Raw genomic sequence first — 69,231 nt, 5'->3', positions numbered from 1 at the left:
ATGTAGACAGGTGAAGAGAGGCCGAACATGGTGACTCATACCTGTAATCCCAGTACTTTGGGAGGCTGAGGTGGGAAGATCACTTGAGGCCAGGAGTTCAAGACCAGCCTGGGCAACATAGTTATACCGCATCTCTACAAAAAAAAAACAAAAACTAGCCAGGCGTGGTGACATACACCTGTAGTTCCAGTTACTCAGGAGGCTGAGACAGGAGGATCACTTGCGTCTAGGAGGCAGTGGGTGTAGTGAGCCGAGATCATGCCACTGCACTCCAGCCTGGCAACAGAGGAGACCCTGCCTCAAAAAAAAAAGTGGTGTGTGCGGATGGGGGAGAGGGAGATAAGGTGTGTGAGGAAGATATAAAAGGAGAATGAAGACAAAAAGAGGAGGACAAGGAAGAGGGGAAACAGGAAAGGAAAAGGAGGAGGTCAATGAGGAAAAGAAGAAGGTAGAGAAGAAAAAGGAAGTAGAAGAGGAGAATGAGAAAAGAGTGGAAAGAGAAGGAAGTGGGGAAGAGGGGGACAAAGAAGAGATGGGAAGAAGAGAGATGGGAGAAAGAGGGGGAAAAGGGAAGAGGGGGAGGAAGAGAATGGAAGGAAGAAGGGAGAGGTAGGAGCAGATGAAAGTGGAGGAAGAGCGAGAGGAGGGAGGAGAGGAAAGACAAACGGGGCAAGATAGGGAGAATGAGGAGGAAGATGAAAGGAGGGGCACACAGGAGTGGAAGGGGGAGATGCAGGAGGAAAGAGAGGAGAGGGAGGAAGAGAAGAAGGGGAAGGAGAAGGGAGACTAAGGTGAGGAGGAGGAGGGGAATGGGAGGTGGGAAGGAGGAATATGGAAACTGAGGTGATGGAGTGGGAGGAGGGGGAAGGAGGGAAGAGGAGCAGATGAAAGGAGGTGAAGGACAGAGGATTTCTGTGTCTGAGGACCCCTTCTGTCTTCGCAGGTTAACCCCCAGAGGCTCCATGGAGTTCCCTGGCCTGGGGACCCTGGGGACCTCAGAGCCCCTCCCCCAGTTTGTGGATCCTGCTCTGGTGTCCTCCACGCCAGAATCAGGGGTTTTCTTCCCCTCTGGGCCTGAGGGCTTGGATGCAGCAGCTTCCTCCACCGCCCCAAGCACAGCCACCGCTGCAGCTGCAGCGCTGGCCTACTACAGGGACGCTGAGGCCTACAGACACTCTCCAGGTAACTCCATTGGGTGGCTGTCTTGGCATTGGCTGAGTGCTGTTGGGGTTGCCATGGAGATCCTTGGCTAGGTCAGAGTACCACTGTGAGGATATCTCAGAAAAGGCTGGAAGCTTCTCAAATGGATGTGCCGACCACTTTCCCTAGTTAAGGGCAGACCTGGGAATTCCAATGCTCCTCAACCTGCCACATTGGGGCGACCACACTGAAAGGCAATATTGGAAGTATGTGGTGGTTGCCCTAGTTGTTGAGTGATCTGTGGAGCTCCAAATCCCAACAGTCATCCTCAAAAGCCCACTTGGAAATGGTCATAGGTTATTGCAGAGGCCACACTGACCAGTGGGGGTCAGGATCCAGGAAGCATCCAATGGCCAGCAGCTGTTCTGGCAGCCTGTGGAAAAGCTGGGAACTTGGCCACCATGTTGGGGGTGCCGGGAACCACTGCACCCTGACATGGGCTGACCCTAGACTGATTTTGCCTCTTCTTTCCTCTGTCCCTACCTGCCCCCCAACAGTCTTTCAGGTGTACCCATTGCTCAACTGTATGGAGGGGATCCCAGGGGGCTCACCATATGCCAGCTGGGCCTACGGCAAGACGGGGCTCTACCCTGCCTCAACTGTGTGTCCCACCCGCGAGGACTCCCCTCCCCAGGCCGCGGAAGATCCAGATGGAAAAGGCAGCACCAGCTTCCTGGAGACTTTGAAGACAGAGCGGCTGAGCCCAGACCTCTTGACCCTGGGGCCTGCACTGCCTTCATCACTCCCTATCCCCAATAGTGCTTATGGGGGCCCTGACTTTTCCAGTACCTTCTTTTCTCCCACCGGGAGCCCCCTCAGTTCAGCAGCTTATTCCTCTCCCAAGCTTCGTGGAACTCTGCCCCTGCCTCCCTGTGGTGAGGAACTCAAAAAAGGACAGGGAAGTTGAGGTGGGAAGGGTGGCTCAAAGTAAAGCTGAGCTAAGCCTAGCTCCCTCTTCTCTTCACCCCACCAGAGGCCAGGGAGTGTGTCAACTGCGGAGCAACAGCCACTCCACTGTGGCGGAGGGACAGGACAGGCCACTATCTATGCAATGCCTGCGGCCTCTATCACAAGATGAATGGGCAGAACAGGCCCCTCATCCGGCCCAAGAAGCGCCTGGTAAGACCACAGACCTGCTTCACCATATACACAGGAACCCCTGTCCTCATCCTGTACAAGCAGCCACCTCTTCTCATTGTATAGGAACGCTGTTCTCATGCTTACAGGAAGCTACTGCAGGCCACCCGGTACAGGAACCCCTGTCCCAATATCACATGGAAACCTTTGCCTTCATCCTACACAGGAAAATTTCATTCCGTATGGAAATCCTTGCCCTCACCCTACATAAGAACTCTTGCCCTTTCCCTGTACAGGAACCCAGACCTATAGAAGCTCCTATCCTCAACCTACCCTTATAGGCTTCAAACAGAAACCTTTGTCCTCACCCTGTACACCAGTGTTTTCGTCCTTGGCTTCACACTGGAATCACCCCAGGTCCCTTCTCCCAGATGTGCTGATGGAATTGGACTGGGGTGCTGCCTGGGCATCAGGATATTTTAGCTCCCCAAGTGATTCTGATACACAGCCAAAGCTGAGAACCACCAATGTAGTCTCCCATAGAATACAGAACAAAAGAACCTTATACCAGACAGGAACCCCTGTACTGGCCCCATACAGAATCCTCAGGCATCACCTTGTACACAAAGCCCTGCCTTCAACCTGACCCTCACTTCTTGGGTCCTCCTGACATCCCCTGTGAGCCTTTTACCCCCACTTCCACATCCCCAGGGCACTGATCTCACATCCTGTTGTCCCCTAGATTGTCAGCAAACGGGCAGGTACTCAGTGCACCAACTGCCAGACGACCACCACGACACTGTGGCGGAGAAATGCCAGCGGGGACCCCGTGTGCAATGCCTGCGGCCTCTACTACAAGCTACACCAGGTGACACCCTGCCCCTTGGAGCCACCCCTCTGCTTTCCCTGTCTTCATGCCACACTGCCCCGGACTCTGTTCCTGTTCCACCTTCTCTCTTTCCCCACAACCCTCTTTCTTCTTTCCCCTTCCTCCTTTCCCTCCTTCCTCCCCATTCCCTCATCTCTTCTACTTTCCCCCTGCTCTGTTATTACCCTCCCTCCTTCCTTCTCCATTCCCTCCTCCTCCACCCTCCTCCATCCTCTCCTCTCCCCTACTTCCAGGCATCAGTTAATGTCCACCCCCCTGTCCTAGACCTTGGGCAGCTCCTATCAGCCTTGGAGGCTTTCCCAAGCTCAGGGTCTCACAACCTCAGGATTCCTTAAGACAATCTCTGCACCCCAAAATTATCTTACCCTGAAGGAAGTGGGGTAGAGAGGGTGTCCCTGGTTGAGACACAGAGATGCAAAGGTCTGGAGTTGGGGACACCCGCAGCCTCCCTTTTGGCAGGTGAACCGGCCACTGACCATGCGGAAGGATGGTATTCAGACTCGAAACCGCAAGGCATCTGGAAAAGGGAAAAAGAAACGGGGCTCTAGTCTGGGAGGCACAGGAGCAGCCGAAGGACCAGCTGGTGGCTTTATGGTGGTGGCTGGGGGCAGTGGTAGCGGGAATTGTGGGGAGGTGACTTCAGGCCTGACACTGGGCCCCCCAGGTACTGCCCATCTCTACCAAGGCCTGGGCCCTGTGGTGCTGTCAGGGCCTGTTAGCCACCTCATGCCTTTCCCTGGACCCCTGCTGGGCTCACCCACAGGCTCCTTCCCCACAGGCCCCATGCCCCCCACCACCAGCGCTACTGTGGTGGCTCCGCTCAGCTCGTGAGGGCACAGAGCACGGCCTCCAGAGGAGGGGTGGTGTCCTCCTCCTCTTGTAGCCAGCTGTCTGGACAACCCAAGTCTCTGGGCCCTAGGCACCCCATGGCCTGAACCTTCAAAGCTTTTGTAAAATAAAACCATCAAAGTCCTGAAATTGGGGGTGTGTCTGTGTGTGGCTGGACAGTAGAGCCAGGTGGAGTGTGTAGCAATGCCTGTGGCTTTCTGATGACAGTGCCTGCCTGCAACGTGTGACCATGTGAGGCTGGCTGAGGCGGCACATGTGACACTTTGTGACCAAGGTTTATGTTGTGTGATTGGAACAGTCTATGTTAAGCTTTTTGTGAAATGTCCAGGTGGTTCCATATGTCATGGTAAGAGGCCATGCAGGGCCTGCTGACGTTGGGGGTGGTGCCGTGTGACTGTATGAGCACACTGGAAGTGTGTGTGATGGAGCAGGTGATAAGGAGGTGTGCAGGGCTGTGGTCGTGCGGCTGGGCACAACGCTGGGGGACCTTTGAGACAGCAGGACAGCATACATGGTGGGCACAGAATCTGATAAAGAGTCTTGGAATGTTGAACAAGAAGTGTGTGTCAGGATGTGTTCGTGGGTCTGGCAATGGCAATATTTTGCTGCAAGTCCCTGTGCATGGGCGTGGGTGTGCATGTGTGTGCATTACGTGTGGCATGTGCCATGTCACAGTGTCTCTGAGTGGCCGACAATGTGAGCAGCTCTGTGTACATTTGTTTTTGTTTTTTGTTTTTTTTTTTTTGAGACGGAGTCTCGCTCTGTCGCCCAGGCTGGAGTGCAGTGGCGCGATCTCGGCTCACTGCAAGCTCCGCCTCCTGGGTTTACGCCATTCTCCTGCCTCAGCCTCCTGAGTAGCTGGGACTACAGGCGCCCGCCACCGCGCCCGGCTAATTTTTTGTATTTTTAGTAGAGACGGGGTTTCACCGTGGTCTCGATCTCCTGACCTTATGATCCGCCCGCCTCGGCCTCCCAAAGTGCTGGGATTACAGGCGTGAGCCACCGCGCCCGGCTACATTTGTTTGTTGAGGTCTCAACAGGCAGAGTTTCAGAGGGTGTAAGTTAGGGACTCTCTTCCAAGGGACAAAAGACACGTTTAGGAAAGGAATGCGGAGAAGGGTGGAGCTGGAATGGTAGCTGGCAAGGTCAGAGGCCAGTGCTGGGGCGTGGGGTTGTCTGTGGGTCTTCCTGTCGGATGGGTCTTATCTTGCTCAGCCCAGCTCGGCCTGCAGCCCTATGGGAAATGGCAGAGAATGAGAGGGGGAGACTAGGGGGACAAAGCAGCCCCTGGAGGTAGTTTCAACCTCAGTAGGTGGAGCACTCCACACAGCGCCAACCCCTTCCCCAACACTCCCACTCACCTGGGTGAGCTGCTCTCCCCACAGCGAGTCTGTTCCTCAATTTCACAAACACACAAGAGCATCCTCTGAGTCAGGGGACATCCTAAGGCAGACTGTTTAAGTGGCTCAATGGAGGCCACACAGCCGGTGGCAAGGAGCCCAGTGGGGCAGTCTGGCCTGGGGTCCATGTGCTCAGTCACTCCCCACAGCCAGCAGCAGCACCCTTTCCTGAGGGCTCACTGTGGGTCGGGCAGCAGGCTTGGAGGCTCCAGTTGCTTTAGCTCATTAGTGCCTGAAACAAATATTCTGAGGATAATATACCCATACTCATTTCACTAATGGAAGAGTGAGGCCCAGAACTGATGAGTAACTTACCCTGACCACCAAGTTTAAAGAGTAGATTTTGGATGGGGTGACACACCCAGCCCAGCAAATAAGTGCTGCCCACACTTAACTGCTCTTTATGGCTTCTCCCCTAGAGCCCTGGATACGGGGGTTGCAGGGACCCATAGGTCCTGACCATATTATAGGTAAGCAGTTGTCCTCCACAGAACACCAGCCCATCCATCAGCTAGTGGGCATGCCAGTTCCACTGAGTAGCCTGCTGCAGAATCACAGGAGTCTATGCTCATTGTGGGCATTGTCCACAACAGCCCTGATCCCATAAAAGACATGTGTCTGGCCTCCCCTCAGAAGCCCAGCCCTCACACCCTGCAGGAGGCCCCATCCTCTAAAAACCCCTCTCAGAACCTGTGCTGGACACATGCCTGGCCCCACCTTGTTCAGGAACCCTGGGCCTCACCCCCATAAGTATAGCTCTCCAAGCCTGGTACAGGAGACTAGCTCTGAAGCTCTAGGGGAACCCTTCATCTAATTATCGACAGGAAACCCATCCTGATCCTGTACAGGAATGCCAGCCCTTGGATAGTAAGAACCTCTGCCTAACCCCAGCTGGAGATGTCTGAACTAAGCTGTAAGGAAGCCCCTGCACATCTTGGACAGAACGCTTGTCCTGACCATCCACACAAGCCCCAGTCTCCCTATATGAATCCTGTATCGACCTCAGACAGGACTACCTTTGTCCTCACACTGCTGCAGTCCTGTCCTCCAGGTAGCATTTTAAAAACACCTCACTCACAATAAACTGAGTAGTAAACCATGAACCCAGCTCTGTCTTTACAGAAATCCCTGTCCTCAACCTCTTCAAGAACCCCAACTGTGTGTGGAACCTCTTGCCTTCATTGGTGACAATGATCCCTGATGTTGCCCTGCACAACAATCCGTGATCTCACACCCTATCCCGTAGAGTCCACAGGAACCCATGATCCAACTCTCAACATGAACCTCAGTCTTAAACTTGTATAGAAAACCACTTCCTGACCTTATGGCAGGAATGCCTGTCTTGACCATTTATTTTAAGCCATGACCTCAGCCTATACAGGCACCTATGGCCTCACCTGATACAGGACCCCCCCTTCTCACTATATGGGTGGCATTTACTGATGCTGCATGAGGCTCCTGGTCCTTACCTTGCATTAGCTCCACTACCCTAATCCTCTACAGCAGGGGTTCCCAATCCCCAGGCCATGGACTGGTACCGGTCCATGGCCTATTAGGAACTGGTCCACACAGCAGGAGATGGGCAGCAGGCAAGCAAGCATTACCACCTAAGCTCCGCCTCCTGTCAGATCAGCAGTGGCATTACATTCTCATAGCAGCATGAACCTTATTGTGAACTGTGCATGCGAGGAATCTAGGTTGCACACTCCTTATGAGAATCTAACTAATGCCTGATGATCTGAGGTGGAACAGTTTCATCCCCAAATCATCCCCCGCCATCCGTGGAAAGACTGTCTTCCACAAAACTGGTCCCTGGTGCCAAAAAGGTTGGGGACCACTGCTCTACAGGAAGCCTGACCTTAAAACTGCACCGGAACCTCTGACCGGTCTCTGCAGAAAGCCTTTGTCCTGAACCTCAACAGAAATCCTTTACTTTTACAGTAATTTATTTACAGGAATCTCTGTAATTTACAGGAATCTCTGATCTTTATAGGAACTCCTAGCTTCACTCCCTGGAAATACACTGCTGATCCTGAACAGGAAGTCTAATGTGATTCTCTAAAACAGCCTTTTCCCTGGCCTTGTCCTAGAAGCCCCACCTGCACCTTGTACAGGAACCACTGCCCTGACCCAACAGAAGAAACACCAACCTGAATCTCTGAAGGGGCAGTGTCCTAACTACACACAGGATCTTTGTCCTGACCCCGCACAGGAACCTCTATGACCCTCAGCAGGAACCTGTGTCCTAAGCTGGCACAGAAAACCCTGCCCTTACACTCAACAGGAACCTTTGATTTGCCTCTTTAGAGTAATCCAAAGAATGAACCAGTATAAAAAACCTCTACACTGTAGAGGAACCTCTGTTCTGAACTTGTAAAACCCATAATCAGAATCACCATGAATACCTGCCTGGAGACTGCACAGGAACCCCTGGTCTAACCCCCAATGGACTCACCTGATCTGTCTGTCTCTAGTAACACAGCTCTGATCCTGGACAGAAATACCTGGCCTGAGTATGCTGTGATCCTCTGGCCTGGCCATCTACAGAAAACCACTCTCCTGGCCTCAAAAGGAACACCTAACCTTAATCTGTATGGGAAGAAAAATGCCTTCACAGCTTTCCCTCTCACTTTACAATGTCTCCAATCTTCGTATTTCCCTGCAAACCTGCCTTACCAGGTAACAGAATCATTCTCCTGACCCCAGACAGGAAACACTAACCTGACCCAGAGATGCTCCTACCCCTACACAGTAAGAGTCCCTGTCTCAATACTTTAAAGAGAACTTTCTATAGCAGTGCTGTCCAATAGAAATATGTGAATCACATGAGTAATTTTATATTTTCAATGTAGCCACACAAAAAAGAGAAAAAAACCAGATAAAATTATTGTTAATAACATCAATATATTTTTTACCCAATCTATTCAAATATTATCATTTCAACATGTAATCAATATAAAAATTACTGAGCTATTATAAACTTTTTATACTGAGTTTCGTGATCTGGTGTACATTTCACATTTATAGCATATCATCTCAAGTTGGACTGGCCACATTTCAAGAGCAGTAGCTGCATGTGGCTAGTAGCTACCATATAGGACAGCATAGGTCTGTGGGGTCTATGGAACCCTATAGCAGACACTGCTATAAGCTCATTGAAATCTGTTCCTGTTCTTCCTGAGCTCACTCTACCTTTTCCAACATCCCCTGCTGATAGATATGGGCACAAGATGGGTTCTGACCAATGGAGTATGGGCAGAAGTGACATATACCAATTCCAGGCCTGGCCCATAAAAATCTCTCATGCAATCCTCCATTTTCTCTCTTTCCCTGTCTACCAACTGAAAACCAACTAACTCCAAGGACCTAAAGGAGGACAGAGTCACAAAATAGAGTTTGCCTGGGTCCATGAATGAACAGTAGTAAATATTCAGATTGGCTTTTGAATGAGCAATAAATAAACATTTATTTGTTAAGCCCCTGAAATTCTGGGTTACAGCAGCTAGGATAATTTAGTCTAATTAACAATAATCTCTCTTTTTTTTTTTTTTTTTTTTTTGAGACGGAGTCGCCCAGGCTGGAGTGCAGTGGCACAATCTTGGTTCACTGCAACCTCCGCCTCCCAGATTCTCCTGCCTCAGCCTCCTGAGTAGCTGGGATTACAGGTGTATGCCACCACGCCCGGCTAATCTTTGTATTTTTGGTAAAGACGGGGTTTCACCATGTTGGCCAAGCTGGTCTCAAATTCCTGACCTCAAATTATCTGCCCACCTAGGCCTCTCAAAGTGCTGAGATTACAAGCGTGAGCCACCATGCCTGGCCAGTAATCTCTTTTTTTTTTTTTTTTTTTGAGACAGGATCTCACTCTATTACCCAGGATGGAGTGCAGTGGCACAATCTCGGCTCACTACAACTTCTGCCTCCCCTCCCAGGCTCAAGCGATCCTCCCACCTCAGCCTCCCAAGTAGCTGGGACTACAGATGCACACCACCACACCCAGCTATTTTTGTGTTTTTTATTGAGACGGGGTTTCGTAATGTTGCCCAGCTGGTCTCGAACTCCTGAGCTCAAGCAATCTGCCCTCCTCAGCCTCCTGAAGTGCTGGAATTACAGGTGTGAGCCATTCTGCCTGGCCAGTAATAACCTCTTGACTGAAATCTACACACTTGATCTTACTATCTATATGAACACAAGCTCTGAACCTATACAGAAACACCTGTGACTCAGTACTGGCCCACCTGATTTCTTTGTAGGAAGCTGTCATAACATAGGTCTAAGAAGCCCCATCCTGGCCCCGAACGGTGGCTCACACCTGTAATCCCAGCGCTTTGGGAAGCTGAAGTGGGCAGACTGCTTGAGTCCAGGAGTTTGAGACCAGCTTGGGCAACATGGCAAGACCCCATCTCTATAAAGAAAAAAAAATTAGGCAGGCACGGTGGCATGCACTTGTAGTCCCAGCTACTCGGGAGGCTGAGGTGGGAAGATAGCTTGAGCCCAAGAGGTTCAAGCTGCAGTGAGCCGTGTTCACACCACTGCACTCCAGCCTAGACAACAGGGTGAGACCCTGTCCCGTCTCCAAAAAAAAAAAAAAAAAAAAAGCTTAATCCTGAACTTGTACAGGAACAGGAACCCATAGTCTGGAGCTCTCTAGAAACCCCTGCTTGATTCAGTAAAGGAACAATAATATAGAAACCATAGGAATCCCTGGAATCCCTGTCCTCACTCTGTCTGATCAAGAGGATCAGAGGGCACATTTGAAATGACCCACCAGAGGTACACTAGAAGTGACCTGACCCTGCCCATGAATCCCTGTCCTCACACACCTCACACAAAAGGAAAAAAGGCCCCTTCCCTCAATCCTGTAAAAGAATCCCAGCCAGATAGAGAAGATCTAGGCCTGACACTACAGCACAGACCGGCAAACTACGGCATTCAAGCCAAAGCCAGACTGTGGGCTGTTTTACATTTTTAAGTTGTGTTTTAAAAAGAGAGAGAAAAAAAGAAAAATGCCACTGAGACCGTATGTGGCCTGCAAATCCTAAGATGTTTACTCTCTGTCCCTTTATAAAGTTTGCTGACCCCTGCTCTACAGACACCTCTCTTCTGATCCAACAGAAAAATGGGCCTTGACCCTTTGCAAGACTCCCTACTCTTTTAGGCTGCAGGTATCACAACTGTAAAATTTTTTGTACTGTGTTATCATTGTATGTGTTTTCTTTGGTGAGTGTAGGGGTTTAAAGGTCTTAGGTCTGCAACTCTTTTGCGCTGAGACAAAAGATAGGTTCAGGTAGGAGGGGTGAAAGGGAATCGGCGTCAGGAACTGCCATCAAGAGGATTAGAGGGCACAGCTACGGGGCGGTGAGACCGTCAATCTGTCAGTCTGATGCTGAACCCTCGAACTGCTTATCTCTCTGGTCCCAGCTTATAGCCTGGTAGGAAATGGTGGAGAATGAGAGAGGGAGATTAGAGGACAAACCGGCCTCCTGCAGAGCTGACATTCAGACACGGAGTGGGAGTTGCGGGGGAGACAGGGTGCCCAGGGACAGCTCCCCAGACTCACACACACTTTCTATTACTGCTTGGGAGCAGTGGTTACCCGTTGGAGGGGGCAGATAGGGAGAGCTGCTGCCCATGAGAACTCCCCTCCTCAAGTCCATTCTGGCCCTGGGCACTATTATTATCACAACTTTCCAGATGAGGAAACGGAGCACAGAGCTGTTCAGTAACTTGCCCAAGGTCACATGGTTAAGTCCCGTAACCTCAGTTTCCTTATCTGCAAAGCAGTCTTAATAATGGGAACTACCTCATAGAATTGTGGTTTACAACGATGCCTGTCACATAATACTTGCTATCATTACCATTCCCTGCCCCCACTAAGACTCCTTCCACCCGGAATATTGCGGCAGAATATTAATAGCTAACATTCGGCGAGTGCTTCCTGTGTACCACCGTAGTGAATATTAACTTGGAAAATCCTCACAACATTTAGCATCGTCACCACGCCCATTTTGGCCGCCGCCAGCCAAAATCCAGTGGCAACCTCGCTCTCGACCCAGCCACAACCAGCCCGCCCGCTCTACGTCATCACGGCGTGTCGCGCGGGAAGTCGCGGGGAAAAGAGAAGACGCCCCTTCCTAATTCCCTCGCTTCCTTGCTTCCTTTCGCGACACCGCCGGCCCGAAGGGCTCTTAAGTGACTGGACAGGGACGGAGGGGCGGCGACTATGGCATCCAGGACGACAGCGACGGTAGCCGAAGCACGGGAAAGCTTGCGCCTCAGCCCCGTTGGGAAGTGCCGGCGCCTGCGTTTTACGCAAGCGCAGCACAGCTGGCGTAGCACGCCGACGCACCGCCCCGACGCCTGTGAGCTCGCGAGAGGTGTGGCTCAGCACAGCTGGCGTAGCACGCTGGCGCGCTCCCCCGCCGCCTGTGAGCTCGCGAGAGGTGTGGCTCGCGCGAGGGGCGCGGCCTTGAGGCACGCTCCCCTCTGGAGGCGGGATCTGGGCGGGCAGTCGAGAGACCAGGCCCAATGGAAAAGAAAGGCCAGGGCGCTCGCGTCCCCACGGGTCGCCAGAAACTTGGCGGAGCGAGCCAAGGGCGGAGTTTGAGAAAGGGGCTGCGTCCAGTGAGTGGAGCGGCGAGTACAGCGCGTCGACGGCGGAGGCGGGAAGGGGGCGGAGGCCGACCGAAGGCGGCTAGGGACTGGCTGAAGGGGGTTAGCGAAACGTTAGCGGTCGGGTCTGGGCAGGGGGTGGAGCTGGTTGAAGGAACGGGGCAGTCCCCTGAGGAGCGGGGCTGGTTGAAACGCTAGGGGCGGGATCTGGCGGAGTGGAAGGTACCGGTCCGGCCCGATGAGGGGTGGAGTTAAGTGAATCGTTAAGGGTGGAGCCGGGGCCGGGGCCGGGGCCGGGGCCGGGGCCGGCTGAGTGAGAGGGTGGGTGATTATCCCGGGAGGTAGGCCGAAAGGGCAGATTCGTGAAGGAATGGGGTCTGGGCCGGGCTTAGAGGGTCTGGGAATGGGGTTTAGGAGAGTGGAAGGGGCGGTGATTGGTTGGAAAGGGCAGGCCCTAAAACGGACTGAGTGAGCCAGGGGGCTCATTGCTCAGTGAAAGGGCAAGACTAGGGAAAGAGAATCCTGTAAAAGGGGTGGAGTCTAGCGGACCGGGCGGGGCCAGGTAGAATGGCCACCTGAGTGGAGGGAGAAGGCCTGAGAGAGGCGGAGTTTGGAAGGCTGTGGAGAATCAGATCGTGTAAGGAAAGGAATCTAATAGAGGGGGCGGAGCCTGGAAAAGGGCAGAGAGGTGGGGTCCTCAGGGCACACTAGCCCCCTCACATACCCACGCTCCCACCTCTCCAGAACCGCGGCAGGGGTCAAGCCTCCTCAACTATGACCTCAACCGGCCAGGATTCTACCACAACCAGGCAGCGAAGAAGTAGGCAGAACCCCCAATCTCCCCCTCAGGACTCCAGTGTCACTTCGGTGAGGCCCTAGACCCGCCCTCATGAGGGGGAGAGGGAGCAAGTTGGTCATTCCCTGGACTCTGACCCTTCTCTCTGATTCACAGAAGCGAAACATTAAAAAGGGAGCCGTTCCCCGCTCCATCCCCAATCTAGCGGAGGTAAAGAAGAAAGGCAAAATGAAGAAGCTCGGCCAAGCAATGGAAGAAGACCTAATCGCGGGACTGCAAGGGATGGTGAGCAGGGCCTGGCTGCAGTTTAGACTCCTATGACAATCAAAACCCAAAGGTTCCCAACCCTGGACAGTTCCCTCTGACTCAGGGCCTGAAGTGGATCTGTATGTCCTTTTTTTTTTTTCCTCTGCAGGATCTGAACCTTGAGGCTGAAGCACTGGCTGGCACTGGCTTGGTGTTGGATGAGCAGTTAAATGAATTCCATTGCCTCTGGGATGACAGGTGAGGCTGGGTCCTCCAGGCTGTCTCCAAAACACAAAAATACACACATTTAGAGCCCATTAGCAAGAATAAATCCTTTCTTACCCCAGCCTGGATACTGGAAGCAGATGATTTGGAGAGGTAGGGCTCACACTTGAAAGGGTTCTTCTGTGTAGCTAACAAACATTTATTGCCTGTTGTGTGCCAAGAGTTGGTGATACAAATGTACCAAACAATAGACAGGGTCCTTTCTCTAGGAGCGGATTGATGAGTAGGAGGGCAGATCATTAAACAGCCAAGAGCAGTATGATGTGTTTAATGAAAACAGACTAAAGACCAGGGGATTCAAGGGTGTATAAAAGAGGATCCTAAACTAGTATCCAGGCTTCCCAGAAGGCTTTATAGAGGAAGAGACGTTTGTACTGAAACAGAAGGATGAAACCTCCCATTTGCTTTACTTTTCAAAAAGAATCAGCAAATCTTTTTGACTATATGTTCTGACCTCTCCTCACCACCTCCACTGCCACCATCATCATCACTCACCTAGACTTGCAGAAGCCTCCTCCGTGGTCCCCTGCTTCCAGCCTCACCTCTATTGTCTGTTCATGCAGCAACCTAAAAAAATACGTATGAGATGATGTCTTTGTTAAAATACTTTAAGGAGGCCGGGCACAGTGGCTCACGCCTATAATGCCAGCACTTTGGGGGACCAAGGCAGGTGGATCACTTGAGGTCAGGAGTTCGAGACCGGTCTGACCAACGCAGTGAAACACCATCTCTACTAAAAATACAAAAATTAGCCGGGCGGGCCGGGCGCGGTGGCTCAAGCCTGTAATCCCAGCACTTTGGGAGGCCGAGACGGGCGGATCACGAGGTCAGGAGATCGAGACCATCCTGGCTAACACAGTGAAACCCCGTCTCTACTAAAAATACAAAAAAAACTAGCCGGGCGTGGTGGCGGGTGCCTGTAGTCCCAGCTACTCGGGAGGCTGAGGCCGGAGAATGGCGTAAACCCGGGAGGCGGAGCTTGCAGTGAGCTGAGATCCGGCCACTGCACTCCAGCCTGGGTGGCAGAGCGAGACTCCGTCTCAAAAAAAAAAAAAATTAGCCGGGCGTGGTGGCACGCACCTGTAATCCTAGCTACTTGGGAGGCTGAGGCAGGAGAATCACTTGAACCTGGCAGGCGGAGGTTGCAGTGAGCCGAGATTGTGCCATTGTACCCCAGCCTGGGCAACAAGAGCAAAACTCTGTCTCAAAAAAAAAAAAAAAAAATGCTATAAGGGCAAACTGTTGCCCTCAAGGTAAAGTCCAAATTCTTCATCGTGGCCTCGAAGGTTCCACATGATCTGGCTCCACATCACTTTGTGACCTCATCAGCCAATCCTCCTCACCCACACTAGTCCCCTTGTTCTTCCAACATGCCAGGCACCCTCTTACCTCTGGTCTGTACCCTGACCAACCCCTTTCCCAGAGATTCTTTTCGACCTTCTCTTCCAGCTACCTTTCACATCCCAATGAGACTTTCTCAGAGAAGGTTTTGCCTGACCAAACCCTACCCCAGTACCTGATCTTATTTTCCTAGCCCATGACATTGTTTGCTAATTGTCATACTTGTGTGTTTACCAATTAATATCTATATCCCTTATCCCAACCTAAGAGTAACTTACTATGGGAAAAGACTTCTTTTATGGAATACCTATTTACCATCTATTGAGGAGCTAGGAATGCAGCAGTAAACAAAACAAACAAAAGCCCGTGCCTTCAGGGAAAAGGGGGAAGACAGACAATAAATAAACGAAAAGTAAATGATGCACTGTGGTAGAAAAGGGCAGTGTTATGGAGAAGCAGTAAAGGGAGGATAGTAGGAGAAAGTACAGTGGAGGAGACTTCAATTTTCAATACGCTGGTCAGGGCAGGCCTCACTGACATTCGAGCAGGGATCTGAAGAGGTGAGGGAGTAAGTCATGGAGACAGTTGGAGGAAGAGTATTCTGGGCAGGGCTGGGGGGGCAGCTAGAGTAAAGTTCTAGGGCTGGCTGAAGAGTATTTGGTTCGACTGAGAACCAGGGAAGAGACCAGTGTAGGTGAAGCGAAGCAAAGGAAAGAAAGAGGGGTAGGAGATGGGGTCAGAGAGGTGATGGAGAACAGACAGTTTTGGGCCTTCTGGGCATGGGAAATACTTTGGCTTTTACTCAGAATGGGATGGGAGCCTCAAAAAAAAAATGGGACATGAACTGATTAGGGTTTTAACCAGTGTCTGGCTGTCATGCACAGAAAGGACTGTTGAGGTGGCGAGGGTCGAAGCAGGGAGGCCGAGGAGATGCCACCACAGCCCAGGCAGGAGGGTATAGTAGTAGCAGTGGCAGTGGTGAGGAGAGGGTCACACTCCAGAGCTGATGGAAGGCAGGACTGACACCACAGTTTTGGTTTTTTTTTTTTTTTTTTTTTTTTTTTTTGAGACAGAGTCTCACTCTGTCGCCCAGGCTGGAGTGCAGTGGCCGGATCTCGGCTCACTGCAAGCTCCGCCTCCCGGGTTTACGCCATTCTCCTGCCTCAGCCTCCCGAGTAGCTGGGACTACAGGCGCCCGCCACCTCGCCCGGCTAGTTTTTTGTATTTTTTAGTAGAGATGGGGTTTCACTGTGTTAGCCAGGATGGTCTCGATCTCCTGACCTCGTGATCCGCCCGTCTCGGCCTCCCAAAGTGCTGGGATTACAGGCTTGAGCCACCACGCCCGGCCTCACACCACAGTTTTGGGGTAAGCAGCTGTGGAAGGGTGGATGGGGAGATGTGGAGAGAGCAGATGTGGAGCTCCCCAGTGTCCCCATGCATCTGTGACTGTGTCTCCATCTCCCCAGCTTCCCGGAAGGCCCTGAGCGGCTCCATGCCATCAAAGAGCAACTGATCCAGGAGGGCCTCCTAGATCGCTGTGTGTCCTTTCAGGTAAGGCCCCCAAGCCAACACTCTGGGTAAAGGGCAGGGAGCTGACCTGACCTGGGCTCAGCCCATGCCTTAACCCTTTATCCCGCCTTTATTCCTCATCTCTCCCCAGGCCCGGTTTGCTGAAAAGGAAGAGCTGATGTTGGTTCACAGGTGAAGGCTTGGGAGCCTTGTAGGGATGGGGAGGAGCCTGCCCTGGACAAACCAGGGCAAGCTAAACGCTTTGGGAAGGAATGTCATGGTCTCTGTGGCCAGCCTTGGGCAAGTCGCTGAGCCTCTCTGAATCTATGTCATCACCTGTAACAAGGGAACCAGTAAACTTAAGTTCCTCAGGAGAGTTCGATGTGTGTCAGGTGCTTAGAACAGGGCCTGATGTATCATCAGTCCATCATGAGCTATTACTGTTATCATGATCTGATTGAACAGATGGTGGATGTGTGGACAGAGTGATCGGGTGGATGTGTGGATGTGTGGACAGAGTGATGGTGGATGTGTGGACAGTTTCCCCAGGGGCTGCAGGAACCCAGATTTAGAGGCCTGGTGCTGTGTGGCTCGAGGAAAGCTAGCTTGGCAGAGTGGGTATCTGAGCTGAGCTTTTTTTTTTTTTTTTTTTTTTTTTTTGAGACGGAGTCTCGCTCTGCCGCCCAGGCTGGAGTGCAGTGGCCGGATCTCAGCTCACTGCAAGCTCCGCCTCCCGGGTTCACGCCATTCTCCTGCCTCAGCCTCCCGAGTAGTTGGGACTACAGGCGCCCGCCACCGCGCCCGGCTAGTTTTTTGTATTTTTTAGTAGAGACGGGGTTTCACCGTGTTAGCCAGGATGGTCTCGATCTCCCGACCTCGTGATCCGCCCGTCTCGGCCTCCCAAAGTGCTGGGATTACAGGCTTGAGCCACCGCGCCCGGCCTGAGCTGAGCTTTAAGAGGAGAAAAAGAGTGAGTCAGATGAAGAGGGTGACTGAGGGAAGGGAAGAACAGACAGCTAGACAAGAGTGGCCAAAGGCCTGAAAGTAGGATTTGGTATGGCTAGAGCAGGGGAGCAGAGAATATTACTGGAACTGAGGCGGGCTAGGGAAGAAACAGAATGTATCTTAAATCCCGGCTATTCCTTCAGGTTGACAGTTGGGGGAGCCGAGCCCTAATTTGACCAGGGGTTTGGTGTGTGGACGGCTCAGGTGGGGAAGAGACAGGGCCCTGAATCTCATCTCCCATCTGTGTCTAGCCTAGAATATATTGATCTGATGGAAACAACTCAGTACATGAATGAGGGAGAACTCCGCGTCCTAGCAGACACTTACGACTCAGTTTATCTGCATCCGGTATGGATGAGAACTGTGGGGGCAGGGAATGGTGGCAATCTTGGGGTCCCTATCCCTATGCCCACCCCACCCTGGGGCAAGCAGCTGAGTGGATAGGGCTGTTCTCTCCCTCACTCCCTCTCTGGCTCCCCACTGTCTCTCCAGAACTCATACTCCTGTGCCTGCCTGGCCTCAGGCTCTGTCCTCAGGCTGGTGGATGCGGTCCTGGGGGCTGAGATCCGGAATGGCATGGCCATCATTAGGTAGGACTCTCCAGCATTTGACTTTTTACATTGTTTTAAAGTCCTTCCTTCAAGTGTAAAATGTATTGATATGGGTAATATATTCATGTGATTCAAGAATCCAAAGGTACAAAAGAGAATATAATTAAAAATCTGTCTCCCATCCTTGTCACCCAGACACCTGCCTCCTCTCATGGGAGGTAGTCATTGGAACCACTGACTCATGTGTCCTCCCACAAAGTCTTATTCAAGAAATAAATACCATATTTCATTGATTCTAAGGTGTACATTTTTTCATATCTGTAACATCTTGAAATCCAGATGCATCTTATAAACAGTGACATCTCAGAATTCCATTGGCAGTATTTTCTGCTTTGTTTTTGGCATGTAAAATCATGGTACATCTTATCATCGTTGGCATCCCAGAATTGATGAAATGCAAAAGGTTTCTCCTCCCTCCCCTGTTTTTAACCACAAATGGTAGTAACACGACATACTCCCTTTGTACCATCTTTTCACTTACACATCTTGGAAACCTTTCTCTGACAGCATGTATCTTGGAGCCCGGTAGAACACCATTGTGTAAATGTACTCTTTGTTAATCAGCTCCCGACTAATGGGCATTTTGGTTCTCCTCAGTCATTTGCTGTTTTAAAAAAAATGCTACAGCAGGCCGGGCGCGGTGACTCAAGCCTGTAATCCCAGCACTTTGGTAGGCCGAGATGGCTGGATCACGAGGTCAGGAGATTGAGACCATCCTGGCTAACACACTGAAACCCCGTCTCTACTAAAAAAATACAAAAAACTAGCTGGGCGAGGTGGCGGGCGCCTGTAGTCCCAGCTACTCGGGAGGCTGAGGCAAGAGAATGGCATAAACCTGGGAGGCGGAGCTTGCAGTGAGCTGAGATCCGGCCACTACACTCCAGCCTGGGCGACAGAGCGAGACTCCGTCTCAAAAAAAAAAAAAAGAAAAAATGCTACAGCAAATATACTAGTACCTTTATAAAAATAAAATGTTATTTTATACTAACATAAAATAAAAATGTTACTTCACCCTTTTTAAAATATAGGTCGTGGGCTAAGTTCCTGCAACAGAGTGACTGGGTTTGAGAATGTATGCATTGATCATTTTATTTTTATTTTTATGTATTATTTATTTTTTGGAGACGGAGTCTTGCTCTGTCACCAGGCTGGAGTGCAGTGGCGCAATCTTGGCTCACTGCAACCTCCGCCTCCTGGGTTCAAGTGATTCTCCTGCCTCAACCTCCCGAGTAGCTGGGACTACAGGTGCCCGCCACCACATCTGGCTAGTTGTTTGTATTTTTAGTAGAGACAGGGTTTCACCATGTTGGTCAGGATGGTCTCGATCTCTTGACCTCGTGATCCACCCGCCTCGGCCTACCAAAGTGCTGGGATTACAGGCGTGAGCCATCATGCCCGGCCTTTATCATTTTAATGAACATTTTCAAATCTCCTTTGGAAACAGAGGGGTAGATTGGCAGGGGGTGAGAGTTTGAGGGGCTCCATTACTCAGTTCCCGGCAGATTTTTAGGCATCAGCATTAAAGGAATTGGTGGTCCAGGATTAGAGAGCAGGGGATAGTATGTCTCTGAAGAGGAGGACCCCTCACACACTCCAGGCTGTTACTTTCTTGTCTTGCCCAGGCCTCCTGGACATCACGCCCAGCACAGTCTTATGGATGGCTATTGCATGTTCAACCACGTGGCTGTGGCAGCCCGCTATGCTCAACAGAAACACCGCATCCGGAGGTCAGCAGCAGAGGGCAGATGTGATGGGGGTGGCATGGGGTGGGGTGTCCTGCTCTGGGCTCTTCCCCCAGATTCACCTTGATCCCCTTGCACAGAGTCCCCTCTCTCTCCTGCTCCTAGGGTCCTTATCGTAGATTGGGATGTGCACCACGGTCAAGGAACACAGTTCACCTTCGACCAGGACCCCAGGTATACCCCAACTCCCACCTAGGTGCTAGACTCCCAGCCACCTCCCACCCTTACAGACCCAGCCAGAAGGGGTCCAGAGGGAGGAAAAAGCATTCACATTCATGGGGCCTATCCTGGGATCAGGATCTGTGCTACTTTCTGTGTGTCTGCCGTCTCTCCTAATTTCACTCTGAGGCAGGGACTGTTGGGTTCCCCATTTTACAGATAGGGGGACTGAGGCTTATAGGTTAAGAGGTCACACAGAGAAGAACTGGGAGAGATGGGATTTGACCCACAAATATTTGAAGATCTTATTCACTGATTAACCCTTGAGTTGGAGTGAACCTCAAATTAGTGCTTTATTTTTTCTGATTAGGATAATGCTTCAAATTTGTTTATCCTTTCAGTAGATAGTAAAAAATAAATATAAATAAATAACAAACTATTTGTTTAAAGAAATTAAATAATACAGAAGTGTCTGAAGTAGTGAGTCTCCTCTAATTTCCATTACCTCAAAATAAGTGTTGACAGTTTAGGTTATATCCTTACAGATTTTTTTCTACAGATGTCTGAATTTTTATTATTATTATAATTATTAATAACACTGCCTAATGGAATAATTCTCCCCATGTTCTTCGACAACTTGCTTTATTCATTTAACAGCATATCTGGGACATTTCTCCATGTTAGTACCCCTTAAAGTATCTTGTTCTTTGTAGTATTCAATTTTATGACTGTACTTCTGGTTATTTAACACCAGGACTTTTAAGATGCTTCCCAGTTTTTGCTATTACAGGCACTTCTACTGTGAATAGGCTAGTAAATATGTAATTCTGCACTTCTCTGAGTCTATCTGTAGGATGAATTTCTAACAGTGGATTGCTTGGGCCAAAAAGTCAGCATACTTTAAAGTCTGGTATACACTGTCTGACTTCCCTCCAGGAGGGGACCATTTTACCCTTCCTGCAGAAAGTGATTGAGCAAGTCCTTGTGAGTAGGGGACATTACTAAGTACGGGTTGATTATCCCTTATATGAAGTGCTTGGAACCAGAAGTATTTCAAATTTCAGATTTTTTCAGATTTTGAAATATTTATATTATATTTAGTGGTTGAGCATCCCTAATCTGAAAACCCAAAATCCAAAATATCCCAGTGAGCATTTTCTTTGAGCATCATGTTGGCCTTCAAAAACTTTAGGATTTTAGGGCCAGGCGCGGTAGCTCATGCCTGTAATCCCAGTACTTTGGGAGGCTGAGGCAGGTGGATCACCTGAGGTCAGGAATTCAAGATCAGCTTGGCCAACATGGTGAAGCCCTGTCTCTACAAAAACACAGAAAAATTAGCCAGGCGTGGTGGCACACACCTGTATTTCCAGCTACTCAGGAGGCTGAGGCAGGAGAATCACTTGAACCCAGGAGGCAGAGGTTGCAGTGAGCTGAGATCACACCACTGCACTCCAGCCTGGGTGATAGACCGAGACCCTATCTAAAAAAAAAAAAAAAAAAAAAAAATGTTTAGGATTTTACAGCATTTCAGATTTCTAGATTAGGGATGCTCAACCTGTAGTAGTTGTTTTATCTAGCCTTCTACCCAGCTGACTACAGGGAATCCACTTATCCAAGACATTTTACATCTGAAGAATCTAAGCCGGGCGCGGTGGCTCAAGCCTGTAATCCCAGCACTTTGGGAGGCTGAGACGGGCGGATCACAAGGTCAGGAGATCGAGACCATCCTGGCTAACACGGTGAAACCCCGTCTCTACTAAAAAATACAAAAAACTAGCCGGGCGAGGTGGCGGGCGCCTGTGGTCCCAGCTACTCCGGAGGCTGAGGCAGGAGAATGGCGTAAACCCGGGAGGCGGAGCTTGCAGTGAGCTGAGATCCGGCCACTGCACTCCAGCCTGGGTGACAGAGCCAGACTCAGTCTCAAAAAAAAGACAAAAAAAAAAAACAAAAAACAAAACAAAAAAAAAGAATCCAATTTAGGTTGGTTGTTCTCTAGACATTGCTTTACTATTTTCCAGCATTCAGTGTTCCTGACAGGTGTCTGCTTTTCATTCCTTTACAAGTAATCTACTTTCTGCTCTGCAAGGTTATCTTGGTGTTCTTTTTTCTTTCTTTCTTTCTTTTTTTTTATTAGATAGGGTATCACTCTGTCACCCAGGCTGGAGTATAGTAGCGAGATCATAGCCCACTGTAACCTCAAACTCCTGGGCTCAAGCAATCCTCCTGCCTCAGCCTCCCAAGTAGCTAGGACTGCAGGCATGTGCCACCACACCCAGCTAATTTTTTAAATTATTTGTAGAGACAGGGTCTCACTATGTTGCCCAGACTGGTCTCAAACTCCTGACCTCAGGTGTCCTCCCACTGCAACCTCCCAAAGCACTGGGATTACAGGCATGAGCCACTGTACCTAGCCTTGATGTTCTAAACTTTTACCCTGGCCTTTTCACTCTGCTCAGTAGTAGGTAGACATTTTACATCTGAAGATTCATGCTTTTCTTAAATTCTTGGAAATTATTCTCTATTAGATCTTTGATAATTTCTTCTTTGTTTTCTCTGTTCTCATTCTAGGACTTCTGTTAGTCAGATGTTAGACTTCCTGGGTTGATCCTCTATGTCTATCTCTTTTTGAGTTTTTTTTTATTTATTTGAGACAAGGTCTTGCTCTGTTGCCCAGGCTGGAGTACAGTGGCACAAATGTGACTGACTGCAGTCTCGACCTCCCGAGCTCAAGCAATCCTCATGTCTCAGCCTCCTGAGTAGCTGGGACTACAGGTGCACACCAGCATACCCAGCTAATTTTTTAATCTTCTGTAGAGACGGGGTCTCACCATATTGCCCAGGCTTCTTATTTTTTATCTCATGTTTTCTGTCTCTTTTTTCTTTTGCTGTGACCTGGGAGATTTTGTCAACTTTATCCTCAAGCCCTTCTGTTGAATTATGTATTTAGATATTCTGTTAAACTCCAAAAGCTCTTTCTTCCTCTCTGTTTCTGTGCCCTCTCATTCCTGATCTTGTTTTTATAGAGTATGAATTAGAATTGCCAGCCGGGCGTGGTGGCTCATGCCTGTAATCTCAGCACTTTGGGAGGCCGAGGTGGGTGGATCACTTGAGGCCAGGAGTTCAAGACCAGCCTGGCCAACATGGTGAAACCCCATCTCTACTAAAAATACAAAAATTATCCAGACGTGATGGTGCGCACCTGTAATCCCAGCTACTCGGGAGGCTGAGGCAGGAGAATCACTTGAACACAGGAGGCGGAGGTTGCAGTGAGCCAAGATCGTGCCACTGCACTCGAGCCTGGGTGATAGAGGGACACCCTGTCTTTAAATAAAAAAAAAAAAAGAAGTGCCTTAAGTTTCTTCTGTTGTCTGAATTATGTCTCTTTATTCTGAGGCTGGTTGAATTATTTTTTCTTGGTCCTTCTCTTTTATGCTGATGGTTTCCCTCAAATGTCTAGCAATCCTTATTTGGCTATTTATACCCAAGAATGAAGGCCCATTGTAGGGAGCAGAGGACTACGCTGCTGCTGCGGTGTTTGTAGATCTGTTTTCCTGAAAGGCATTTCCCCAGAATGGGGACAGGGAATGTCCACTGACAGGTTGCAACGTTAGCGAGTGTGGGCAAGTACCCGGGCATTAGATGGGATCCTGCCAGATGTCAGAACAAAGGAGGCCTCTTCTTTGGGGTAGCATCTCTTTTCCCTCAGCCTTGCCAAAGGTGTGTCTGTTCTACTTACCTTTCCCAGTCTAGCTTTGGGCTTTGTTGGTCATCTCTACTGTTTTATTATGGTGGGTTTTTAATACTTCATTAATTTTTCTGGTTTTATCTTTATTATTTTTTTCCTACTACATTCTTTATTTTGTTCATTTCTGGCTTCTGGAATTGAATGCTTCAACATTTATCAACTCATTGGCCGATCTCATTTCATCTATACCTATACCCACTGCCCTCTTCCTGTTTTCCTTCAAAGCTAATCCCAGATACCTACCATATAATTTCTCCTGTAAATATTTCAGAATGCATCTCTAAAACATAAGTATACTTTTTTAGAAAAGCATTACCTTAGTATCAGTACCTGAAAATTAACAAGAATTATTTTCTCAATCTGCCAAGGGTCTGTCATTCAAAGAATTCTTTAATATCATTAATCATTCTTTTTGTTTGAATAAATGCATAGGAGGCTATAGCTGTGTGTTCTTTCATGGGTACACTATTGACTACACACACAGATGTGAAACATTGTGTGCACATTCAGTGCATTCTTCCTTATAAACAAACATGTGTAAACAAACAAACAAAAAGAACATGTCCATACCCTTGAATCTCCCAGCTCCCCATCTCTCAGTCTCTGAACTCCAGCAGCAGGGAGACAAACTGGACAGTCCTTAAAATTTGCTGTTGTGAAGACAAGGAAAGCAGATGATCTAAAACTAAGTAGTTAAAAGAAACAAATAACTTTGGTGCATTGGTGATTCGGTGGGGCTCTTCAGAAGGGATTTTGTGTGCATTGACCTGGATCTGTACTGGATTTCTCCAGAAAAGAAACCTCAGGTTATCTTGGGTGCCCCCTTATCCTGCTCAGCATGAGACAGAGCACCCTGGGGCTCCTGGAATCTCAAAGTCTACTTTCTAGAAATTCATTGAAGTCTCTTATTCTCTGACATCCTTTCTTCCACTCTCTCTTTCTGGGTTGCTGTTTATTTACAATTTCTTTACTGTATTTTGACCGGGGTGGTAGGAGGGTGAGGTAAACCCGTGCTATCAGTCCACCATTTAACTTGAAGGTGGTTGAACTTATTTTGAATTTCCCTTCTGTTTTCTTTTTAAACTTAGCTTCCTTGAGTGCTAGTTCTGTTGTTTGTTGACTTTGATAGCTCTCTTTTAGAGTCAGCTTTCTTCAGATCTTTTCTTTATTGCTGTCTTCCCCGATGATTTTTTTTTCTTTTTCTTTTCTTTTCTTTTCTTTTTTTCTTTTTTTGAGACAGTCACACTCTGTCGCCCGTCTCCCAGGCTGGAGTGCAGTGGCCCAATCTCAGCTCACTGCAACCTCCACCTCCTGGGTTCAAGCAATTCTCCTGCCTCTATCTCCCAAGTAGCTAGGATTACAGGCACATGCCACCACGCCCAGAAAATTTTTTGTATTTTTAGTAGAGATAGGGTTTCACCATGTTGGCCATGCTGGTCTCCAACTCCTGGCCTCTAGTGATCCGCCCACCTTGGCCTCCCAAAGTGCTGGGATTACAGGTGTGAGCTACCGCACCCGGCCCCTGATGATAATTTTTATGTCCTACTGTGTTTCTCTTCCTCTAATGATTAACTTACCAAAAGTTTAGAACCAAGATTTATCTATCAATGTCAAAAATAAAACAATCGTCCTCCACCCACTCAAGACCAGAGCTTTTGCATGTTTTTATTCCCAAATTCCAAGCTCTTTTCCCTCAATTTTAAGAATCTTTTTATATCACTTGCATTAAATTTCACAACTACATTATCAACACATTAAAATGTGACTCAAGTTTGTCTAGATTCAGTGCATACCACTATTTCTTGCATTTCCCTAAAAAAGCTGCCTTAGATCCTCTCTGGAACAAGGCAGGGGGTAAATGACCAGATAGAAGGATGGATGGATGATAGATTATTCATTTTGCTTTCCCCAGTCAGAATTAAGCCCTCCCATGGCCCCTTGCTGGGCTTTCTGTTAAAACACGTGCATCGCATCTTTTCAGTATCTATTTTGCATGTCGGTCCATCTCATCCCTCTGAGTGCTCACTCTCTTGCCTATAAAATAGAAGAAGTAGTAGAGGTGACCTGTAAGGCATTGGGGAGAAGGAATTGCCCTCTCACTGGCCTTGTGGCAGCCCCAGCCAGCACCCCGTCTCCAGTTCCACCCACAGAAGCAAGTCTCACCCCTTCCCCCCAGGTCTCTCTACTTCCTGCTAGAGAATCACCCAACTCCCCAGCCTGGCTTGAGGCTTTTTTCAGCCTTAGCTAGCTCCCCGCAGCTAAGAGCCCCATGCTCCATTTGGGACTCCAGTGTCACAGTGTTTGACCTGCTGTTACTACTACCTTTGTCATAGGGGCAGGTAGTGGGCAGACATGATCTAGAATACCCCACAGAGTCAGGAGCCCCCATGATCTGGGATAGACCCTAGAGCTGAGCCTGAAATTGGGTGGGCACTGAGGGGGCAGTGATGTTTGCTGAGGAAGAGGTTCTAGTGAGAGACTAAATGAATGAGTGAGTGAGGTAATGGATAAATAAAGATAAGAATGGATGAATGGTAAGATAATTAAATTGGTGACTGAATGTAAGGATAAATTAATGGAAGAATGGATTCATAGATTAAATAATTAATGGGGAAATTAATGAATGAGAGAATGAACGAGTGGTTGAATGGGGAAATGAGTGGTAGAGGAAACTGGCAACTGTTGGGTTGGGAGTGTCTGTGGGGATTGACTCTTCTCCAACTCTCTTACCTCTTTTTCTTCTGCCCCCAGTGTCCTCTATTTCTCCATCCACCGCTATGAGCAGGGTAGGTTCTGGCCCCACCTGAAGGCCTCTAACTGGTCCACCACAGGTTTCGGCCAAGGCCAAGGATATACCATCAATGTGCCTTGGAACCAGGTCAGCATCCACCCACCCTTTGTCCCCAAAGTGAGGCCCAGCCCCGCCCTTCTGTCAGCAGCTCGGGACAGGTGGCTGAACATCCCCCACTACACTCCTGTGTCTGCAGGTGGGGATGCGGGATGCTGACTACATTGCTGCTTTCTTGCACGTCCTGCTGCCAGTCGCCCTCGAGGTCCTGGGGGTCTGGGGTGTGTTGGGGGAGAGGAGTGGCCTTGAGGGTTAGGCCGTGAGGGCAGGTAGCCTCATGGAGTCTGTTCCCCCTTCAGTTCCAGCCTCAGCTGGTCCTGGTGGCTGCTGGATTTGATGCCCTGCAAGGGGACCCCAAGGTAAGGCAGGCTCCCTGGGGCGGCAGATGGGCTGCACGGAGCCAGACTGACCCTCCATGTCCCCCCAGGGTGAGATGGCCGCCACTCCGGCAGGGTTCGCCCAGCTAACCCACCTGCTCATGGGTCTGGCAGGAGGCAAGCTGATACTGTCTCTGGAGGTGAGTGACTCACCTTCGTCCCTCAGCCTGTGGATCCTGGAGGGCTTAAGAACGAAGCTTTCAAGTCCAAAAGGAGTTCCTGGCCCAGCATTTCACTTACTAGCTGGACAACCTTGCATAAGTCACTTCACTTCTTTGTGCCTCCGCTTTCCTTCTGTAAAACGAGCATAATAATGGTAATCACCTCATATCATTGTCCAGTGAATTCAATGAGGCCCCCTTCTAAGTTCCTTGTTGCTTGACATTTGGTATGCACTCTCTTATTATTATCATCATTATTGTTATTCCCTGGTCATGTCTGGTCCTTTCCTGATCCCCCTTCACAACTCCTTGCCCCAGGGTGGCTACAACCTCCGCGCCCTGGCTGAAGGTGTCAGTGCTTCGCTCCACACCCTTCTGGGAGACCCTTGCCCCATGCTGGAGTCACCTGGTGCCCCCTGCCGGAGGTGAGCCCCAGTGGAGGAGGGGAAAGCGGGAGCCTCACTGCCTGCCCACATTCCTTGACCTCATATTTTCTCCCTGCCCTGCCCTGCAGTGCCCAGGCTTCAGTCTCCTGTGCTCTGGAAGCCCTTGAGCCCTTCTGGGAGGTTCTTGTGAGATCAAGTAGGAAGTGGGGTATGGGCCTGGTGTGGGGTGGACGTGGGATGAGCCCTGGGGCAGACTGTCTTCGGACTTTCTCTGACTTTACTGGGCTGCCTTGGAGGTAGAGGGTCAGGCCCTCTCTCTCCCTGGGCCCTGGTTTCAGGCCTCCCACCCCATTTTCTATTTGGGGTCACCTGAGTTCCAGAGTATGACGGGGATTCAGAGTGAGAGGGTAGGACAAACGTGGCCTCCGCCTTGTAGCTGAGACCGTGGAGGGGGACAACATGGAGGAGGACAATGTAGAGGAGAATGAGGAGGAAGGACCCTGGGAGCCCCCTGTGCTCCCAATCCTGACGTGGCCAGTGCTACAGTCTCGCACAGGGCTGGTCTATGACCAAAGTATGATGAATCACTGCAACTTGTGGGACAGGTAGGCATTTGGAGGGCTGGATGAGTAGGTGTTGGGGGTCCCTCCCCATCAGGCACTAAGCCCCTACCTCTCATTTCCCCACTGCTAGCCACCACCCTGAGGTACCACAGCGCATCTTGCGGATCATGTGCCGTCTGGAGGAGCTGGGCCTTGCTGGGCGCTGCCTCACCCTGACACCGCGCCCCGCCACAGAGGCTGAGCTGCTCACCTGCCACAGGTCAGACCCTGGTGCCTGGGGTGGGTGGCTTCCCAGGACTGTGGATGAGGTCTCAGGGGCTGGAGCTTGGGTTTCCCCTCCCAGGGAGCTGCTGCAGGACTTGAGAGGGGCTGAAGTTCCTGTCTTGCGGGTGGGGTCCAGGGAGGGGATGGACCCTCCTCACTGTCCTGCCGGTGCGCCTCTCTGTACCTCCAGTGCTGAGTATGTGGGTCATCTCCGGGCCACAGAGAAAATGAAAACCCGGGAGCTGCACCGTGAGAGTTCCAACTTTGACTCCATCTACATCTGCCCCAGTACCTTCGCCTGTGCACAGCTTGCCACTGGCGCTGCCTGCCGCCTGGTGGAGGCTGTGCTCTCGGGAGAGGTGTGTCCTCTGGGCTGGGGAGAGGAGGACCTGGGGAGAATAGAAAAAGAGGGCCACCTGCTGTTTCTGGAGGCTCTGAGAGAGTCAAGCAGGGCCTGAGGAAAGGGGCCATGGGGAGGGGCACAGGAGGGGGCGGGCCTAGAGGCTGCAGTAATAATGGAAGGAACTGGAGAAAGGGAAGGGTGGCCAAGTGCGGTGGCTCACATCTGTAATCCTAGTGCTTTGAGAAGCTGAGGTGAGCTCAGGAGGTCAAGGCTGCAGTGAGCCATGATTGTGCCACTGCACTCTAGCCTGGGCAACAGAGTGAGACTCTGTGTCAAAAAAAAAAAAAAAAAAAAAGGTTGGGCACGGTGGCTCATGCCTGTAATCCCAGCACTTTGGGAGGCCGAGGCGGGCGGATCATGAGGTCAGGAGATCGAGACCATCCTGGGTAACACGGTGAAACCCTGTCTCTACTAAAAAACACACAAAAAATTAGCCGGGCGTGGCGGTGGGCGCCTGTAGTCCCAGCTACTCAGGAGACTGAGGCAGGAGAATGACGTAAACATGGGAGGCGGAGCTTGCAGTGAGCCTAGATAGCACCACTGCACTCCAGCCTGGGCGACAGAGCGAGAAAAAAAAAGAAGAAGGAAGAAAGGAAGGTGAGGGTGAGCTGGAGGGCAGGCTGTCCGATCTTAGCACCCTGCTGCTTCCTAGGTTCTGAATGGTGCTGCTGTGGTGCGTCCCCCAGGACACCACGCGGAGCAGGATGCAGCTTGCGGTTTTTGCTTTTTCAACTCCGTGGCTGTGGCTGCTCGCCATGCCCAGGCTATCAGTGGGCGTGCCCTGCGGTAAGGACTCCCTGGGGACCCCCCAAATCCTGATCCTTGTGGGGACCTGGATGCTCTCCCCAGCCCATTGCTTACTCATCATGCCCCATGGTCCAGCTCCCCAGGACTTCCCCAGAAAGAAGTAAGGGTACAGCCCTTACCCAGAGAAGGACTGAGGATGGAGCCTCTCAGTGCCTATTTAGATAGGACCCCCAGATCATATTACCTGGGTGCTTATAAAACAGGATTCAGGGTCCCACCCCAGCATTTCTGGCCTATAGCAGCTGCCTCGACAGAACCCAGGTCCAGGCTCCTGATGCATACTCCAGAAGACCCAAGAACCAGTCCCCAGCATTAGCTGCCCAAGGCGCAGGGTCCAGTTCCCTAGCAATGACCCAGAAGAGCCCAGGGCCCAGCCCCGAGCACTTGCTCAGGCCTACAGGGCAGCCCTCGGGAACCAGGATCAGACTTTTCTCCTTAACTGATAGGACTAGGGTCCTGCCACTCAGCACTAAATGCCCCTACAGACCCCAGGGGTCTGGCCCAGCCCTCTTCCAGGGGGTGAGTATCCTAGGTTACTGAGGTGCTGTCTTCTCCCCAGGATCCTGATTGTGGATTGGGATGTCCACCATGGTAATGGAACTCAGCACATGTTTGAGGATGACCCCAGGTAAGGGGCTGCAATCAGGGGCCGCAGTGTGATCAGGGAGGTGGGTGAGCACCTCAGGGGTACTGGAGCCCCTAACCAGCCATGGCCCCCTTCCTACCCCCTCCCCGGCAGTGTGCTATATGTGTCCCTGCACCGCTATGATCATGGCACCTTCTTCCCCATGGGGGATGAGGGTGCCAGCAGCCAGATCGGCCGGGCTGCTGGCACAGGCTTCACCGTCAACGTGGCATGGAACGGGCCCCGCATGGGTGACGCTGACTACCTAGCTGCCTGGCATCGCCTGGTGCTTCCCATTGCCTACGAGGTACAGCTCAGGATAGATTGCAGGATGTATGTGACATGCCTGTGCAGGTGGCAGCCTGGACCTGCCTCCTCAGCATGTGTGCGTCTGACTGCCAGGTGGCTGATGATATGAGACAGCCCATGGGTGATTAATGAGGCTACCGGGGCAATTGGTGACTGTGATCACTTTGTGTATTTGCCTGTGCACAGGTGACTATATGACTGCCTTCTCTGTGTGACACTATGTGGGTGACTATCTTGGCTGTGTGTGTGAGGGCCTTCTGACTATGCAGCAGTGGCCCGTGTCCTGGCTGGATCTGTGTTGTGTGTGTGCCATCACAAGTGCTTGAGTATGTGTGTGTGCGACTCTGTGCAGGCAGGTATTTCTCACCTTTTCTCTGTGTGATGGGTGTGATATTGTATGTCACTAAATGCAACCATCTCTGTGACAGCCTGTGTGGGACCCTCTGGATGTGAAAGGCTGTGTGTTACAGCAGTCACTGTCTGGCTGTCTGCCCTGGCTATTTATGTGTGTGTCTCTGACTGGGAGGTAGCTGCCTTCCCTCTGTGTGAGCTGGGGGGCTAGTGGCTTGCGTATGGCTGACTCTGGGAGGGAGGGCGGGGGTGTGAGCACCGCTCTGTCACCCTGGGCGCTGATGTGCATCTTTGGATCTGCACATGCGCGGGTGGCCAGGACAGCCTTCTGTATGTGTACAACTGTATGTGCAAGTAACCAGCTCTTGTGGACACACCAGAGTGCATGTCACCATTGTGGCTGTGTGGTAATGGCATGTGTATGTGACTCTGCAGGGTGGCTGTGGGTTATTGTCCTCTTTGAGAAACTATGTGTGTGTGTGTGTGTGTGTGTGTACATGACTAGTGCAGATATGTAGTACTGGTCTATATGGGACTGTGTGTGGCAGTACTTGTGGCTCTGTGTGACTATCTTCTCTGTGTGTGGCACTTGCATTGCCATCTTCCGTTATGGAAGTGTGCAAACACCTCTCTTTGACACTATGTATATAAAACCCTATATGTTGTGTATGTGTGTCCCACATTTGACCCTGGGGTGTGTGTGTGTAAGGACATGTCTCTGTCTCTCTGTTTTTCATGTCACTCTCTTGACGTCTGAGTCTGTCTCATGTCTCATGACTATGTCTCATGTCCCCATCTGTCCCTTTCTACTGTCTCCAGGTCTCTAAGTCTGCATCTGTTTCTTCTGAGTCTGTATTTCTTTTCTTCCCCTCTTCATTTTCAGTCTCTGCTTCTGCATCTCCCAGTCTGCAGATCCTGTGTCTCCATCTCTCTGACTGGCATCTCCATGTCTTCATTTGTCCTTTTCTCCATGTCTCTGGGTCGCCATCACTTACTATCTACCAAAAGCCCCCACCCTCATGCTTATACATCTCTTCTCTCCCTGCCTCAGTTTAACCCAGAACTGGTGCTGGTCTCAGCTGGCTTTGATGCTGCACGGGGGGACCCGCTGGGGGGCTGCCAGGTGTCACCTGAGGGTTATGCCCACCTCACCCACCTGCTGATGGGCCTTGCCAGTGGCCGCATTATCCTTATTCTAGAGGTAATTCTCTCTTGGTCCCTCTTCCCACAGTGGGAGGGTAGTTTGGAAATGTTGGCACCATCACTCAGGACAGTTTCCTGAAATCTCCTTTGAGTGTCCCTGCCTGGGATTGTTGGCACATACTGGGCAGTAATAAGAATAACAGCAACATTAACAGCCTTAATTGAGTGCTCACTATGTACAGAGCACTCTTCTGAGCACTTCATGTGTCTTATTCATTCAGTTACTTGGCAAGGCAGCCTTATGAGGTAGGGTCAGCTTACCTCATTTTCCTCTCTCAAGATCAGGGAAACTGAGGCACAAAGAGGTGTGATGACTAGCCTGAGATGGCACATTTACTGATGGCAGAACCAGGACTTGAACCCATGCAGCCTGGCTCCAGGGTTTATACTTTTTACTCTACCTAAACTGCCTCTAACAAGTTCCTGGGACAAAGGAAATTCACTGACCTTTGTAAATGGCCCAGTATCCCCATGCCCTGTGCCTCAGTTTCCTCATTTTTATGAGGCAGGCTAATCATGGAGGAATATCTGGCATATGGTAAATCTGAATCTGTTGGATCTGGTTTTTTGTTCTTTTGTTTTTCTTTTTCTTTTTTTTTTTTTTTGAGGCAGAGTCTCACTCTGTCACCCAGGCTGGACTGCAATGGCACGATCTCAGCTCACTGCAGCCTCCACCTCCTGGGTTCAAGTGATCCTCCTACCTCAGCCTCCTGAATCACTGGGATTACAGGCACCAGCCACCACGCTCGGCTAATTTTTGTAGTTTTAGTAGAGATGGGGTTTCACCATGTCTGCCAAGCTGGTCTTGAGCTCCTGGCCTCAAGAAATCCACCCACCTCAGCCTCCCAGAGTGCTGGAATTACAGGCGTGAGGCACCGCGCCTGGCCCCTGGTTACTGTTATGCATTGTTCAGATATTAATCGGCTCAGCAACCTTCTGTGCTCTTATTCTCTTTTCTTTTCTTTTCTTTTCTTTTTTGTTTTTTGTTTTTTTTGAGACGTTGTCTTGCTCTGTTGCCCAGGCTAGAGTGCAGTAGCGCAATCTCGGCTCACTGGGTTCAAGCAGTTCTCTGCCTCAGCCTCCCAAGTAGCTGGGATTACAGGTGCCTGCCACCACACCCAGCTAATTTTTTTGTATTTTTAGTAGAGATGGGGTTTCACCATGTTGGCCAGGCTGGTCTTGAACCCCTGACCTTGTGATCTACCCGCATCAGCCTCCCAAAGTGTTGGGATTACAGGCATGAGCGACCGTACCTGCCTCTTTTTTTTTCCTTATGAGACAAAGTCTTGCTCTGTCACCCAGGCTGGAGTGCAATGGCACAATCTCAGCTCACTGCAGCCTCCATCTCCTGGGCTCAAGCAATTCTCATGCCTCAGCCTCCCGACTAGCTGGGACTACAGGCACATGCCACCATGCCTGGCTAATTTTTGTATTTTTAGTAGAGATGGGGTTTCACCATGTTGGCCAGGCTGGTCTCAAACTCCTAACCTCAGGTAATCTGCCCGCCTCGGCCTCCCAAAGTGCTGGGATTATAGGGGTGAGCCACCATGCCTGGCCTGTGCTGTTATTTTCACCACTTTACAGATGAGGAAAATAAGTCACAGAGAAATTAATTGGCTTGCAAAAAGTCCCACTTACTGTGTGCCCAGTACTGCTTGTGACAGGACACGGTGGGAGTTAAGAACACAGATGACTCCATCAGAGAGCCCAAGTTCAAACCCCAGTGCTGCCTCTTCAGCTGTTATGACCTCGGACAAATCATCTAACCACTCTGATCCTCAGTTTCTTTATCTGTAAAAAGAATAGCAACTGGGATTCCTGTGGAATGTAAAAAAAAGTCAATACAGGAGTCCATGTGGAGAGGGAGTCCAGTTGTTCCTGTACTAGGTCAGGGCAGGGTCTTTTGTATGGATTCACAGCAGTCGTCTTGTGCAGGTCAGGTCAGTGGTTACTGTATGATGTGAGGCCAGGGGTTCCTGGACAGTGTGAAGACGGATTTCTGTATGGCATGAAGGCAAGTTCCTGTATAGATTGAGCACCTGTGGTTGTGAGGATTGAGTTAATATGCATGAAGTACTTAAAATCAGGTCTGGCACACAGCAAACAATAAATGTCAGCTGTTACTAATGCTTTTATCAGTATCGTTATCTTGCACTTTACATCACAATTTACTCCCCACAACAACCACCTTACACAATGGGTGCTGCCCATCTTACAGGTGTGGGTTCTGTTCACTTGTTCCCAGTACTCTCCCTCCCTCTCCAGACTTGCAGGGCTCAGTAGGGAGGATTGGGGAGGCAGGACATGTTGCCCTCCAAATTCCCCAATGAACCCCCACCGTACTTTTCCCTCCCCTTTTCCTTAACAAAGGGTGGCTATAACCTGACATCCATCTCAGAGTCCATGGCTGCCTGCACTCGCTCCCTCCTTGGAGACCCGCCACCCCTGCTGACCCTGCCACGGCCCCCTCTATCAGGGGCCCTGGCCTCAATCACTGAGACCATCCAAGTCCATCGCAGATACTGGCGCAGCTTACGGGTCATGAGTGAGTGGATTTGGGGGCGATGGAGGGAACTCAGGGAAGGAGGGGGCTGGGGGGCAGGGATTAGAGGCAGGAAGGAGGACAGTACCCACACTCAAGGATCTCCCTCCCTGGTTCCAGAGGTAGAAGACAGAGAGGGACCCTCCAGTTCTAAGTTGGTCACCAAGAAGGCACCCCAACCAGCCAAACCTAGGTTAGCTGAGCGGATGACCACACGAGAAAAGAAGGTTCTGGAAGCAGGCATGGGAAAGATCACCTCGGCATCATCTGGGGAAGAGTCCACTCCAGGCCAGACTAAGTCAGAGACAGCTGTGGTGGCCCTCACTCAGGACCAGTCCTCAGAGGCAGCCACAGGGGGAGCCACACTGGCCCAGACCATCTCTGAGGCAGCCGTTGGGGGAGCCATGCTGGGCCAGACCACCTCAGAGGAGGCTGTCGGGGGAGCCACTCCGGACCAGACCACCTCAGAGAAGACTGTGGGAGGAGCCACTCTGGACCAGACCACCTCAGAGGATGCTGTTGGGGGAGCCACGCTGGGCCAGACTACCTCAGAGGAGGCTGTAGGAGGAGCTACACTGGCCCAGACCACCTCGGAGGCAGCCATGGAGGGAGCCACACTGGACCAGACTACGTCAGAGGAGGCTCCAGGGGGCACCGAGCTGATCCAAACTCCTCTAGCCTCGAGCACAGACCACCAGACCCCCCCAACCTCACCTGTGCAGGGAACTACACCCCAGATATCTCCCAGTACACTGATTGAGAATCTCAGGACCTTGGAGCTAGGCAGCAAATCTCAGGTAAGGCCCACCACACCCAGGTAGGGGCAAGAAGGGGCAAGAATCAGGCTTCTCTGATACATCTCTTACTTCTGCGTGTCCAGGGGGCCTCAGAATCTCAGGCCCCAGGAGAGGAGAACCTACTAGGAGAGGCAGCTGGAGGTCAGGACATGGCTGATTCGATGCTGATGCAGGGAACTAGGGGCCTCACTGATCAGGTGAGCTCAGGCTGGGACTGTGGCTTCCTTCTCTTGCCACTTTGTGTCTCCAGGTAGGAGCATGTGATAAATAAACATATAATGGGGAGATGGGGTCTTCAGCTTACTCAGTTTCATCCACCCACTCCAGGCCATATTTTATGCTGTGACACCACTGCCCTGGTGTCCCCATTTGGTGGCAGTATGCCCCATACCTGCAGCAGGCCTAGACGTGACCCAACCTTGTGGGGACTGTGGAACAATCCAAGAGAATTGGGTGTGTCTCTCTTGCTATCAGGTATGGAGCAGAGGAAGGGGATGGGGCGGAGGTTGGAACTACAGGGGGGTGCTGACCCCCACCTGACACTCACACCCCCAACCTCAGGTCTACTGTGGTCGTTACATCAATGGCCACATGCTCCAACACCATGAAAATTCTGGACACCCGCTGGTCCTCAGCTACATCGACCTGTCAACCTGGTGTTACTACTGTCAGGCCTATGTCCACCACCAGGTGGGCCCTGGGTAGACCCTTCAACACGTGCACACTCACCCCCCACACACACACACCCCTTCTGTGATTGGGTAAAGGGAGACCACAGGCCCCTCTGCATGGCTGCCTCATGTGATTATTTTGCATGGGGCGGGGGCTGTGGGATAGTCCAGAAGACAGAGTGGTTGAGGGCTGGAGTGGGGGCAGCCCTGCAGCCGAGGTAGAGGGGTCCTCACTCTCTCTCACCTGCCCTATTCTTGCCTCCTCCTCAGGCTCTCCTAGATGTGAAGAACATCGCCCACCAGAACAAGTTTGGGGAGGATATGCCCCACCCACACTAAGCCCCAGAATATGGTCCCTCTTCACCTTCTGAGGCCCACGATAGACCAGCTGTAGCTCATTCCAGCCTGTACCTTGGATGAGGGGTAGCCTCCCACTGCATCCCATCCTGAATATCCTTTGCAACTCCCCAAGAGTGCTTATTTAAGTGTTAATACTTTTAAGAGAACTGCGACGATTAATTGTGGATCTCCCCCTGCCCATTGCCTGCTTGAGGGGTACCACTACTCCAACCCAGAAGGAAAGGGGGGCAGCTCAGTGGCCCCAAGAGGGAGCTGATATCACGAGGATAACATTGGCGGGAGGGGAGTTAACTGGCAGGTATGGCAAGGTTGCATATATAATAAAGTACAAGCTGTTAAAAAAACCTGGAGAAAGCCTTTTGACTTTGAGCAGGTGGAGAACCCCACATCCCTGGCCAGCAGAGCCAATGAGTAATGAAGGAAAGAGGGAGTGGGTCTCTGTCAGGTCAATCCCCTACCCATCCATTGCCCCCAAAAAACTAACTGAAAATAGAGCAGCCATTTTGACTGGCTCCATGGGAGATGAAATGGTAGAATCCATGAGAAAATGGGTGCTTGCCTTAGAAATAGGGGCCTCACAGCCAGTCCCAGCCACACCCACACCCTAGGCTGAGAAGGCAAGAAAACTAGCAGGAAGTATCCTCACCAGGCCTGTTTCCCCATTTGTCTCATTGGCCTGACGGGATGGCGGGAGGTCCACGTTTAACTTGAATGTGGTGGTCATGGTAGCTTCTTGGCAGAAGGGGTGCCTGCCATTGACCGGAGGTGGGAAATTGGAGGACAGTCTGAGAGTTGAATTTCTCCCACGTGGTGAGAATTGCTTTGGCAGCTCAAGGGAGTAGGACCTGAGGTTTCCAGGACTTGTCTTCATGGCCACCTTATGATCCCGAGCTGACCACCACAGCCTTACTGAGTCAAGAAGAGGAAGGATGGGGAAGGGCCGGGGCTGCCCCGTTTTTGTTTTGTTTTGTTTTGTTTTTTGAGATGGAGTCTTGCTCTTGTCGCCCAGGCTGGAGTACAGTGGCACGATCTTGGCTCACTGCAGCCTCTGCCTCCCAGGTTCAAGTGATTCTCCTTCCTCAGCCTCCTGAGTAGCTGGGATTACAGGCGCCCGCCACCACACCTGGCTAATTTTTGTATTTTTAGTAGAGATGGGGTTTCGCCATGTTGGGCAGGCTGGTCTCGAACTCCTGACCTCATGATCCACCCACCTCGGCCTCCCAAAGTGCTGGGATTACAGGTGTGAGCCACCGCTCCCGGGCCAGGGGCTGCCCTGTTTTAAGAGCCCTCTGGATGCCCCACCTCTGCTGCCCTCTCATTGATCAGGACTGTGCATGTGGTTGCCATAGCTGCAAGGGAGCCTGGGAAATGTGTAGCTTGACAGGCAGCCGCCTCTGATCAGGGGCTTTCTTCCCTGACAGAATGACCTCTCCTCTGTCACTCTCCACTTTTCTCCAGAGCTACCAAAAAACGGAGCTGAGGCAGCACGGGCTCTGTGGCCTCAAAGAGCTTCCCACAAAACGGTTCCCAAAGTCAGGCCATCCTGGTCAAAATCTGACCCCCAACTCTCCCACACACACACACCACCAATAGGAAAGCAAGGGAGAGGCGCTGTAGGGGACACACAAGGAGGTTTGGCCGCCGTCCGCGCACCCCTAGAGGCCGCTGTGGCACCCACGTACCTGTGCGCAAGCCACCTGGGGGCACGACCCCGTGCTCCCCCGGGGCAATGGCAGGGGCGCGGCGCAGGGGGGTGGGCGGCCTGAGGAGCAGAGGGAGGGCGGCTGCGCATGTCCACTCCCCCACTCGCCGCCGGGGGGCCCCGGGGAGCAAGCGTAGCCCCCTGCCAGGCCTGTCAGAGCGTCCCAGCGCGCCTGCCTCCCCACGGACACAGGTGAGCGAGGCACCGGTGCCCCCGGCCCCGCCAGGCCTGGGGGTATCCCCGCGCCGGCTTTAGGGGACCCTCCCCCAAGCGCCAAGCCTTCTCCCGGGCGAGCGGCCCCTCACCCGGCCTGCCGGGAGGGGTGTTGGCGCTGGGCTGGAAGAGGGGCCGCCTCACCCGGAGTCGGAGTGGGTCTTGACAGGATGCCTGGGCGACACTGCTCACACGGAGTCCGAAGTGCAGCCCTGGTTTCGGGGACCCCTCCGTACTCCGAGCTTTGCACCTCACCCGGCCTCGTCCGGGAAAGCGCGACCTGGCGAGGCTGCCCTGACCCCAGATCCCGGCTCCTCAGCGCGCCGGCCTCGGTGAGCTGGACGAAGCCCCCCAACCTGGTCCCGGCGGCTCTGAGCGCGCAGCCACCGCCAGGAGCCCAGGGGACCCACCGGGGGCTCCGCGCCACTTGAGAGGACCAAGCCCCCCATCCCCGGCGCCTCCCGTGGGCTGAGACCCCGGGCCAGTGCCCTTGGCACGTGCCTCTGCGCCTCATGGCTCCTCCCGGGAGTGGGGCCGTGAGGACCCGGGCCGCGGCCTCCCTGCGCGTCGAGGGAACTGGGCGAGTGTGGCCCGGTCCCGCCAGGCAGCTGGGTTGGGAGCTGCGCTCGGCCACTCGGCCAGTCCCCGGGCTCCACTTCCTCACCGTCGGCGCCCCCAGACTCCAGCCGCTTGGACTACGACTTAAGAGGCAGCCTCGACCCCGCCTCTGCCTTCTGACCCATCCCTAAAGATGGCCGGGCACCCCTACAGGACCCCCAGAAGCCGACCTCTCCCTCCACGTGCGCCACCGCCTCGCCCCTCCCCGCAGTCCTCCAGGTCTTCTTCCTGTCCCCAACGGTCTGGGACCCCCAAGCTCCATCCTCCGCTTCCTGCTCTCTTCATCCCGCCCCCGCTCCTTCTGGGCCAGCGCCTCCAGTGACTATTCCCAGGGATCCCTCAGAGCTGAGGACGCCGAGGCCACATCCCCATTTGGGACCTTGCCCCGACCCCGACCTCCGGATCTCCAACTCCACCAAACCTCGAAGCCACCATCTGCCCCCAAACTGTCGCTGCTCCAGGCTTTCGGAGGGGAGTCGTGGCAACAGCCATTAGGATGCACTAAGCGGGGCACTTCCTGAGCCCAAGGACACCGAGGGGCATTCACTGAGTGAATGGGGATGTGCTGCTAATAACTAACACTAATTGACCACCTGCCGTGTGCCCATCCTCTTCGAACACGCAACTTCCTTGTTCCTTATCTTGTTATTGTCTCTTTCTCTCTGCCAGAATCTAATCCTCACAAGGGCAGGGACTGGGGTCTGTTTTGTTAACTGCCACACCACAATGCCTGGCACGAAGGAAGATTCTTGAATTAATGAATGGAGATTAAATTATAATTTAAAAGCCTGGCATGAACTAAGCACCTTCTGCATGCTTATCACCTGCTACTGACATATAGTTCACTTTTTTTTTTTTTTTTTTTTGAGATGGAGTTTTGCTCTTGTCCCCCAGGCTGGAGTGCAGTGGTGAGATCTCACCTCACTGCAAGCTCCGCCTCCCGGGTTCACGCCATTCTCCTGCCTCAGCCTCCCGAGTAGCTGGGACTACAGGCATCCGCCACCACGCCCGGCTAATTTTTTGTATTTTTAGTAGAGACGGGGTTTCGCCATGTTGGGCAGGCTGGTCTCAAACTCCTGACCTCAGGTGATCCACCTGCCTCAGCCTCCCAAAGTGCTGGGATTACAGGCGTGAGCCATTGCACCCGGCCCACTTTTTTACCTATTTTGTTGTCTTTCACCCCGACCAGAATATAACCTTCATGAGGGCTACAGTTTGTTGTCTATTTATTGCCCACCTCTATGTCCTTGCCACACAGTAGGTTCCCAATAAATGTATGTTGAATAATTAATAAAGACAACATTCTAATGATAATGGCTAACAGACCACGTAATTGACATATTTATTTGGTTTATTATTGTCTTATCTGCCTCTGCCTTTTAGAACATAAACCTTCTGGGGGTGGGAATGTTGAGTCCCTACTGTCTGGCAGGCACTGTGCTGGGCTGGGGTTCAATGGTGACCCAAACCGGCAAAATCCTGCGCTCCCTCCATCATGGGGAGGAACTGCTAATGGGCATAGGCATTCTCTTCGGGGTGAGGAAAATGTTCTAAAATTTAGTTATGGTGATAGTTGAGCAACTTCATGAATATGCTAAAACCCGTTAAATTGGACACTAGCTGGCTGAACTTGATGGGATGTAAATTACATCTCAATAAAGCTGTTTGGGAAATCCAGACTTCACAGTTGTTGGTTCGTGTGAGGAGGGAAGGAGAGATGGGGGGGACGTGGGGCAGGGAGAAAACAACATAAATCATATATATATAGCACGCAAATTGGAAGGTGATCAGCACACAATAGGCACTCGGTAAATGTTAAAATAATGACACCCCACTGTCTCCTTGCCCTCACATGGTCTCCCCTAACGTATTGCCTGTTGTCTTGCTTCTTCTCTTCCCACTTGCAGAGCCCGCTGCCCACGTCTCTTCCCTGAGCTGCCTGCTGGGGTCATGGAGCTGCCAACAAAGCCTGGCACCTTCGACCTGGGCCTGGCCACATGGAGCCCTTCCTTCCAGGGGGAAACCCACCGGGCACAGGCACGCTGCAGGGATGTTGGCAGGCAGCTGCCTGAGTACAAGGCTGTGGTGGTGGGCGCGAGTGGCGTGGGCAAGAGTGCGCTGACCATCCAGCTGAACCACCAGTGCTTCGTGGAGGACCATGACCCCACCATCCAGGATTCCTACTGGAAGGAGTTGACCCTGGACAGTGGGGACTGCATTCTGAATGTGTTGGACACAGCAGGGCAGGCCATCCATAGGGCCCTGCGTGACCAGTGCCTGGCTGTCTGTGATGGTGTGCTGGGCGTCTTCGCTCTCGATGACCCCTCGTCTCTGATCCAGCTGCAACAGATATGGGCCACCTGGGGCCCTCACCCCGCCCAGCCCCTTGTCCTCGTGGGCAACAAGTGTGACCTTGTGACCACCGCTGGAGATGCTCATGCCGCTGCTGCAGCCCTTGCACACAGCTGGGGGGCCCACTTCGTGGAGACCTCAGCCAAAACACGGCAAGGCGTGGAGGAGGCCTTTTCTCTGCTGGTCCATGAGATCCAGAGGGTCCAGGAGGCCATGGCCAAGGAGCCCATGGCAAGGTCCTGTAGGGAGAAGGCCCGGCACCAGAAGGCCACCTGCCACTGTGGCTGCTCTGTGGCCTGAAGGTCTTGGCCAAGAAATGTAGACCTACCCCCAGGCCAGGGTGATTGTTTATTTGACATGAGACCCCTGAAGCAATTAGCTTTGAGGGACACATTCAGTATACTAGGGAAAGATGGACACCTCTCTTGTTTTCACTTGGTGAGGGGCTTTTTGGTAACATGGGAGTGCCTAATGTTGCTTTTGTTATGTCGAGAGATTTTGTGCAAAATTAAATAAATGGTGTTTTTGGTTTCAAAGCTGCCTCCGTGCTGAGTGTTGTGTGGGTGAGAGTGAGACTGGGTAGAATGTTACTTGAGTTGTGAGAATTCTTTCATTCAAGAAATTCAGGGGGAGCCCACGGTGTGCCAGGCTCCGCTTTAGATACAAGGGAGGTAGAGACAAACAAGACACTTAAAAATCCCTGCCCTGATAGATATGGCATCAGGCTAGACAGTGATAAAGGCTACATGTTAAAGGCAGGTGAAGGAATAGGGTGACAGGTCCAGGAAAGCCTTCTAGAGAGTAGGTGACATCTGGACAAAAACTTGAAGATATCCAAAGGCAGAGGGACTAGCCAGTGCAAAGGCCATGGCTACAAATCAGCTGCTACCACAGCAACCCTCAGTATCTCCAGGGCCTGGAGCAAGAGTACAGGTAGGCCTCTACACTACATAACTAAATAGGTAAACAGACATTGCAAATCAAGCTTTACAAAGCAAACGAAATACACCCTATCCTAATTTGGCAAATACACTTTCTTGGTGACCTGGATATCCAGGCTCCAATTTCTCAGCCTTCTCAGAGTTCCCTGCCAGAATGTGCCTGTCTGCCAAAGAGTGTGCCTGTATTGGGACCTCCCGTTCCCCAGCGCGAAGTCCTCTCCGGTTCTCTCCCCCGCATCAGGAGGTGTTCATGTGTGCCTGTGACATCCCAGCCCGCACCTCAAGCTCTACTCCCGTGCCCCACAAAGCCACCCCTTGGCCCTCAGGAGGATGGTCCCTTGGAAGATGATGGTGCAGGCCCTGAAAGTGGCCTGAAAGCCTGGGATCCCCATACCCAAGTGAGGCCTAAAAGGGGGACACAAGATCCGCGTGGGCACTGCCATTGTCCATGTTGATGCCTTCCCCTCCACCTCAAGGAGAGACATAGACTGAGCAGGTGATTGCTCTAAAGTGCAGGACCCAGGGTAGGGGCTCCTCTCCCCTGGTCTAAGGGCAACCACCACCGTGGGCACCACCAGCCCCTAGAAACTGCCACTCACACAGACAAGCACAGAGCTGCTTCAGATCATGTTTATTGTGGGGCCGGGGGTAGGGATCCTCGGGTGGGAGGGCTGGTTGGCCGGGGTAAGTTGCTCTGGACGTGCTGGCGGGGGAGCAGTCCTGGTGGCGGGATGGCGGGGGCACTCCTGGGTCCCAGGGTGCAAGGGATCCGGGCTGTGCTCAGGGTGGCAAGAGGCGGCGTGCAGGCACCTGGGGCGCCGGGGTCTCTAGGCGTTTCACGCGCAGCAGTGCCCCCAGCACGCCCTCAGGGGGCACGTCGGAGCCCACATCCTGGTCGGCGGCACGGCGGAGGCGGCGCGGGGCTGCCACCCCCTCGGAGTCCGCGCTTCCGGCAAGAATCCGTCCCAGCAAGTACCTGCAGGGCCGAGCGCAATGCAGTGAGGCTACGTCCGCGGTGGGGCATTCTCTGGCCCCACCCCCGAGGCCCAGAACGCAGGATCCACAACCACGTACTGCCTGGGGACAGGTTCCCTCCCTAAGGAGGCGTCCTCAGTCCACTGCTTTCAGGAGACAGCCGTCTTTCATCCCAGAAACGGTGGCTTCCCTGCCTCCCTCTCCCCTTTCCAGGACCTGGGGTCCACTTCCCCCACTGAGCACTCAGCCAGGCATCCTTGCCCCGACTCCCTGGATCCAGGACCTCACTCCCTCTTAGGGCCCCAAGACTTAGAGGTTCGCACTCCACGGGAGAAGCAGGCGTCCCAGTTCCTCTCCCTCGACCTCCCCGGACGGAGGCACCCGACCCCTCCCCACCCCCTGCTGGGCACCTCAGCAGCTCGGGGTCCACGTCGGGTGTCTCGTCGCCTGCCTCCTCGGCATCTGGGCCCGCGGGGCCGTCGTCGTAGACTGGGGGCCGGGGTCTGAGCGCTGCGGCGGGGACAGGCGCGGGGACAAGCTGGGCTGCGAGGGCGGCAGGGTCAAGGCGGGCGCGGAGCAGAGCGCGAGCTAGCTGCGCTGCAGGCGCGTCGGGGTCGTCGTCCAGGCCCAGAGCCGGGTCAGAGTTGCGGGGGGCGCCCCAAACACGCAGCAGCTGCGCCAGGACGCGCGCCTGCTGATCCTCAGCCTCCTGCGCCTCGGCCCGCGCCCTCTCCTGACGTTCGGCCTCCAGCAGATGCGCCAGAGCCCGCGCCAGCTCCTGCACCGCCCCCGCCGCCGCCTCACCTCGGGGCACTGACCGCCGGAAGCGGCGGGGATCGCCAGTCTCAGCCAAGGGCGGCGACGCTGCGCTTAGGCCGCGGGGCTCCTGAGGGAAAATGAGGTGGGGGAAAAGAGTTTGTCAGCGTCTGTGGAGCCAGGGACCCCAGCCTGGGAAGCTCCGTGGGCCTCAAGCATCCCAGATGCCACCAAAAGCACCGTGACCATCCAAATACACCCGGACTCCCCTAAGGCCACTGGAAACCACCAAATATCTCCAAACACACTTAAGGCCACCAAAGATCCCCAGACACCCCCCCACTCCACCCCACAGCGCGCCAGTGATCCCTTGGTGACTCTCATAATTCCTCCCTCCCCACCCCCACTCCTGGGGACCGAGTTTCTTTATAAGAGTAGCGATGGTAGATATGACAGTTACAGATTTTTCCATATTTAATATTGTGGACAACAGGAACTATATGAATAAACTTGTTCATATACCATTTGGCATGTGTACAAGTTCATCTGTAGAATAAATTACCCAATAACAAATTTTCAGTTCAAGCAGTTTTGAAACAATTTCCACAAGTTTAAAGAAATAAAAAAGGGTACCAATAATCTGAGCAAGGAATAAAAAATATCATAAAAATGACTGTGAAGGTTTGGAAAAGAAACATACAGGCCACATAAAAATATGCTTAAAAGGAGTGATGCCTGCAACACAAATAGCCAATAAAAGAGTAGTACACAGGGGCCGGGCGCGGTGGTTCACGCCTGTAATCCCAGCACTTTGGGAGGCCGAGGGGGGGCGGATCACAAGGTCGGGCGATCGAGACCATCCTGACTAACACGGTGACAGCCCGTCTCTACTAAAAATACAAAAAAATTAGCTGGGTGTAGTGGTGGGCGCCTGAAGTCCCAGCTACTCAGGAGGCTGAGGCAGGAGAATGGCGTGAACCCGGGAGGCGGAGCTTGCAGTGAGCCAAAATCGCGCCACTGCACTCCAGCCTGGGCAACAGAGCGAGACTCCATCTCAAAAAAGAAAAAAAAAAAAAAAAGAGTAGTACACAGAAGATACAGAGAATTCCTAAACAGTAGTAAGAGAAAAACTCATACAGAAATAGAAAAAATACATGATCACCTATTTCACAAAAATGATTACTAAACATGAAAAATTGGGCCAGCTGTAGTGGTTCATGCCTGTAATCTCAGCACTTTGGGAGGCCAACGCAGGAAGATCGCTTGAGGCCAGGAGTTTGAGACCAGCCTGGTCAACATAGCGAGACCCTGTCTCTACAAAAAATAAAACCAAAAAAATGAGCGAGGCACATGCCCATAGTCTCAGCTACTTGGGAAGATGAAGTGAGAGGATCACCTGAGTCCAGAAGCTCAAGGTTGCAGTGAGCCCAGATTGCACCACTACACTCCAGTGTGCATGACAGAGGAAGATGCTGTCTCTAACAAACATAAAATAAAATTAAAAACCTCATTAGTAATCAGGGGAAAGCAAATTAAAATGCCAGTGAGATACTATGCATAATATAACTAAAAGATTGACCCAAATCAAAAAGTCTGATAATATAAAGTGTTGATATGAATGCAGAAAAATGGGAACTCTCATACTATGCTGGTGAAAATTAAACTGGCAAAGTAATTTTGAAGAGCGGTTTGACAATATCTAAAAAGATGCACATATCCTATGACCCACTCCTGGGACGTTATGCCCCAGAGTAGCTTTGGCACATATACTACTGGTCACAAGTTCATGACAGATGATGGCAGCACTGTTCGTAATAGCATAAAAGGGCAGGGGAGAAAGAAAAGCCTGGAAACAATCCAATGTCCACTGACAAATTGAGAACACATATATAAATCATGATGTCCTCATAGGATATAATGTTATGCAGTAATACAAATAAATGAATTATAGCCACCAAGCATAAACTTGGATGAATCTCGCAACCAAAGTAGAGCCAAGGAAAAAAAAAAAAAAAAAAAAAAAAAAGCCAAGTTCCAGAATTTCACTGCAGACTGCCTGAGACTACTAGACACCCTGAGGACTTCCTAGTGACCCCTAGTGACTACGAGGAACCAGTCACCTAGTATGATTCTATTTCAATGATGTTCAGAAAGCAGGAAAAACTAAACAATGGATTGTTTTGAGAGCTACACATATGTGATAAGCTACAAACAAAAGTAAGGAAGTAAGGGATCAATGGACAGAAAATATAGAATATGGACTGTGCAGGAACAGGGGCTGCCATGGGGAGGGGCACACAGGGGCTTCTAACTCTTGGTCAGGCTCTATTTATTCAGCTGAGTGACTGCTACACGGCGGAGTTATTTTGTCATCATTCTTTACATTGTACATATATATTAAACACATTGTTACACGGATATAAGGTAACAGTTTTTGTTTTTTTTTTAATTCCCATCTCTGATGCAGACAGTATTGAAGAGCTAGAGGAGGATGCCTCTGCAAGTGCCCTTGCTTGGCGCCTACCACTCCTCAGTCACCCCGGGGTGTCACACTCACCAGCAATCACAGCCTCACACACATTATGAGGACTGACAGGCCTGGAGATGTCACATATACAGCCCAACACTGCCACAGCCACATGTAAGGACCTGCACATGTTCACATCCGCAGCTGCCCCTGCAGTTACAGTCGCCAAGCCACCCAGGTGCAAGGACATGCACCATCCTTAAAGACACAATGCAGCAGAGAGGCATCATGGCTCCTCTCCTCAGGATGACACAGCTCCACAAAGAAACAGAGAGAAACAGTCTCAGGAACACGCAAATGAAATCCCAGGCACTTGGTCCAACAGAACCACTACGGAATGTGCACACGGAGATGCGAAGACCACTCCCTCTCAAACAAAAACGAAATCACAGAGAGAGTGAGAGAGAGAGAGACGCCCATAGGCCATGCCAACACACATATAAAAATTCATAAATATACACACGGCGTCACCGAGAAAACAATCGGGCCCACAGAAGAATCGCGCCCAGAAGTATTCCGGTATCACACACACTACACACCCAGACGCACCACGGCACCTTTGTAGGACACTTGGAAGCGCTCAAACCAGAGACCACACACTTTCAAGGACACGACACCTCCACACCGCTGTCCTCACATCACACGCACACACACCGATGCGCGCGCGCCCTTTCTTAAAGCGCCTTAGTGCCGTGGAGAGCGTCACAGGCACCGGGCTCGGAAAGGTGGGCAGGGCAAGGTTACCGGCGGCGCCCGGGACAACGCCACCCGCACAGGCAGAGACCGAGTCAGGTCTCAGGTGTGCCGGCGTGGCCCGGGCGCGGACCGGCGGCCGGAGCCCAGGCCACCCTCGTCGATCTCTCCGCACGTACCGGGAGCCGGCTTGGGCGAGGATGAGGTGGCGCAGCCCCAACTCCAACCCTCGCCGGTGGCATCCTCCCCCAACCCCACCCCGCGCCGGACTGGAGTCGCACCTTTACCGGCCGCGCGCAGAGCGCGGAGGGCGGCTGAAAGAGGCCCAGCAGCAGCAGCACCAAAAGGCCGACGCCCCCGGCCCGCGGCCCCCAGAGCAGCGGCGACCCCGCCATGCTGCCCCAGCGAGCCGGGCTCCGGACGGGCGAACTGGCTGGCAAGTGCGCAGTGCCCGGGCGAGCTGGCGAGGCTGCGGCGCTCTGCGGCTGCGCACGCCCGGAATCAGGGCCCCCCCCCTACCCCCCCACCCCCCACCCGACGCAGGCGCAGCCTCGGGGAACTGGCAGCCCCTCCAGACCTCCCGTCGCCATGGAAATGCCCAAAGGGCAAGGTGGAGAGCTGGCGGTTGCCATGGCAGTCGGAGGGCAGTTGCTGGGGCAACCGACCTTACAGTTACCTTGGCAGACAGGAAAACAGGCAAGAAAAATGGACTCAGTGGAGTGAAATGGGGGTCTGGTCCTCATCTCTCTTCCTTGGGGAGGAGATGGACTTTAGTTTGTTCATTAGATAAATAGTTAATGGATCACCCGCAGTGGGCCCGGCCGCGCCAAGGGAGATGGTTTCAATCTAGGTGATGTGACCATGGACAGCTCAGTTCGCCATTCTAAGGCTCAGGCTCTCAGAGGCATAAAGGGGTTATTACTGACAGCCTCCCTCAAAGTGACCTTGGAGGTTTAGAATGACATTCAGTAGGAGCTCAATAAATGCTCCTTTCCATTCTCTCCTTGTCTCTTTGTCTTTTTTTTTTTTTTTTTTTTTTTTCTGACAGGGTCTCACTGTGTCCTCCAGGCTGAGGGCAGTGGCCAGATCTCAACTCACTGCAATTTCCACCTCCAGGGTTCAAGCAATTCTCATGCCTCAGTCTGCCAAGTAGCTGGGACTACAGGTGCCCACCACCACGCCTGGCTAATTTTTGTATTTTGGTAGAGATGGGGTCTCGCCATGTTGCCCAGGTTGGTCTCCAACTTCTGAGCTCAAGCAATCGGCCCTCCTTAGCCTCCCAAAGTGCTGCGATTACAAGTGTTGAGCCACCATGCCTGGCCCTGGCCCAATACTTTCATTTCTCCATGGCTCTCTGTGTTTCTCTTTCTGTCCTTATGTGCCCACAGCTCTCTCTGTGTCTTCCTCTCCCCATATGTCTCTCCCTGTCTATGACTTTCTCTCCTTTCATCTCTCCAACCCCTGTCTTGTCTCTGTCTTTTTTTTTTTTTTTTTTTTTTTTTTTGAGACGGAGTCTCGCTGTGTCGCCCAGGCTGGAGTGCAGTGGCCGGATCTCAGCTCACTGCAAGCTCTGCCTCCCGGGTTTTTACGCCATTCTCCTGCCTCAGCCTCCCGAGTAGCCGGGACTACAGGCGCCCGCCACCTCGCCCGGCTAGTTTTTTGTATTTTTTAGTAGAGACGGGGTTTCACCGTGTTAGCCAGGATGGTCTCGAACTCCTGACCTCGTGATCCGCCCGTCTCGGCCTCCCAAAGTGCTGGGATTACAGGCTTGAGCCACCGCGCCCGGCCGTCTCTGTCTTTATTTTACTGTCTATATCTACTTGTTTTCCGTAGATAGATATATACATAGATACATATATACATAGACTTTACCCATATATTGTTCCAGAAATAAGTTCAAGTCACTGAAATGACATATCAAAGCAAACAAGATCTTGAAAAAATGTGTATCCATAGGGCAAAAAATGTTGGGGAGGGAATGTTAACAATGGTTCTCTGGGGAGGTAACTAATGGTTTGTTACTTTCTCCTTTATACTTTTCTATTGTCAAAAAAAAAAAAAGTTACAATAGGCCAGGCTCGGTGGCTCATGCTTGTAATCCCAGCACTTTAGGAGGCCGAAGCGGGTGGATCACCTGAGGTCAGGAGTTTGAGACCAGCCTGGCCAACATGTTGAAGCCCTGTCTCTACTAAAAATACAAAAATTAGCCAGGCCTGGTAGCACATACCTGTAATCCAAGCTACTCAGCAGGCTGAGGCAGGAGAATCACTTGAACCCGGGAGGCGGAGGTTGCAGTGAGCCGAGATTACACCATTACACTACAGCCTGGGTGACAAGAGCGAAACTCCTTCTCAAAAAAAAAAAAAAAAAAAAAGTTACAATAATTATGTGTCACTGTTATAATCAAATAAAAAAGAGTATAGATATTTTCATTTTGGAATTAAAACAAAATATGAAAACATGGCATAAATTTAAAGGGATGAAAAGAAAGATCCATTCATGGTGCTGTGGATGTATCTATCTAACCCATTGACTCTAACTGCCTTCATCTTGATAGTGTTACAAACAACTTTACAATGAAAATCTTTGTATAAATCTTTTTGTGAACCTGAAGATCATATCCACAGGAATGGTGTCATCAAAACACACTTAAGATGGCCCCCATGATTCTTCCCATCTGGCGTTCACATGCTTGCATAATCCCCTGTCCTTGAGTTTGTGCATGACCAAGGGTGACTGACTGTATGCCATTACATGTATGTGATCATATTAAAAATAAGGTTGAGGCTAGGCATGTTGGCTCACGCCTGTAATCCCATCACTTTGGGAGGCCGAGGCGGGTGGATCACATGAGGCCAAAAGTTCGAGACCAGCCTGGTTAACATAGTGAAACCCCATCTCTACTAAAAATACAAAAATTAGCTGGGCGTGGTGGGGGGCATCTCTAATCCCAGCTACTCAGGAGGTTGAGGCATGAGAATTGCTGGAACCCAGGAGGCAGAGGTTGTAGTAAGCCAAGATTTCACCACTACACTCCAGCCTGAGCCTCAGAGTGAGACCCTGTCTCAAAAACTAAATAAATAAATAAGGCTGAAATGACCACGTTGTAGAAGACTCTCACTGCCTTGTTGGCTTAAGCAAGTGGCCACTTTGGGGAACCTTAAACTCTAGGAAATGAGGGTGGCTTCCAGTTGACATCCAACAAGAAACTGAAGCCCTCAGTCTTATGACTGTAAGAAACAGAATACTGCCAAGAACTCCAGTGAGCTTGAAACTGGATCCTTTCCCAGGGAAGCCTCAAATGAGACAGCAGCCCTAGTGGACACCTTGATTTTCAGCTTCTGAGACTATAAGCAGAAAATCCAGCTAAGCCACACCCTGACTCCTGATCCACAGAAACCATGAGATAATATTGCATGTATATAGTTTAAAAGCTGCGAACTTTGTGGTAATATTCTTTTTTTTTTTTTTTTTTTTTTTTTTTTTTTTTTTTTTTGAGGCGGAGTCTCGCTCTGTCGCCCAGGCTGGAGTGCAGTGGCCAGATCTCAGCTCACTGTGAGCTCCGCCTCCCGGGTTCACACCATTCTCCTGCCTCAGCCTCCCAAGTAGCTGGGACTACAGGCGCCCACCACCTCGCCCAGCTAGTTTCTAGTTTTTTTTGTATTTTTTTAGTAGAGACGGGGTTTCACCGTGTTAGCCAGGATGGTCTCGATCTCCTGACCTCGTGATCTGCCCATCTCGGCCTCCCAAAGTGCTGGGATTACAGGCTTGAGCCACCGCACCCGGCCTGTGGTAATATTCTTTACACAGCAATAAAAAATTAGTCTGACTAGGATAAGACCTCTATGGAGAAAAAGTTAAAACTCCATTAAAAGGTATAAAAGAGGCCGGCCGCGGTGGCTCATGCCTGTAATCCCAGCACTTTAGGAGGCCGAGGCGGGCAAATCACCTGAGGTCCGGAGTTCAAGACCAGCCTGGCCAACATGGTGAAACCCCATCTCTACTGAAAATACAAAAATTAGCCAGACATGGTGACACGTGCCTGTAATTCCAGCTACTCAGGAGGCTGAGGCAGGAAAATTGCTTGAACCTGGCAGGCAGAGGTTGCAGTGAGCCGAGATCGTGCCACTGCATTCCAGCCTGGGTGACAGAGCAAGACTCTGTCTCAAAAACGAAAAAAGATCATCTGAATAAATGAAGACGCAATTCATGTTCTTGGATGAGGCAATTTCGTTTTATAGAGATGTCAAGTCTATCCAAACTAATATATAATTTCTATGTAATTTCAATTTAAATCCCAGCTGAATATTTTAAAGAAAATCAATTAAATGTACTTTTTATTTTGTTTTATTTGTAATCCTCTCCTTCTGTAATAAAATGTATTGTTTTGTTTGTGTGGGTTTTGTTGTTGTTGTTGTTGTTTTTGTTTGGTTTTTGGTTTCTGGTTTTGTTTTGGCTTTTTGGTTTGTTTATTTGTTTGTTTGTTTTTTGAGACAGGGTCTCACTTTGTCACCCAGGCTGGAATGCAGTGGCAAAATCACGGCTCACTGCAACCTCCACTTCCCAGGCTCAAGCAATCCTCCCACCTCAGCCTTCCGACTTGCTGGGACTACAGGTGTTTGCCACCATGCCCAGCTGATTTTTGCATTTTTTTGTAGAGACAGGTTTCACCATGTTGCCCAGGCTGGTCTTGAACTCCTGGGCTCAAGTGATCCTCCCATCTTGGCCTCCCAAAGTGCTAGGATTATAGGCATGAGCCACCACACCTGGCCATATTTTTAAATGTATATAAGAATCCATGCAAAAATTTGTACACAAATGTTCAAAGCAGCATTATTTATTTATTTATTTATTTATTTATTTTATTTATTTTATTTATTTATTTTTGAGTCAGAGTCTCGCTCTGTGGCCCAGGCTGGAGTGCAGTGGCCGGATCTCAGCTCACTGCAAGCTCCGCCTCCCGGGTTTACGCCATTCTCCTGCCTCAGCCTCCCGAGTAGCTGGGAATACAGGCGCCAGCCACCTCGCCCAGCTAGTTTTTTGTATTTTTTTTTATTTAGTAGAGACGGGGTTTCACCGTGTTAGCCAGGATGGTCTTGATCTCCTGACCTCGTGATCCGCCCGTCTCGGCCTCCCAAAGTGCTGGGATTACAGGCTTGAGCCACCGCACCCGGCCCAAAGCAGCATTATTTATAATAGCAAAAAGTGGAAACAACCCAAATGTTCATCAGTAGATGAACAGATAAGTAAAATGAGGTTTCTCCGTATAGTTGAATATTATTCAGCCATAAAAAGGAATGAAGTGAGGTCAAGTGTGGTGCCGTAATCCCAGCACTTTGGGAGGCCAAGGCAGGCAGATTACTTGAGGCCAGAAGTTCGAGACCAGCCTAGCCAACATGGTGAAACCTTGTCTCTACTAAAAATATAAAAATTAGCTGGGCGTGGTGGTGCACGCTTGTAATCTCAGCTACTCAGGAGGCTGAGGCAGGAGAATCGCTTGAACCTGGGAGGCATGGGTTGCAGTAAGCAGAGATCGCACCACTGCACTCCAGCCTGGGCAACAGAGAGAGACTCTGTCTCAAAAACAAAAAACAAAAAGCAAAAAACGAAAAATGAGAATGAAGTGCCGATACACGTTACAACATGGATTAATCATGCACAAGGAAGAATATTGATGAGAATGTGCACATCACAATTTACAGATTCTGGTTAATGAAGACCCCATATGAAAAGTAACAGATATGCCAGGTTGGGAAATGATATTTGCTCTGTCTGAAATGACAAGAGGTTAAACAAACAGAATAGAAAAGACTTTGAGAAATCAAAAAGAAAAAGACAGGCGCCCCGAGGACAAATGGATGAAAGATAAAACAGGTGGGACATGGTGGCTCACGCCTGTAATCCCAGCACTTTGGGAGGCCGAGGCAGGCAGATCTCTTGAGGTCAGGAGTTCAAGACCAGCCTGGCCAATATGGTGAAACCCAGTGTCTACTAAAAATACAGAAATTAGCCGGGCGTGGTGGTGCTCACTTGTAATCCCAGCTACTCGGGAGGCCAAGGCAGGAGAATCACTTGAACCCGGGAGGCAGAGGTTGCAGTGAGCTGAGATCATGCCATTGCACTCCAGCCTGAGAGACAAAGCTAGACTCTGTCTCAAACAAACAAACAAACAAAATAGCCTGGGCCTCTATGGATTCAAAATCCAACTGCCTCTTCAACATTCCCCTTGGATGTTTAATAAGCAAAGTAATGTTAACCTCTCCAAAGCTGAGTTATTGATTTACTGCCTCCAAGCACCTCCGTTCTCGATCCCTCCCCCCACCAAAAACCCCTCCCTCTGTCTGCCCATCTTAGTCAACGGTCCGTCACTCACTTAGCTTCTCCTGTCAAAAATCACACAGAAGCCCAGCATGGTGGAGTGCACCAGTATTCCCAACTTCTTGGGAGGTTGAGGTGGAGGAATCACCTGGAGGCCAGGACTTCGAGGCTGAAGTGAGTTATGATTTCGCCACTGCACTCCAGCCTGGGTGACAGAGTGACACCCTGACTCTGAAAAACAACCAAAAAACAAACAAACAAAAAATCGGCCAGCCATGGTGGCTCATGCCTATAATCCCAGCACTTTGGGAGGCCAAGGCGAGAGGAGCCCAGGAGTTCAAGACCAGGTTGGGAACATAGTAATACCCCTCTCTACATACATACATACATAAATGCCGGGCGTGGTGGCACAACTTGTAGTCCCAGCTACTTGGGAGGCTGAGGTGGGAGGATCGGTCGAGGCTGCAGTGTGCCGAGATCATGCCACTGCACTTCAGCCTGAGTGACAGGGGGAGACCCTGTCTCAAAAAAATAAAAAATAAAAACCACCTAAGTGAACTTTTTCCTCAGTCTTGTCTTTGTGTCCCTAAGAATTGCTTTTAAGTTTCTTCTGACCAGAATCAGGAAGGTTTTTTTGTCTTGTTTTGTTTTTTGTGTGTGTTTTTTTCTCCTAGCCCATAATCAGTGGTGATTGGCCTTTGGCCAAAATATGAAGACATGAAGTTACACAAGCACCCCCCTTCTGGAACCTTCCAATTCACATGTAATCTTCTCAGTCTGAGGCGGTGCCTCTTCCAGAACAACACTTGCATCCTTCATGTTCTGTCACTATAATGGCAACACATATATTCATCTCTCTAAATGACACAGTTTCACCAGGGGAATTTGCAAATTGAAGCAACCACTTTGGGAAACTTGTGAAAAACAAGATTGTTCATTTGAAAGGTGCCTTATAACAACATGGGAAGAAATTCACATGGAGAGAGTGTTTGTCTTATGTTTTTCGAAGAGAGAAATCCTTTTGTTTAACATAGAAGAGACCCTCCTTGTCATTTATGTATTTGGGGTTGCAGACGTGCTGACTTCTTAATAGTATGTTTTGATAACGTTGTCAAAGACTTGAATTATTGTTTAAACCAGCTGTGTTGGCACACGCTGTCATCCCAGCACATTGGGAGGCCGAGGTTGGCGGATCACTTGAGCTCCGGAGGTTGAGGCTGCACTGAGCTGTAATAGCCCCACTGCAGTCCAGCCTGTTTGACAGAGTGAGACTTTGTCTCAAAAATATCATAGTAATAAATAAAATAAAATAAAACAGATATAATAACTCTTTTGTGTATGTTTATGTCAAAGTGGGTTTTCCTGCAACCAAAATTTCTCCTCTGTCTTTTCAGAGGGAATCTAACAAATCTTTAATAATGATAATTTCTTTCTTTCTTTCTTCTTCTTTTTTTTTTTTTTTTTTTTTTTTTTTTTGTTGTTGAGACAGAGTCTCCCTCTGTTGCCCAGGCTGAAGTGCAGTGGCAAGATCTCAACTCATTGCAAGCTCCGCCTCCCAGGTTCAAGAGATTCTCCAGCTTCAGCCTCCCGAGTAGCTGGGATTACAGGCGCCCCCTACCATGCCCAGCTAATTTTTGTGTTTTTAATAGAGATGGGGTTTCACCATGTTGACCAGGCTGGTCTTGAACTCCTGACCTCAAGTGATCCACCCACCTCGGTCTCCCAAAGTGCTGGAATTACAAGCATGAGTCACTGCGCCAGGCCTAATAATGATAATTTTGTGTCCATCTGAAGCCAGCTCCTTCTCTCTCTTTTATTTCTAATTGTCTCCATCTCTTTTGCGCTCTTTTGGGAAACTTTAAGTATTATCTGGTTTAAATTTAAAAAAAAAGAAAAAAAAACACTTTGGGCTGGGTGCACTGTCTCATGCCTGTGATAATCCTAGCACTTTAGGAAGTAGAGGCAGGAGGATGACTTGAGCCTAGGAGATCAAGGTTGCAGTGAGCTATGACTGCACCACTACACTTCAGTCTGGGTGACAGAGCAAGACTTTGTCTCAAAACCAAACAAACGGAAAACATTTCAGTCATATCTAGTCCACAGAAACATTGACATCTAAGAGAAAGAAAGAGGCCTGGTGCACTGACTCATGCTTGTAATCCCAGCACTTTGGGAGGTTGAGGATTGCTTGAGCCCAGGAGTTCGAGACTAGCCTAGGCAACATGGCTAAACCCCGTCTGTACAAAAAAATTTTAAAATTAGTTGGGTGTGCTGGTGTGTACCTGTGGTCCCAGCTACTCAGGATGCTGAGGTGGAAGGATCACTTGAACCCTGGGAGGCAGAGGTTGCAGTGAGCCGAGATGGTGCCACTGCACTCCAGTCTGGGTGACAGAGTGACACTGTCTCAAAGAAAAAAAAAAATGTGAACACTCGGAATTGTATTTACATGAAATTCTTCATTACAAGCATTATGAGATAAAAAAGGAAAGTTCTTAATACGGAGACAAAAGAAGACCTTCGACCTGAATTAATTTTTTTAATTAAAAAAATTTAATCTTGGGGGGAGGACAGGGTCTCACTCTGCCACTACCAGCTGGAGTGCAGTGGCATGATCTTGGCTCACTGCAACCTCCACCTCCTGGGCTGTAGTGATCCTCCCACCTCAGACTCCTGAGTAGCTGGGATTACAGGTGCGCACCACCACACCTGGCTTTTTGTATTTTTCGTAGAGATAGAGTTTCTGCCACATTGGCCAGGCTGGTTTTGAACTCCTGAGCTCAAGTGATCCACTCGCCTCAGCCTCCCAAAGTGCTGGGATTTCTGGCCGTGTCCGTTCAGAAAAATGTATATTTAAAACGAGTTGGCCAGGCGAAGTAGCTCATGCCTGTAATCCCAGCACTTTGGGAGGCCAAAGCGGGCAGATCACTGGAGGTCAAGAGTTCGAGACCAGCCTGACCAATATGACAAAACCCCATCTCTACTGAAGATACGAAAATTAGGCCAGATGCGGTGGCTCACAGCTGTAATCCAAGCACTTTGGGAGGTGGAGGCGGGTGGATCACCTGAGGTCAGGAGTTCAAGACCAGCCTGGCCAACATGGCGAAACCCCATCTCTACTAAAAATACAAAAATTAGTCAGGTGTGGTAGCGGGTGCCTATAATCCCAGCTACTGAGGCTGAGGCAGGAGAATTGCTTGAACCCGGGAGGCGGAGGTTGCAGTGAGCCGAGATTGCACCACTGCACTCCAGCCTGAGCGTAAGAGTGAAACTCCATTAAAAAAACAAAACAAAACAAAAAAAAAACCCAAAAAACTAAAATTACCTGGGCGTGGTGGCATATGCCTGTAATCCCAGCTACTCTGGACACTGAAGCAGGAGAATCGCTTGAACCTGGGAGGTGGAGGTTGCAGTGAGCCATGATTGCACTACTGCACTCCAGCCTGGGTGGCATAGTGAGACTCCATCTCAATCAATCAATCAATCAATCAATAGTTTAACAGTATTAAATTCTTAAAATGCTACAACTTGTAAGAGTATAATGTGCTGGCCGGGCGCGGTGGCTCAAGCCTGTAATCCCAGCACTTTGGGAGGCCGAGGTGGGCGGATCACAAGGTCAGGAGATCGAGACCACAGTGAAACCCCGTCTCTACTAAAAATACAAAAAATTAGCCGGGCGCGGTGGCGGGCGCCTGTAGTCCTAGCTACTCAGGAGACTGAGGCAGGAGAATGGCGTGAACCCAGGAGGCGGAGCTTGCAGTGAGCCGAGATCGCGCCACTGCACTCCAGCCTGGGCAACAGCGTGAGACTCCGTCTCAAAAAAAAAAAAAAAAAAAAGAGTATAATGTGCTAGTTAAAATTGTAACTGTTCTGTCATTAAAAATTCTGAATTACCTAAAAATAAAAAATAAAAAATAAAAAAAAATTGTAACTGTTCAGATGCAGATCCTTAACTAATTAAAGACCTTAGATAACTGATTAAGAAATAATCCAGCCAGGTATGATGGCTCATACCTGTAATCCCAGCACTGTGGGAGGCCGAGGCCGAGGGATCACCTGAAGTCAGGAGTTCGAGACCAGCCTGGCCAACATGGTGAAATACCATCTCTACCAAAAAAAATACAAAAATTAGCTGGGCATGGTGGCGGGCGCCTGTAATCCCAGCAACTTGGGAGGCTGAGGCAGGAGAATCGCTTGAACCTGGGAAGTGGAAGTTGCAGTGAGCCGAGATCATGCCACTGCACTCCAGCCTGGGCAACAAGAGTGAGACTCCGTCTCAAAAAAAAAAAAAGGCCAGGCACAGCGGCTTACGCCTGTAATCCCAGCACCCTGGGAGGCCGAGGCAGGTGGATCACGAGGTCAGAAGATCTAGACCAGCCTGGCTAACATGGTGAAACCCCATCTCTACTCAAAATGCAAAAGAATTAGCCGGGCGTGGTGGCAGGCACCTGTAGTCCCAGCTACTCAGGAGGCTGAGGCAGAATGGCGTGAACCTGGGAGGCAGAGCTTGCAGTGAGCCGAGATCGCGCCACTGCACTCCAGTCTGGGCGACAGAGCGAGACTCTGTAATAATCCTTGTGTGCCTAGACAATTTCTTTTTTTTTTTTTTTGTTTTTGTTTCTGTTTTTGTTTTTGTTTTTGTTTTGAGACGGAGTCTCGCTCTGTCGCCCAGGCTGGAGTGCAGTGGCCGGATCTCAGCTCACTGCAAGCTCCGCCTCCTGGGTTCACGCCATTCTCCTGCCTCAGCCTCCCGAGTAGCTGGGACTACAGGCGCCCGCCACCTCGCCCGGCTAGTTTTTTGTATTTTTTTAGTAGAGACGGGGTTTCACCATGTTAGCCAGGATGGTCTCGATCTCCTGACCTCGTGATCCGCCCGTCTCGGCCTCCCAAAGTGCTGGGATTACAGGCTTGAGCCACCGCGCCCGGCCGTGCCTAGACAATTTCTAAGAAACAAATACAAAACACCAGCCACTAAACATAATTTTAATTTCTTAGAATGTTGTAAATTAACAAAATATGCAGATGTATTTGCATGATATATATGTTAATTTTTGCCATTCAAAATTGTAAAAATATATGGAATGAGTACTTGTGAAGGAAAAAAACAGCTAAATAATTCTCGGTTTCCCATACTTTAGCTTTCCTTTCTGCCTGGAGAAAAGAAAAATTGCTTACTTTGGTTTAGTATACAATAATCAGCTGGGCGAGGTGGCTCACGCTTGTAATCCCAGCACTTTAGGAGGCTGAGGTGGGGCAGATCACTTGAGCCTCAGGAGTTGGAGACCAGCATGGGCAACATGGCAAGATCCTGTCTCTATTTAAATTTTTTTTAAAAAAAGATATAATAATTTGTTGTATATTTTAATTTAATTTAATTTAACTTTTTTTAAACAGAGTCTTGCTTTGTCGCCCAGGCTGGAGTGCAGTAGTGAAATCTCAGCTCACTGCAACCTCTGCCTCCCAGGTTCCAGCAATTCTCCTACCTCAGCTTCCCAGGTAGCTGGGATTACAGGCACCCACCACCACACCTGGCTAATTTTTGTAATTTTTGTACTTTTAGTAGAGACAGGGTTTCACCATGTTGGCCAGCCTGGTCTTGAACTCTTGATCTCAAGTGATCCACCCTCCTTGGCCTCCCAAAGTGTTGGGATTACAGGCGTGAGCCACGGTGTCTGGCCTGTTGTATATTTAAAAGTAACTAAAATAGTGGAATTGGAGTGTTTCTGACACAGAGAAATGATAAATGCTGAGGTAATGGATACCCCAATCACCCTGGTGTACTTACTTCACATCCTTGCCTGTATCAAAACATCTCATGTGTCCAGGTGAGGTGGCTCACGCCTGTAATCCCAGTACTTTGGGAGACCAAGGTGGGCAGATCACGAGGTCAGGTGTTCAAGACCAGCCTGACCAACATGGTGAAACCCTGTCTACTAAAAATACAAAAATTAGCTGGGCATAGTGGCAGGTGCCTGTAATCCCAGCTACTTGGGAGGCTGAGGCAGGAGAATGGCTTGCACCCAGGAGGCAGAGGTTGCAGTGAGCCGAGATCGCGCCACTGCACTCCAGCCTGGGTGACAGAGCGAGACTCCATCTCACAAAAAAGAAAAAAAATCTCATGTACCCCATAAATATATACACTATGTACTTATAAAAACTAAAGATTAAAGCTGGGCGTGGTGGCTCACGTCTGTAATCCCAGCACTTTGGGAGGCTGAGGAGGGTGGATCACGAGGTCAGGAGTTTGAGACCATCCTGGCTAACATGGAAACCCCGTCTCTACTAAAAATACAAAAAATTAGCCGGGCGTGGTGGTGTGCACCTGTAGTCCCAGCTACTCGGGAGGCTGAGACAGGAGAATGGCGTGAACCCAGGAGGCGGAGCTTGCAGTGAGCCGAGATTGTGCCACTGCACTCCAGCCTGGGCGACAGAGCGAGACTCCGTCTCGAAAAGAAAAAAAAGTAAAATAAAATAAAAATTAAAGATTAAGGGGCCGGGCACAGTGGCTCATGCCTGTAATCCCACCACTTTGGGAGGCCAAGGCAGGTGGATCACGAGGTCAAGAGATCTAGACTATCCTGGCCAACATGGTGAAACCCCGTCTCCACTGAAAATGCAAAAAGCCAGGCATGGCGGCAGGCGCCTGTAATCCCAGCTACTTGGGAGGCTGAGGCAGGAGAATCGCTTGAACCCGGGAGGAGGAGGTTGCAGTGAGCCGAGATCGCACCACTGCACTCCAGCCTGGAGACAGAGCGAGACTCTGTCTCAAAAAAAAAAAAAAAAAAAAAAAATTAAAGATTAAAAACCTTTGATATGAATGGTTTATTATCCTAGGCAAAAAGAATTATAGATAAATACAAATATGTATACTTGAAAATAGATACGAGTTTTATTTGTTTATTGAAAAGTTATGGGGTGAGGACAAGATAGACTACAAAAATTGAGAAAAATAAAAAGTTATTAGAGCTTATTAATGGTAATACTATAATTAATACATACATAATTTTATCATACTAAGTTAATTGTATTTTGAAACTATGGAAAAATTTTAAATTTACTGACTATGTGTAGATTGGTTGATTTTGAGACAGAGTCTCGCTTTGTCACCAAGGCTGGAGTGCAGTGGTGCGATCTCAGCTCACTACAACCTACTCCTCTTGTGTTCAAGTGATTTTCATTCCTCAGCCTCCGGAGTAGCTGGGACTATAGGTGCATGCCACCACATCTGGCTAATTTTTGTATTTTTTGTAGAGACCGGTTTTTTGCCATGTTGCCCAGGCTGGTCTGAAACTCCTGACCTCAAGTGATCTGCCTGCCTCAGCCTCCCAAAGTTCTGGGATTACAGGTGTGAGTCACCATGCCAGGCCTGTATCTGTAGATTTGTCTTTTCATGTATAGCTAACTACATACATATACTTATATTAATAAATTCTCTACTGGAAATTATTACGTGAATAATGTACAAAAGGTGTAAAATTAGAATTTGTGTCCTTTTCCTATGAAATAACTAAATTATTGTTTTCCTAGTTTAGTAGAGGTTTCTTTTGTCATCAAAAATAATCTATCTTTCAGTGCTTTTCGACATATTCTTAAATCTTTTTTTTTTTTTTTTTTCAGACGGAGTTTCACTCTGTTGCCCAGGCTGGAGCGCAGTGGCGCGATCTCGGCTCACTGCAACCTACACCTCCTGGGTTCAAGCAACTCTCCTGCCCCACGCTTCCCAGTAGCTGGGACTACAGGCGTTTGCCACCACACCCAGCTAATTTTTGTATATTTAGTAGAGATGAGGTTTCACCATGTTGGCCAGGCTGGTCTCCAACTCCTGGGCTCAAGTGATCTGCTGGCCTCAGCCTCCTAAAGTGCTAACATTGCAGGCGTAGGCCTCCACACCCAGTAAGTACTTATTTTTGAAAAAAGTTTCTAATAAATATTGTTTACTGCTTTATGATTCTGCAGTAATTATAAATATTTCTTGTGCTTAGATATTTATGAAATATTTTGACTCCTCTAACAACTCTTTGTAATTCTGATTTTCCCAAATTCAGAATAAAATTGGTTAGATGTCTTTTCTGTATAAACTATTTTGGGGCTTATTAAAATGGTTATTAGGGCTGGGTATGGTGGCTCACGCCTGTAATCTCAGCACTCTGGGAGGCTAAGGTGGGAGCATTGTTTGGGCCCAGAGGTCAAGGCTGCAGTGAGCCATAATTGCGCCACTGCACCCCAGCCTGGGAGACAGAGCAAGACTGTCTCAAAAACAAATTGAATTAAATTAAATTAAATGGTTATTAGGTAATCTAAAGATTTCTCCTTCACCTTATAAAAGGAAGGGCAAGAGAAGTAATTAGGTTTATCTAGAATGCTTCACATGTGAATTCAAAATTCTTATAAGTGCTCTTTGGCTTATTAAACAGATTTTTTAAAAAACTGACAAATCAAAAAGAGAACTTATCTTTCTAGGCTAATTCTACCAAAGTAAAATATGTTCTCATAAGTATATTTTAATGATTATAGGCTTTTTGTGTTTAAAAGAACCATAATTATGACACAATCAAGCACAAATCCTGGTATAAGAACTGTCTACAGAAATATGTGTTTCCAGGATTCTAGATGCCCGCTTCCCTTTTTGTTGATGATATGTCTAAACAAGTATCAGGACTATTGCCTCAATTACCTGGGACTCTTTGGAGGCTCGTTATTTGCTTTAGTCTTTGATTAGATCCAGGAGCCAAAGCGTAGCCTATGAAACGTTATTGCTGTCCCTTCACACATCACTAGCCATTGCTGCAACACTCTGCCCCTCCTGAATGACCTGGGCGATGAGAGCCCCTTGCTGCTTAACTCTGCCAGGAAACCAGCCATACCCTGCGCACACTTGCTAGAGACCCCCTCGGCTCTCCCCGATTTAATTGTGTTGTTGGCAGTTCATACTCAAAAAGAAACACCAGTCGGTACTCGGTGGTTTATGTCTGTAATCCCAGCGTTTTGGGAGGCTAAAGCCAGAGGATCCCTTGAGGCCAGCAGTTCAAGACCAGCCTGGGCAACATGGTGAAATCCCATCTCCACAAAAAATAAAAGTAAAAACTAATACAAACTAAAGGAATTCCACTTTTTAAAAACTTTTATTGTTGTTATTAATATTGAGATAACGTCTGGCTGTATCACCCAGGCTGGAGTGCAGTAGCGGTGATCTCCGCTCACTACAACCTCCGCCTCCAGGGTTCAAGTGATTCTCGTGACTAAGCCTCCCGAGTAGCTGGGACCACAGGCTCATGCCACCACACCCAGCTAATTTTTGTATTTTTAGTAGAGATGGGGTTTCACCATGTTGCCCAGGCTAGTCTCAAATTCCTAAGCTCGAGAGATCCATGAAAAAGAAAGAAAGAAAGAAGGAAGGAAGGAAGGAAAGAAGGAAGGAAGGAAGGAAGGAAGGAAGGAAGGAAGGAAGGAAGGAAGGAAGGAAGGAAGGAAGGAAGGAAAGAAAGAAAGAAAGAAAGAAAGAAAGAAAGAAAGAAAGAAAGAAAGAAAGAAAGAAAGAAAGAAAGAAAGAAAGAGGCCGGGCGCGGTGGCTCAAGCCTGTAATCCCAGCACTTTGGGAGGCCGAGACGGGCGGATCACGAGGTCAGGAGATCGAGACCATCCTGGCTAACACGGTGAAACCCCGTCTCTACTAAAAAATACAAAAAACTAGCCGGGCGAGGTGGCAGGCGCCTGTAGTCCCAGCTACTCGGGAGGCTGAGGCAGGAGAATGGCGTGAACCCGGGAGGCAGAGCTTGCAGTGAGCTGAGATCCGGCCACTGAACTCCAGCCTGGGCGACAGAGCGAGACTCCGTCTCAAAAAAAAAAAAAAAAAAAAAAAAAGAAAGAAAGAAAGAAAGAAAGAAATCCATGACTGGAGAGCTAAATGGACCTTGATACTGAACCAACATTGATGGGGTCACTTTAAGGGTATTGCCAGGATGGTTCTTCCATGTCCTACTTCCAGTGACACAGTCATGGCAATGACTATAAAGGTAGAACATGGATAGGAACCAACGACCTGAGGCCCTTTTGAACACCTCCAAGTGGGCTATGAGTAAGTTCTGTCCTTGGTTATTTTCAGGGTGAATTGAGCTGTTCTTTGCTGGAGAGTCATTGCTGTAATGGTAGGGGGAAACTGTATTCCAACTTAGGGAATCCCAATTTATTTCTCCATTAAAAAGGACACCAATTAAACTGGTACGGAGAACATCATGCTAAGTGAAATAAACCAGTCACAGAAAGACAAATACTACATGATTCCATGTATCTGAGGTATCTAAAATAGTCAAATTCATAGATCCAAAGAGTGTCATGGAGTCGTTGTCAGGGCCAGGAGGAAGGGGAAATGGGAAGGGTTTTGTTTGTTTGTTTGTTTGTTTTTGAGATGGAGTTTTGCTCTTGTTGCCCAGGGTGGAGTGCAATGGCGCAATCTTGGCTCACTGCAACCTCCGCCTCCCGTGTTCAAGCGATTCTTCTGCCTCAGCCTCCTGAGTAGCTGGGATTACAGGCATGTGCCACCATACTTGGCTTTTTTTTTTTTTTTTTTTTTAAGACAGTCTTGCTCTGTCTCCCAGGCTGGAGTGCGATGGCGCAATCTTGACTCACTACGACCTCTGCCTCCCGGGTTCAAGCAATTCTCCTGCCTCAGCCTCCCAAGTAGTTGGGATTACAGGTGCCCGCCACCATGCCCAGCTAATTTTGTATTTTTAGTAGAGACAGGGTTTCAACATGTTGGCCAGGCTGGTCTCTAACTCCTGACCTCAAGTGATCTGCCTGCCTCAGCCTCCCAAAGTGCTGGGATTACAGGTGTGAGCCACTGCACCCGGCCATAAGATTTCCTTCTTTTTTGTGGTTGAATAATATCCCATCGTATGTATATACCACATTTTTGATATCCATTCCTGTGTCAATGGACATTCAGATTGTTTCCATACCTTGGCTATGGTAAATAATGCTATGATGAACATGGAAGTGTGGATAGCTCTTTGAGATTCCTACAAAATCAACATACAAAAATTAGTTGTGTTTCTATACTATAACAACTATCTGAAAAGGAAATTAAGAAAACAATCACATTTGCAATAGCGTCACAAATAATTAAACACTTAGGAAAAAACTTAACTAAGTAAATGAAATATCTGTACACCAAAAACTAGAAAACACCAGTGAAAGAAAGTAATCAAGACACAAATATATGGAAAGACATCCCATGCTCATGAATTGGAAGACTTAATAGTGTTAAAATATCCATACCATTCGAAGAAATCTACAAAGCCTGGCGCAGTAGCTCACACTTGTAATCTCAGAACTTTGGGAGGGTGAGGTGGGTGGATCACTTGAGGCCAGGAGATCGAGACCAGCCTGGGCAGCATGGTGAAACCCCGTCTCAACTAAAAATACAAAATTAGTCAGGCGTATTGGTGTACACCTATAATCCCAGCACTTTGGGAGGCCAAGAAGGGCAGATCGCTTGAGGGCAAGAGTTTGAGATCAGCCTGGGCAACATGGTGAAACCCTGTCTCCACTAAAAATACAAAAAAGTTGCTGGGTGTGGTGGCACTCACCTGTAGTTCCAGCTACTCGGGAGGCTGAGGTGGGAGGATTGTTTGAGCCTGGGAGGTGAAGGTTGCAGACCTGTAGTGAGCCAAGATTGTGCCACTGCCCTCCAGTCTGGGCATCAGAGCAACATTCTGTCTCAAAAACAACAGCAACAACAACAAAGCAATCTGCAGCCTCAATCCTAGACCCATCAAAATCCCAGTGACATTTTTTACAGCAATAGAGAAAACAATTCTAAAATTCATATGTGGCCACAAAAGACCCAGAATAGCCAAAGCAATCTTGAGAAAAAAGAACAAAGCTGTGAGGTCAGAGCCACCACAGAGAATAGGTCTAGTGGAGCTTTGTAGGTGGGGCCCCCCAAGAACCCAGAACTGTAGAGCTACCAGCAAGCAACACCAGCTTGGGTGCCTGCAACCCCTGAGAGATTGCTGTGTGGGCTGAGCCCAGCAAGCTTGTGGGGGTGGGGTTACCTGAAGCCTTGGGGGCCCAATCCCCACTCCACTGTGCCCAAAGGTGGTGCATACAGTCAAAGATTATTGTGGAGGTTTAAGACAATGTTGTTTGCCCTGTGGGCTTTCGGATTTACTGGGAACTGCTATTCCTTTTTTCTTTCCTGTTGCTCCCTTTAGGAATGGGAACGTTCATCTTCTGCCTGTCCCACTGTTGTATTTTGGAAGTAGATAACTTGTGTTTGTTTTTGAGATGGAGTCTCACTCTGTCACTCAGGCTGGAGTGCAATGGTGCAATCTCAGCTCACTGCAACCTCTACCTCCTGGGTTCAAGCGATTCTTGTGCCTCACCCTCCCGAGTAGCTGGGACTACAGGCGCATGCCACCACTCCTGGCTCATTTTTGTATTTTTAGTAGAGATGCAGTTTCACCACATTGGCCAGACTGGTCTTGAACTCCTGACCTCAAGTGATCCGCCCACCTTGGCCTCCCAAAGTACTGAGGTTGCAGGCATGAGCCACCGCATCCAGCCAAGATAACTTGTTTTGATTTCACAGGTTTACAGCTGGAGGAATTTTCTTTAGAATGAATTGTGCTTGGAGTATCACCCATATCTGGTTTAGATGAGACTCTGGGCTTTGGACTTTTGAGTTGGTACTGGAACAAATTAAGACTATGGGTCTATTGAGATGGAATGAATGTATTTTACATGTGAGAAGGGTATGAATTTGGGGGACCAGAGGTAGAAGGCTGTGTTTTGAATGTGTCCCCAAAAAGCATGTGCTAAAAATTTAATTCCCAATGCAACAGTGTTGGGAAGTGAGGCCTAATGAGAGGTGATTAGGCCATAGGGCAGAGTGAAGGAATTAATGCTATTATCACAAGAGTGGGTTCGCTGTAAAAGGGGGAGTTTAGCCCCCTGTATTAGTCCATTTTCATGCTGTTGATAAAGACATACCCGAGACTGGGCAATTTACAAAAGAAAAAGCTTTAATGGACTCACAGTTATACGTGGCTGAGGAGGTCTCACAATCATGGTGGAAGATAAGGGCATATCTCACATGGCAGCAGACAAGAGAGAAGAGCTTGTGCAGGGAAACTCCCCTTTATAAAACCATCAGATCTTGTGAGGCTTATTCACTATCATGAGAACAGCATGGGAAAGACCTGCCCCATGATTCAATTACCTCCCACCAGGTCCCTCCCACAACAGGTGGGAATTCAAGATGAGATTTGGGTAGCGACACAGCCAAACCATATCATTCTGCCCCTGGCCCTCTGAAATTTAATGTCCTCACATTTCAAAACCAATCATGCTTTCCCAACAGTCCCCCAAAATCTTCACTCATTCCAGCATTAACTCAAAAGTCCACAGTTCAAAGTCTGATCTGAGACAAGGCAAGTCCCTTCAGCCTATGAGCCTGTAAAATCAAAAACAAGTTAGTTACTTCCTAGATACGATGGGGATACAGGTATTGGGTAAATACAACTGTTCCAAATGGGAGACATTGGCCAAAACAAAGGGGCTACAGATCCCATGGAAGTCAGAAATCTAGTGAGGCAGTCAAATATTAAAGCTCCAAAGTGATCTTCTTTGACTCTATGTCTCACATCCAAGTCACGCTGATGCAAGAGGTAGGCTCCCATGGTCTTGGGCAGTTCCACCCCTGTGGCTTTGCGGGGTACAGACTCCCTCCCAGCTGCTTTCGTGGGCTGGTGTTGAGTGTCTGTGGCTTTTCTAGGCGCATGGTGCAAGCTGTTGGTGGTTTGACCATTCTGGGGTCTGGAGGATAGTGGCCCTCTTCTCACAGCTCCATTAGGCAGTGCTCCAGTGGGGACTCTGTGTGGGGGCTCCAACCCCACATTTCCCTTCTGCACTGCCCTAGCAGAGGTTCTCCATGAGGACTCTGCCCCTGCAGCAAACTTCTGCCTAGACAGCCAGGCATTTCCATACATCCTCTGAAATCTAGGCAGAGGTTCCCAAACCTCAGTTCTTGTTTCCTGTGCACCTGCAGGACCAACACTACGTGGAAGCTGCCAAGGCTTGGGGTTTGCACCCTTTGAAGCAACGGCCTGAGCTGTACCTGGGCTCCTTTTAGCCACGGCTGGAAAGGCTGGGAGTCCCTAGCTGCACACAGCAGGGGGTGCCCTGGACCCAGCCCAGGAAACCATTTTTCCCTTTTAGGCATCCAGGCCTGTGATGGGCAGGGCTGCCCCAAACGTCTCTGACATGCTCTGGAGACATTTTCCCCATTGTCTTGGTGATTAACATTCAGTTCCTCATTACTTGTGCAAATTTCTGCAGCAGCTTGAATTTCTCCCCAGAAAATGGGAGTTTCTTTTCTATCACATATTCAGGCTGCAAAGTTTTCAAACTTTTATGCTCTGTTTGTTTCCTCTTGAACACTTTGCTGCTTAGAAATTTCTTCCACCAGATATCCTAAATAATCTCTCTCAAGTTCAAAGTTCCGCAGATCTCTAAGGCAGGTGCAAAAAGCCACCAGTCTCTGCTAAAGCATACCTTTGCTCTGGTTCCCAACAAGTTCCTCATCTCCATTTGAGACCACATCAGCCTGGAATTTATTTTTCATATCACTACCGGCATTTTGGTCAAAGCCATTCAACAAGTGTCTAAGAAGTTCCAAACTTCCCCACATCTTCTTGTCATCTTTAGAGCCCTCCAAACTGTTCCAACCTCTGCTTGTTACCCAGTTCTAAAGTTGCTTTTACATTTTCGGGTATCCTTATACCCGAACTCCACTCTAGCACCCCACTCCTGGTACCAATTTACTGTATTAGCCCCTTTATTAAACCATTAGTCTAAGGGCATATTGTCTTATGCCCAATTTCTGCCTCCAAAGAAAGAAGAAGTAAAAACTAAAAGGCAGAAATCAAATCCACAGGCAGACAGCCTGGCACCACACCCTGGGCCTGGTTAAAGATTGACCCCTAACCTAACCAGTTATACTATCTATGGATTCCAGACATTGTATGGAAAAGCTTTGTGAAAATCCCTGTCCCGTTCTGTCCCATTCTGATTACCGGCGCATGCAGCCCCCAGTTACGTACCCACTGTTTGCTCAATCAATCATGACCCTCTCACATGGACCCCCTTAGAGTTGTAAGCCCTTAAAAGGGACAGGAATTGCTCACTTGGGGAGCTCAGTTTTTGGAGACATGAGTCTTGCCGAAGCTCCTGGGGGAATAAAGCCCTTCCTTCTTTAACTCGGTAGTATCTGAGAGGTTTTGTCTGCGGCTTGTCCTGCTACATTTCTTGGTTCCCTGACCGGGAAGTGAGGCGATTAACAGATGGTCGAGGCAACCCCTTAGGCGGCTTAGGCCTGCCCTGTGGAGCATCCCTGCAGGGGACTCCGGCCAGCTTGAGCAACGTGGATCCTGAGAGCGCTCTGGGGTAGGCAATTGCCCCAGTGGAACGCCTCGCCAGAGCAGTGCATGGCAGGCCCCCATGGAGGATCAATGCAGTGACTAAACACCAGGAAGGAACTGGCACTTGGAGTCTGGACATCTGAAACTTGGTCAGGCTGGTCTTTGGAACTTGTCCACTCCATTTGAATGGAAGCATGGCCTGATCACCCACGATGTGCCTGTACCGGCACTTTGGTTTTTGTTTTTTACTTGACTTGGATTGCTTGATACTTTGGTTTTGACATGGCTTAGATTTCTTGATACTCTGATTTTGGTTTTGATTCTGGTTTGGTGTAAACTGTAAAAGTATGTGTGTGCCCTTTTTACCCGTTCTTTGTTTTGTGGTGTGCGTGTGGTGTGAGCGTGGTGTTTTGTCTCGAGGAAGCATGGGTCAGGCACAAAGTAAGCCCACCCCACTAGGAACTATGCTGGAAATTTTCAAGAAAGGATTTAAGGGAGATTACAGTGTTACTATGACAACAGGAAAACTTAGAACTTTGTGTGAAATAGACTGGCCAGCATTAGAGGTGGGTTGACCATCAGAAGGA

The 69,231-nt window shown here is 49.8% G+C and overlaps 4 protein-coding genes across 15 annotated transcripts in view; 3 read left to right on the top strand and 1 right to left on the bottom strand.

Moving 5' to 3' along the window:
• LOC105493905 (GATA binding protein 1) overlaps positions 1 to 4,144 on the top strand; it is a 7,758-nt gene extending 3,614 nt beyond the window's left edge. The window contains exons 2-6 of the mRNA XM_011761874.3: positions 944 to 1,182; positions 1,698 to 2,075; positions 2,174 to 2,319; positions 3,020 to 3,145; positions 3,626 to 4,144. Coding sequence (XP_011760176.1) covers positions 963 to 1,182; positions 1,698 to 2,075; positions 2,174 to 2,319; positions 3,020 to 3,145; positions 3,626 to 3,997 — 1,242 coding nt within the window. The 5' untranslated portion in view covers positions 944 to 962 and the 3' untranslated portion in view covers positions 3,998 to 4,144. The remainder of the gene's footprint in view (positions 1 to 943; positions 1,183 to 1,697; positions 2,076 to 2,173; positions 2,320 to 3,019; positions 3,146 to 3,625) is intronic.
• A 7,734-nt stretch (positions 4,145 to 11,878) lies between these two features.
• On the top strand, positions 11,879 to 36,483 carry LOC105493906 (histone deacetylase 6). Of its 10 annotated transcripts, none has more exons than XM_071089023.1 (29): positions 11,881 to 12,039; positions 12,772 to 12,894; positions 12,980 to 13,108; positions 13,239 to 13,327; positions 16,162 to 16,246; positions 16,356 to 16,396; positions 17,461 to 17,557; positions 17,702 to 17,799; positions 19,443 to 19,547; positions 19,668 to 19,736; positions 26,218 to 26,344; positions 26,454 to 26,519; positions 26,614 to 26,673; positions 26,742 to 26,831; positions 27,171 to 27,277; positions 27,367 to 27,446; positions 27,675 to 27,843; positions 27,932 to 28,060; positions 28,256 to 28,424; positions 29,121 to 29,254; positions 29,835 to 29,903; positions 30,015 to 30,207; positions 31,612 to 31,761; positions 34,134 to 34,308; positions 34,426 to 35,102; positions 35,186 to 35,299; positions 35,430 to 35,576; positions 35,664 to 35,792; positions 36,044 to 36,413. In XM_071089023.1, exons 1-29 carry the CDS (start codon positions 11,944 to 11,946, stop codon positions 36,110 to 36,112), a joined length of 3,786 nt encoding a protein of 1,261 aa, XP_070945124.1. In that variant the 5' UTR covers positions 11,881 to 11,943; the 3' UTR covers positions 36,113 to 36,413. The 10 variants fall into 10 exon arrangements, with proteins under 10 accessions (XP_070945125.1, XP_070945124.1, XP_070945122.1 ...); XM_071089021.1 differs by having other exon boundaries at positions 11,881 to 12,129; XM_071089022.1 differs by having other exon boundaries at positions 11,882 to 12,129; positions 27,367 to 27,434; positions 36,044 to 36,483.
• A 3,868-nt stretch (positions 36,484 to 40,351) lies between these two features.
• Positions 40,352 to 41,354, top strand: LOC105493908 (ES cell expressed Ras). Its single transcript, XM_011761885.3, has one exon. It carries the CDS (start codon positions 40,617 to 40,619, stop codon positions 41,316 to 41,318), a length of 702 nt encoding a protein of 233 aa, XP_011760187.1. The 5' UTR covers positions 40,352 to 40,616; the 3' UTR covers positions 41,319 to 41,354.
• A 1,219-nt stretch (positions 41,355 to 42,573) lies between these two features.
• Positions 42,574 to 47,384, bottom strand: LOC105493909 (proprotein convertase subtilisin/kexin type 1 inhibitor). 3 transcript variants are annotated; one of them, XM_011761886.2, is made up of 3 exons: positions 47,192 to 47,384; positions 43,345 to 43,820; positions 42,574 to 42,935 (listed from the first exon to the last, which is right to left on the bottom strand). In XM_011761886.2, the coding sequence occupies exons 1-3, from the start codon at positions 47,303 to 47,305 to the stop codon at positions 42,740 to 42,742; spliced, it is 786 nt and encodes a 261-aa protein (XP_011760188.1). In that variant the 5' UTR covers positions 47,306 to 47,384; the 3' UTR covers positions 42,574 to 42,739. The 3 variants fall into 3 exon arrangements, with proteins under 3 accessions (XP_011760188.1, XP_070945121.1, XP_011760189.1); XM_071089020.1 differs by having other exon boundaries at positions 47,090 to 47,379; XM_011761887.3 differs by lacking the exon at positions 47,192 to 47,384 and adding an exon at positions 45,087 to 45,194.
• Between the last annotated feature and the right edge of the window lie 21,847 nt (positions 47,385 to 69,231).

Source organism: Macaca nemestrina, chromosome X, assembly GCF_043159975.1.
Source record: "Macaca nemestrina isolate mMacNem1 chromosome X, mMacNem.hap1, whole genome shotgun sequence".
Lineage (NCBI taxonomy): Eukaryota > Metazoa > Chordata > Mammalia > Primates > Cercopithecidae > Macaca > Macaca nemestrina.
Note: the sequence above shows the minus strand (reverse complement) of the source record. Positions and strands in the feature narration are given on the sequence as shown.

Excerpts from the sequence above, each read along its gene's own strand:
- LOC105493906 (XM_071089021.1), top strand. The coding sequence starts at position 11,944 with ATGGAAAAGAAAGGCCAGGGCGCTCGCGTCCCCACGGGTCGCCAGAAA. Across the intron at positions 27,447-27,674 it reads GAGATCAAGTAGGAAGTGGG|CTGAGACCGTGGAGGGGGAC; the intron begins GTATGGGCCTGG and ends TCCGCCTTGTAG. Across the intron at positions 29,255-29,834 it reads ATCAGTGGGCGTGCCCTGCG|GATCCTGATTGTGGATTGGG; the intron begins GTAAGGACTCCC and ends TCTTCTCCCCAG.
- LOC105493908 (XM_011761885.3), top strand. The coding sequence starts at position 40,617 with ATGGAGCTGCCAACAAAGCCTGGCACCTTCGACCTGGGCCTGGCCACA.
- LOC105493909 (XM_071089020.1), bottom strand. The coding sequence starts at position 47,305 with ATGGCGGGGTCGCCGCTGCTCTGGGGGCCGCGGGCCGGGGGCGTCGGC. Across the intron at positions 43,821-47,089 it reads CTCGCCCAAGCCGGCTCCCG|GAGCCCCGCGGCCTAAGCGC; the intron begins GTACGTGCGGAG and ends ATTTTCCCTCAG. Across the intron at positions 42,936-43,344 it reads GTGGACCCCGAGCTGCTGAG|GTACTTGCTGGGACGGATTC; the intron begins GTGCCCAGCAGG and ends TCGGCCCTGCAG.